Genomic DNA, 68,026 nt, shown 5'->3' with positions numbered 1-68,026 from the left:
GCAGCATTACCAGGGTGGGAGGTGCCACTGTTTTTGGCCTTTCCCCTCCTGATAATACCAGCCTGCGGCCACCCCAGTGGCCGACCATCACTACAGATGGTCAGGTACTGGATCGTACCCGGCTCTTCCCAGCACCCCTGGTGGCGGTGGGTACCGGGGTAATAAAGGGGGTTAGTGTTAGCCTCTGCATCCGCTAACACTAAGCCCCGCCTTAGCAATGGATACTGTCAATCAGCCGGCGGCCATTACTAAGGCGGTAGTAATATAGTTTAAAAAAAAACCACAAAGACATAGAAAAAATATTTTATTGAAATAAAAAAAAAAAAACACACAGCCCTCATTAACCATTTTATTAATAAAAAAAAAAGCTGTCATCGAAGTAGTCCTGGAATCCGCCGTAGTCCAACGACCGAACCTGCAAGAAAACACACAAAAAATGATTAGTAACACATGTGTTAGGGTATGTGCACACACACTAATTACGTCCGTAATTGACGGACGTATTTCGGCCGCAAGTACCAGACCGAACACAGTGCAGGGAGCCGGGCTCCTAGCATCATACTTATGTACGACGCTAGGAGTCCCTGCCTCGCTGAGGGACAACTGTCCCGTAGTGTAATCATGTTTTCAGTCCTGGACAGTAGTTCCACAGCGAGGCAGGGACTCCTAGCATCGTACATATGTATGATGCTAGGAGCCCGGCTCCCTGCACTGTGTTCGGTCCGGGACATGCGGCCGAAATACGTTCCGTCCTTTACAGACCGAGCATGCTCGTGTGAACCCAGCCGTAAGGGTATGTTCACACACACTAATTACAGACGTAATTTGGGCGTTTTTGCCCCGAATTATGTCCGAAAAATGCGCCTCTATAGCGTTGACAAACATCTGCCCATTGAAAGCAATGGGCTGACGTTTGTCTGTTCACACGAGGTGTATATTTACGCGCCGCTGTCAAATGAAAACATGTTTACAGTATGGGACAGTTGTCCTGCAGCGAGCCATGTGTCTGTGCACATACCCTAAGGCTTAGATACAGGGCCCATGTGTGATACTGTCTGTGGGACCCTGTATCTAAGCCTACCACAAGGTAGGCTTAGATACAGGGTCCAGCAGACAGTAATCTTATACAGTATAAGATTACTGTGTGCTGGGGCCCTGTATCTAAACCTACAGTGTGGTAGGCTTAGATACAGGGCCCAGCAGACAGGATCACACATGGGCCATGTATCTAAGCTTACCATGTGATTGGCTTAGATACAGGGCCCAGCAGACAGGATCACGCATGGGCCATGTATCTAAGCCTACCATGTGATTGGCTTAGATACAGGGCCCAGCAGACAGGATCACACAATCTGTGATCCTGTCTCATGGGCCCCCTAAGCCTGATACATCGTAGGCTTAGGGGTTGTGCAGTCCCTAAACATTGATGGCCTATCCACAGGATAGGCCATCAATAGCTGATGTGTCGCCCGGGACCCGCAAATCAGCTGCTTTGAAGGGGCCGCAGCACTCGTACGAGAGCTGCGTCCCCTTCATTTCACTACTCGCTCACACTGTGAATCGCCGACACCGATTCACAGTGTGACCGGAATGAAGTGACAGGAATGAAGGGGAGCAGCTCTCGTACGAGTGCTGCGGCCCCTTCAAAACAGCTGATTGGCGGGTCCCGGGAGTCAGACGCCGCCAGTCAGGGCTAACCTTACCTTCCTCTTCGGCAGCGGCGGGAGTTCTGTAGTCTCGATGCTGTGCGCGGCGGCATAGCGCTGTGACGTCATGCGCTGCGCACAGCGCTTGACGTCAGGACCTCCGCTGCGATCCGGAACCAGGAAGGTAAGTGAAGTATGTTACTATAGTAACAGGGGCCCGCGGCCCGAGTTACTATAGTAACTTTTTATTGATGTGGTGCTGGGGGCCGTGGGCCCCCCTGGCTTCGGGGCCCGGTCGCAATTGCGACCGCTGCGACCCCTATAGCTACGCCAGTGCACTTGACGTGGCATATGGCACTTGACGTGGCAGATGGCACTTGACGTGGCAGATGACACTTGAACATGGGTAGGCACAGGAACAATGCGGAATACAGGAACGGTAACAGGGCACGGGTAACAGCTGGAACGGGAGACACTAAGGGACCATTTGCGAGACAGACAGGGAAAGACTAACAACGCTCAGGCAAGGATCAGAAGGGCTGGGGCATTCTTATAGAGCAGGGAATCATGTGGGTTAATGATCATTGTTTTCATGTGCGCGCGCTGGCCCTTTAAGAGCGGGCGCGAGCGTGCGCGCGCACCCTACGGGACCCGGCCGGACGGAGCGGAAGTGAGCGCTGGCATCTCCTAGGAGGGAGACGGAGGCCAGCGCTCACAGATCCATGGCTGCGGGCGTCGGGAGGTGAGTGAACCCGACGGCCCGCGGCCATGGGCGCTACAGTATCCCCCCTCTTACACCCCGTCTTCTTGGGACCAGAGTGAGAGAGGAACTTTTTTATAAGAGCAGGAGCACTGAGGTTCTCTTCTGGCTCCCAGGACCTCTCCTCAGGACCAAACCCTCTCCAGTCCACCAGATAGAAAGTCCTTCCTCCTACCCTCTTGCGGTCCAGGATCTCCTTTACCTCGAATACATCAGAAGGACCGCTGGAAGCAACTGTGGAACTAGAGGTCTTGCTGTAGAGGTTCAGGACCACTGGTTTCAGGAGAGACACATGGAAGAAGTTAGGGATTCTGAGGGTAGGGGGCAGCCGCAGCTTATAGGAAACAGGGTTAATTTGTTGCAGGATCTCGAAGGGACCAAGGAACCTGGGAGCAAACTTGTATGAAGGCACCCTCAAGCGAATGTTTCGAGAGGACAGCCAGACTTTAGTCCCAGGAAGATACTGAGGCGGCTCTCTTCTTTTGGTATCTGCCTTACGCTTCATGCGATCTACTGCCTGCAAAATAGAGGACCGGGTCTGTTGCCAGATTTGCAGGAAGTCCCCATATGCATAGTCAGCAGCGGGTACCTGAGATGAAGTCGACACTGGAAGAGGAACTCTAGGATGTTGACTGTACACGATGTGAAACGGAGTGGAGGTGGTGGACTCACTTGTGTGGTTATTATATGAAAACTCTGCCCATGGTAGAAGCTGTACCCAGTTATCGTGCTGTGAAGAGATGAAGTGGCGGAGGTAATTTTCCATGATCTGGTTGATCCTCTGAACTTGCCCATTGGACTGGGGGTGATAGGCAGAGGAAAAGTCCAAACTCACATCCAGGAGTTTACAGAGGGCTCTCCAGAACTTGGAGGTAAACTGAACCCCCCGGTCGGACACAATGTGAAGAGGCAAGCCATGCAAGCGGAAGATGTGCTGAATGAAGAAGCTTGCCAGTCGAGGAGCAGAGGGTAGGCCGGTTAGCGGGATAAAATGTGCCATCTTAGAGAACCGGTCCAACACCACCCAGATGGTGTTGCATCCTGCTGAGAGAGGAAGGTCCGTGACGAAGTCCATAGCGATGTGCTGCCAGGGGGCACTGGGTACAGGCAGGGGTTGAAGCAGGCCGGCAGGCTTGCTGTGAGCCACCTTGTTAGAGGCACACACCGTACAAGCAGAGACAAATTCCAGAACATCTTTAGGTAGCGTGGGCCACCAGAAGTGACGAGCGACCAGGTCTTGGGTTTTACGAACACCAGCGTGCCCAGCCAGTTTAGAACTGTGTCCCCAGCGGAGAATTCTTTTTCTGTCAGCCAACCGAACAAAAGTTCTCCCTGGAGGGATATTTCTAAGCTGCAGAGGATTGGCGGTGACAACACAGGATGGGTTCTATGATCGTCTTAAGGGACTCCACCGTGTCTTCCGTTTCGAATGATCTGGACAGGGCATCGGCCCTCACGTTCTTGTCCGTGGGACGGTAGTGGAGCAGAAATTGGAAACGGATGAAGAACAGTGACCACCTGGCTTGACGAGGATTCAGTCTTTGAGCGGACTGAAGGTAAGTGAGATTCTTGTGGTCGGTGAAGATCAGGATGGGGTGAGCAGCGCCCTCCAGAAGATGTCTCCACTCCTCCAGGGACAATTTGATAGCCAGTAGCTCCCGATCTCCAATGGAATAATTGCGCTCAGCAGAGGAAAACAGTCTTGAGTAGTAGCCACACACTACTGCCTTTCCTTTGGAGCTCCTCTGGAACAGAAGTGCGCCTGCACCAACAGAGGAAGCGTCCACTTCCAGTGAGAACTGCCGAGATATGTCAGGGTGATGGAGGATCGAAGCTGAAGTGAAGGCTTTCTTGAGGCTAATGAATGCGGACTCTGCCTCCGGAGTCCACACCTTGGCGTTCACACCCTTCTTGGTAAGGGTAGAGATGGGGGCCGTCAGAGAAGAAAAGTTCGGAATAAACTGCCGGTAGAAATTGGCGAAACCCAGGAACCGCTGTATGGCCCTTAGGCCTTGAGGACGTGGCCATTCCAGGACAGACTTTAAGTTCTCAGGGTCCATCTTAAGGCCTTGATCCGAGATGACATAGCCCAGGAAGGGCAGAGACCTCTTTTCAAATGTGCATTTCTCTAACTTGGCATACAAGCGATTCTCTCTTAGTCGTAGAAGAACTTGACGAACGTGCCTCCGATGGGTCATCAGATCTGGGGAGAAGATTAGAATATCATTGAGATAAACTACAACACACGTATAGAGGAGATCTCGGAAGATGTCATTAACGAACTCCTGAAATACTGCGGGAGCGTTACACAGTCTGAAGGGCATCACTCGGTATTCGTAGTGCCCATCGCGGGTGTTAAATGCCGTCTTCCATTCGTCACCCCGGCGAATCCGGATTCGATTATAGGCCCCCCGCAGATCTAGCTTGGAAATTTTTTTGGCTCCTCGTATGCGATCAAACAGCTCGGAAATGAGTGGCAACGGGTATTTGTTCTTGACCGTGATCTGATTGAGACCACGGTAGTCAATGCAGGGTCGGAGAGATCCATCTTTCTTTTTAACTAAGAAGAATCCTGCCCCGGCTGGGGAGGAAGATTTTCGAATAAAACCCCTCTCCAAGTTCTCCTTGATATAGGCTGACATTGATAACGTCTCTGGCAAGGAGAGAGGATATACTCGTCCACGGGGAAGAGAGGCATTGGGAACCAGTTCAATGGGACAGTCATAACTCCGATGTGGAGGCAACGTCTCAGCCTCTCGTTTGCAGAAGACATCCGCAAAACTGGCATACTGAGAAGGTAGATCAGAGAGTGACTGAGGCAGAGGGGGCACAACAGGACGGACTTGTGACAGGCAATGGCTATGGCATCTGGAACCCCATTGAAGAACTTCTCCAGAACTCCAGTCGAGTGTCGGGGCGTGTAGACGGAGCCATGGCAGACCCAGCAGGATAGGATTGATAGCCTTGGGTAGTACTAGGAAGGAGATCTGTTCTGAGTGAAGAGCTCCGACCCGTAATGTCACCGGCTCAGTGATGAGCATGATTGGATCAGGCAGCGGTAGATCATTCACAGAGGCAACTGCCAGGGGTCTCTCCAGACGGACTGTGGGTAGTTGAAACCGATCCACTAGATCTTGGTGGATAAAATTAGCAGCCGCTCCAGAGTCAAGATAGGCGGAGGAAGGATGTGATGCCTGTCCGGTGACGATGGCCACAGGTATCTATAATTTGGAAGAGGTTTTAAAGTTTGGAGACGTTCCACCTAGAGTTGCCTCTCCAACCAACCCTAGGTACTGGAGTTTCCCGGTTTCTGTGGGCATTGACGCACAAAATGACCCTTGAGGCCGCAATACATGCAAAGTCCAGAGGAGCGTCTGCGCTGCTTCTCCTGTTTGGATAACCGGACTCTGTCTACCTGCATGGGTTCCTCAGGTAACGCACTAGGAGTGGACAATTGTGGTCTCTGGGCAGGGGGTGCTGGTTTGTGGGCCCGGCTCTCCTGACGAACCTCTTGAGAGCGCTCCCGGATTCTCATATCAACCCGGGTGGCTAACAGGATGAGGGCATCCAAGGTAGAAGGAAGGTCTCGGGCTGCCAGTTCGTCCTTGATGTGAGAGGACAGTCCCTGCCAGAAGGTCGCCACCAGTGCCTCATTGTTCCATGCCAGCTCGGCTGTTAGGGTACGGAAGGAGATCGCATACTCCCCTACTGTGGAGCCTTCTTGCTTGAGGGTCAACAGAGTGGCTGCGGCAGAGGATGTTTGACCCGGCTCCTCGAACACGGCACGAAAGGACTGCAGGAACAAGGCTAGGTCCGCGGATACAGGTCCTTGTTGCTCCAAGATTGGGTTTGCCCATGCGAGGGCCTTGCCAGCGAGGAGGGAGATAATGAACGCTACTTTAGCCTCCTCGGAGGGGAAGAGATGAGGCTGTAGCCTAAAATGCACCGTGCATTGATTAAGAAATCCTCTGCATGCTCTGGGATCACCGTCGTAGCGAGGAGGAAGAGGCAGAGGAACTGAGGATCCGGAACAACCAGGGGGAGCAACAGGCAGTGGCACGGCAACAGCTTCTGGAGGAAGAACCGGGGGTGGAACAGCGAGTAGATCCAGGCGGACCAGAATAGAATTCACCACCTCAAGGAGTTGATCCTGACGAGTGCGTAGGTCATGCATCTCTGTCTGAATCTTCTGTACTGGGGTCTTGGGCTGGCCAGCGGGTTCCATGGCCTGAGCGTACTGTCACGGACACTGGGTTTGTGGACCCACTAGGCCGCTCCGCCGTAGCGAGGAGGCAGCTGACCAGGTCACAGTCTATGTGAAAGTAAGATAGCAGACAGTAATGCTTAGGTACCTGAAATAGTCCGGATGGTGACTGTGGCTACAGCACGGATGGAGGCAGGTGCGGAAAGTGGCGCCAGACGTGGCGGGCAGTATCCGATGAGCAGATGGCACTTGACGTGGCAGATGGTACTTGACGTGGCAGATGGCACTTGACGTGGCAGATGGCACTTGACGTGGCAGATGACACTTGAACACGGGTAGGCACAGGAACAATGCGGAATACAGGAACAGTAACAGGGCACGGGTAACAGCTGGAACGGGAGACACTAAGGGACCATTTGCGAGACAGACAGGGAAAAACTAACAACGCTCTGGCAAGGATCAGAAGGGCTGGGGCATTCTTATAGAGCAGGGAATCATGTGGGTTAATGATCATTGTTTTCATGTGCGCGCGCTGGCCCTTTAAGAGCGGGCGCGAGCGTGCGCGCGCACCCTACGGGACCCGGCCGGACGGAGCGGAAGTGAGCGCTGGCATCTCCTAGGAGGGAGACGGAGGCCAGCGCTCACAGATCCATGGCTGCGGGCTTCGGGAGGTGAGCGAACCCGACGGCCCGCGGCCATGGGCGCTACAATTAGCATGGTTTATGAGGGATCTGTCCTGTCAAACTAATCTGATTATCTTCTATTAGGAGGTAAGTTCTAGACTGCATCTGGGTGCGGCTGTGGATGTGGTGTATCTAGACTTTGCAAAAGCGTTTGATACTGTGCCGCAAAAAAGGTTGGTGCATAAAATGAGAATGCTGGGACTGGTGGAAAATATGTGTAATTGGGTTTACAACTGGCTCAGTGATAGAAAACAGAGGGTGGTTATTAATGGTACATCCTCAGATTGGGTCACAGTAACCAGTGGGGTTCTTTTAATTCTATTTATTAATGACCTTGTAGAGGGTTTACAGAGTATAATTTCAGTATTTGCAGATTATGCTAAGCTCTGTAAAGTAATCAACACAGAGGAGGATAATATAATATTACATAGGGATTTGGGTAACATGGGGGCTTGGGCAGAGAAATGTAAGGTTATGCACTTGAGCCCAGGAAATAAATTCTATAATTATGCATTAAACAGTATAACACTGGGTAAAACTGCCACTGAAAAAGACTTGGGGATATTGATGAACAGTAAACTTAAAGCTTACCTAACTTTTCAGGTGACTTTTTAGAATAAACTGTCATATGTGTGTACATGAGGAATAACACTATCTCTGGCCATATGATGTGTATTCAGCATTTTTTTTTAGCATTTATTCACTATGCAGGCTCTCTCTAATTCTCAGTTGTCTCTGAGCTAGTGGGCAGAACCTAACGACTATCATGTCTTCTATACATAGTCCAGTATGAGAGGAGAATCCTGCTCTCCCATCTCTGTAACACATATTATATATATATATATATATATATATATATATATATATATATATATATATATATATATAAATAGATGCATGCAGCATGGGGGAGATTATACGGGCAGTACTGAGTAGTATAGCTGAAAATCCAGCACTACGGTGACATAGAAATCTTACCAGCAACCTGTGTCTTTCTCACACTGCTACTGTTTCCTCCCCCTGCTCACCCCTCCCCTCTACACAGACTTGTATGCAGCTTGTCTGTTGCTGACTCACTCTCCCTCTCTGCTCCCTCCTCCTGCTTCCCCTCTCCTCTCCATAGACTTGCATAGGCAGGCTGTGTAGAGACACCCCCCCCCACCTTCTGCGTCCATGAATTCTGATCTGTAAACAGGGATGGACTTTGCTTGACAACAGGTGGTGGACAGCAGATTACAGGAAGGGAGTCTCCTAGTGGCAGTAACTTTAAACAGAATAAGCATGAACAAAACATCTAGATTTTAAGGCTTCATTCACACGAGCGTATCCGATTTGCGTGTGCAAAAAAAAAACGTATTTCATGTCCGTGTGCTATCAGTGTGCTTTCCGTTCCACATCAGTGTGCTTAGCGTGTGGCATCTGTGATTCTCCTCTGTATGTCTAAATAGCCCTATTGACTTGCATGTGTCTGTGTGCTGTCAGTTATTTCAACAGACCGCTCACGTATGCGGAACACGCTCGTCTGAATGTGCCCTAAAAGTAAGTAAATTACAAAGTTGATTTATATCAGGTATACTAGGAGCTCTCATTGTGCTTGGTGAACTAAGTGGCTTGTGAAATAAGTGGAGTTAATAAACCGGAGTGTGATATTGTGATTGGATTAAGTGCTTGCAAATCGAAGTTAGCAAGGTTTTTATGTTGTGTGCAGCTTGTGCTCTAACTACTGACAAAATGTAAAACCCTGTTTTTTCTTTTCTTCTGTGTACCTAATTAAGGGGAGGAGTTAATTGTTCTCAGGTTATTTAAATGAACCTGCTGATTCTCACTTTTGAGCTTGCTCTCATTGTGCTTGGTGGACTAAGTGACTGTGTTATAAGTGGAGTTAATAAACCGGAGTGGAAAGGAGGAGTTAAAGTCCCTGTAAGTACTCTTCTCTTCTTTTACTTTTTCAATCGTTAACACTTTTTTTGTAACTTGGATAATGGACTGCAATTTGCCATATGTATGCCCGACTGGAGCAGGAGTTCCAGGGTGAATACCTCTGTGGCAGATGTGAGCATGTTGTTCACCTGGAAGCTTGCATTAGACATCTGGAGGAGCAAAATGCAACACTGAGGGCAATAGACAATCTTGAGCGGAGCATGCTGCTCACTGAGCAAGCAGTTAGTGGGGTATACCTGGAGGGTGAAGACATGGGTTAGCAGGACCAGGCAAGTAGCTGGGTTAATGTAGTTAGGGGCAGTAGAAAGGGATCCAAAAATAGGAAGGTCAATCCTGTTTCTGTTATTCCAATCAAAATTGCCAAGTTGGTTGATAATGTGAGGGTGTCAGTCTCAAAAAGGGCAGCCCTAGTGGATACTGATCTCACTAACAGCCGGGAGAACAGCTCAGCTAGTAGTCGGCGAGATGGTAATGCAGGTAAGGCTGGACAATTAGTAGTTGCAGGGGATTCTATAATCGGGAAGACAGAATAATTTGTCGCCAAGACCGTCTCAACCGAATGGTTTGCGGTCTCCCTGGTGCCAGGGTTTGGCGTGTGGTGGAACGGCTGGATAAATTACTGGGAGGGGCTGATGATGATCCAGCTGTCATAGTCCATGTGGGAACCAATGAGAGAATACTGCCTGTGCCATGCGCATCACGGGAAATTCCGCGCGGAGCTCAGGGAGTTAAATATCATGGCTTAAGTCTTGGTGTAGAGGAAAAGGCTCCTAGAGCACTGGGCTAACTTTTCATCTGCAGATGATTTGCACCTAAAATGGAAGGGGGTCCGCTGTGCTGGGGGGAGAGAATTCTAGCAGGGCTGAGGAGGGAGGTCAATGTAGAAAAGAAAGGGCTAGTTAGGTTAGAAAGGGGTCAGACTATATTGGTGGGGGAAGAAATAGACTGTGAGGAGAGGACTAGGCAACAGGATAAGGAGATCCTCTTAATACAAAACAAAATCGAAGATATAAATGCCCAAATAATGTCAAATAATCACATTTATGATACCGAACATGACAAATTGAAATGCAAGTTAAAGTGTATGTTCACAAATGGCAGAAGTCTAGCAAGCAAAATGGGGGAGCTGGAGGCCTTGGTACTAGAGGAACATATAGATATAGTTGGTGTTGCTGAAACATGGCTAGACTCTTCTCATGACTGGGCTGTAAATTTACAGGGTTTTACGCTGTTTCGAAAAGACAGGGCAAATAGGAAAGGTGGGGGTGTATGTCTGTATGTGAGAAGTGATATGAAGGCGTGTGTGAAAGAGGCAATAATGGGTGAAGATTGTGAGGAGATTGAAACCTTGTGGGTAGAATTACAAGGGGAGGTAGAAAATTAAAAATTAATTTTGGTGTAATTTATAGACCCCTCAATATAACTGAGGAGATGGAAGGTCAGCTATATAAACAGATTGAGCTGGCTGCACAGGGGCGTACTGTAGTGATAATGGGAGATTTTAATTACAGGGATATTAATTGGTGTCATGGTTCAGCTACAACTGCGAAGGGGAAAAATGTCCTCAACCTTTTGCAAGACCCGAATAGAGGTGAAGCTCTGTTGGATCTGGTAATTTCTAATAATGCAGAGCTTGTTGGGAATGTCATTGTTCGTGAAAACCTTGCTAACCGTGATCACAATATAGTTACATTTTACCACTTTGTATAATTATAGTGCAAAATGTATTCCTATAGGTAGCAAGTATAAACAACTAAAATTAAACCCCACATGGCTTCAACCTTCTGTAAAAAATGCAATATATGACAAAAAAAAGCATTTGAAAAATACAAATCTGAGGGTACAGCTGTAGCCTTTGTAAATTATAAAGAGCTTAATAAAATCTGTAAAAAAGTAGTAAAATTAGCAAAAATACAAAATGAAAGGCAGGTGGCCAAGGATAGCAAAACAAATCCCCAAAAATTCTTCAAGTATATAAATGCAAAAAAAGCCAATGTCTGAACATGTAGGACTCCTAAATAGTGGTAATGGGGAGTTGGTCACAGGGGGATCAAGAGAAGGCAGAGTTACTGAATGGGTTCTTTATCTCTGTATATACAACAGAGCAGCTGATGTAGCCGGTGCCAGTGCTGTTAATGTATCAGTTGATATACTGAATTGGCTAAATGCAGATATGGTCCAAGCTAAATTAAATTAAATAAATGTACACAAGGCTCCGGAACCAGATGGGACACACCCAAGAGTTCTTAAAGGGAATGTGTTGCCAGAAAAACATGTTTGTTTTTTTTAAAATTAAACATTTAGTGTGTAGGTGATTAAACATTGTTCAAATTTTTTAAATTTTTTTCACGGGTCAGGAAATATTATAAATTAATTCTAATTTATAATATTTCCCATTGCTGGTCACTAGATGGAGCTATTCCCAAAATTGCAGCATTGCAAAATTGGGTAAAAAGCCCTCGCTCTAGTGAGCTCTCAGCATCCCCCCCTCCTTTATCCTGGCTAGTGCCGGGATAAACGAGGGGTTTGAACGGTCTAACCTCCTACACTGTGTGTCGCCATTTTTTGAGCTAACACACAGTGTAGTAGGTTTACATACAGTAGTAAACGTACACAAACACGAACATACATAGAAATCTCTTACCTGCTCCTGCCGCCGCGGCTCCCTCCGGCCCGTCCGCTCCATCTGCTGCCGCTGGTCCAAGTGCACAAGTCCGGAAGCCGCGTCCGGAAGTAGTAATCTTACTGTCCGGCCGCGACTTCCGGTCCACAGGAAAATGGCGCCGGATGGCGCGCATTTCAAATTGGACTGTGTGGGAGCGGCGCATGCGCAGTTCCCACACAGACGGCGTACATGTTAGTGGATGGAACGTGCCCCGTTCGCAGTCCCTATGGGACTGTGGCTGCCGTATTCCATGTCTGTATGTGTCGTTAATCGACACATACAGAAATGGAAAAAAAAATGGCAGCCCCCATAGGGAAGAAAAAGTGTAAAAATAAGAAAAAGTAAAACACAAACACACAAATAAATATAAACGTTTTTAATAAAGCACTAACATCTTTAACATATTAAAAAAAAAATTGTGATGACACTGTTCCTTTAAAGGAATAGTGTCGCCCAAAAATTTTTTTTTATATCAGTTTGATGTTAGTGTTTTATAAAAAACTTTTGTATTTATTTGTGTGTTACTTTTTTTTATTTTTTCACTTTTTCTTCCCTATGGGGGCTGCCATTTTTTATTCCATTTCTGTATGTGTCGATTAACGACACATACAGACATGGATTACGGCAGCCCCAGTCCCATAGTGAATGCGAACGGGGCCCGTTCCATCCACTATGCTGAACGCCGTCTGTGTGGGAACGGCGCATGCGCCGCTCCCACACAGTCCAAGTTGAACTGAGCGCCGTCCGGCGCCATTTTCCTGTAGACCGGAAGTCGCGGCCGGACAGTAAGATTACTACTTCCGGTCGCGGCTTCCGGACTTGTGCACTTGGAGCAGCGGCAGCAGACGGAGCGGACGGGCCGGAGGGAGCGGCAGCGACAGGAGCAGGTAAGTGATTTCTATGTATGTTCGTGTTTCAGTGTGTTTAGTACTGTATGTTAACCTTCTACACTGTGTGTTAGCTCAAAAAATGGTGACACACAGTGTAGGAGGTTAGACCGTTCAATCCCCTCGTTTCTCCCGGCACTAGCCAGGATAAAGGAGGGGGGGATTCTGAGAGCTCACTAGAGCGAGGGATTTTTTCCCAATTTTGCAGCATAAAGCAATGTGGTTGCTTTACCACATGCAATGCTGCAATTTTGGGAATTGCTCCATCTAGTGACCAGTGCTGGGAAATATTATAAATTAGAATCTAATTTATAATATTTCCTGACTCGTGAAAAAAATAAAAAAAATTAGAACAATGTTTAATCACCTACACACTAATTGTTTAACTAAAAAAAAATATATATTTTTTGCTAACAACACATTCCCTTTAAAGCGCTTAGTTCAGTTATTTCAGTCCCCCTCTTGATAATGTTCAGAGATTCTCTAGTGACTGGTATAGTGCCAAGGGACCGGCGCAGGGCAAATGTGGTGCCCCTTTTCAAAAAGGGCTCTAGGTCTTCCTAGGGAAATTATAGACCAGAAAGCTCAACATCCATGGTGGGAAAAAGGTTTGAGGGGCTATTGAGGGACTATATACAGAAGTATGTGACAAAAAATAGTATTACAAGTGACAGCCAGCACGGTTTTACGAAGGACAGAAGTTGTCAAACCAACCAGATTTGTTTTTATGAAGAGGTGAGCAGAAGCCTAGACAGAGGGGCCGCTGTGGATATAGTGTTTTTGGACTTTGCAAAGGCATTTGACACTGTCCCTTAGACATCTAATGGGTAAATGAAAGGGAATGTGTCGCTAGAATTTTTTTTCTATTTTTTTTAGTTAAACAATTATTATGTAAGTGATTAAACATTGTTCTAATTTTTTTTTTTTTTCACAAGTCAGGAAATATTAGAAATTAGATTCTAATTTATAACATTACCATGTGCTGGGCACTAGAGGGAGCAATTCCCAAAAATTGCAGCATTGGCAATGTGGTACAGCAACCTCATTGCTTTATGCTGCAAATTTGGGGTAGACACACTCGCTCTAGTGCCCTCACACAATCCCCCCTCCCTTATTCTGGCTTGTGCCAGGAGAAGGAGGGGGTTGAATCTTCGAACCTCCTACACTGTGTGCCGCCATTTTCTGAGCGAATGCACAGTGTAGCAGGATTAGATACAGTGCTAATCACACAGTATAACACGAACATACACGAACATAACTTACCTGCTCCTGCTGCCTCCGCTCCTCTGCCTTGCGCCTCTGTTGCCTTGAACATATGGCCGGAAGCCGCGACCGAAAGTTGTCATCTTACTGTCCGGCCACGGCTTCCGGTCCACATGAAAATGGCGCCGGATTTCGCTCTGCCAAAGACCTTCCTTTTGGTCTGTGTGGGAGCGGCGCATGCGCCGTTCCCACACAGACGGCGTACGCTGCAGTGAATGGAACGGCTCCCGTTCGCATTCTCTATGGGGATGTATGTGCCGTATTCCATCTGTCGTTAATCGACACATACAGAGATGAAAAAAAAATGCCAGCCCCCATAGAGAAGTAAAAGTAATAAAACAGTAAAAAGTACAACACAAGAACACAAATAAATAAAATTTATTTTAATAACATACTAAAAGCAATATTATATAAAAAAAAATCATTTCATGACACCTTCCCTTTAAGGACTATAGGTTTAGAAAGTATAGTTTGTAATTGGATTAAAAATTGGCTCATGGACTGTATCCAGAGAGTTGTGGTCATGATTCCTACTCTGAATGGTCCCCGGTTATAAGTGGTATACCCCCAGGGTTTAGTGCTGGGACCACTATTATTCAACTTATTTAATAATGATATAGAGGATGGGATTAATAGCACTATTTCTATTTTTGCAGATGACACCAAGCTATGTAGTATTGTTCAGTCTATGGAAGATGTTCATAAATTACAAGCTGATTTAGACACACTGAGTCTTTGGGCATCCACTTGGCAAATTAAGTTTAATGTAGATAAATTTAAAGTTATGCATCTGGGTACTAATAATCTGCATGCATCAGGGGCGTTACTAGCACCGGATCTTTGGCCCGGTGCCCCGGATCACCCGGGCGACTGCCGCTACAGGGGTTGCAGCGGTCGCAATTGCGACCTGGCAGCGGTCGGGTTCACGACCGGGCCGTGGCCCCTGCTCCGCGTCCATAGAAACTTACTATAGTAATTGGGGCCTATGTCATAAAATACACTGGCCCCTGTTACTATAGTAATGACACAAATACCCTCCTTTCCAACCACAGCGGAAGTTCTGACGTCTTCTCGCGCCATGCATGACGTCACGATGCTGGATGGTGTAGGGACATCCGCTGCACCAAAGAGCTGGGTAAGCGTAACATCATTACTGACTGCTGGGGTCCTGTATCTAAGCCTGCCTTGTGGTAAGCTTAGATACATGGTCCAACAGACAGCATCACACACTGGCTTAGATACAGGGCCCATGTGTGATACGGTCTGTTGGACCATGTATCTAAACAAGGCAGGCTTAGATACAGGGCCAAAGCAGACAGTAATCTTATACTGTATAAGATTACTGTCTGCTAGGGCCTTAAGACTAACATGTGGTAGGCATAGATACAGGGTACAACAAACAGTATCACACGTGGGCCCTGTATCTAAGCCCATCTGTGATGCGGTCTGTTGGACCATGAATCTGAGCTTGCCACAAGGTAAGCTTAGATACAGGACCCCAGCAGACCGTAATCTTACATACAGTATAAGATTACTGTCTGCTGGGGTCCTGTATCTAAGCTTGCCTTGTTGTAGGCTTAGATACATGGTCTAACAGACAGCATCACACACGGGTCCTGTATCTAAGCCTACCACATTTGTTTCTAATGGTTTTTTTCGTGTTTGTGTATTTTTACAGGCTTGGTCGTTGGACTGCATCGGATTCGAGGACTACTTCGATGACTGCTTTTTTTATTTTCAATAAAATGGTTAATGAGGGTTGTGAGGGGGTGGTTCATTTGAATTAAATATATTTTTTCTATGTCTTTGTATTTTCTTTTAAACTTTATTACTACTGCCTTAGTAATGGCCGCTGGCTGATTGACAGCGTCCATTACTAAGGCGGGGCTTAGTGTTAACTGGTGCAGAGGCTAACACTAACCCCATTATTACCCCAGTACCCACCGCCACCAGGGGTACCGGGAAGAGCTGGGTACGATCCATCTGTAGTGATGTTCGGTCAATGGGTGGGCACTGGGGCGGTCGCAGGCTGGTATTATTAGCCTGCGAAAGGCCAAAACAGTGGCCCTTCCCCCCCTGGTAATGCATGTCTGCTGCTGTGTTGTATCTGGCTGGTTATCAAAATTGGGGGGAATCCCACAATTATAAAAAAAACATTTCAATGGAATAAACGCTGTAGCATTTTTCATAACTAGCCAGATACAACACAGCAGCAGCAGGCTGGCATTACAAGGGTGGGAACGGCCACTGTGTTTGGCCCTTCCCAGTCTAATAATATCAGCCTGCAGTCGCCCCATTGATCGAACATCATTACATATGCTCGGGTACTGGATCGTACCCAGCTCTTCCCGGTACCCCTGGTGGCGGTGGGTACCGGGGTAATAATGAGGGTTAGTGTTAACCTCTGCACTGGCTAACACTAAGCCCCGCCTTAGTTATGGATGCTGTCAATCAGCCAGCAGACATTACTAAGGCGGTAGTAATAAAGTTTAAAAAAAATACAAGGACATAGAAAAAATATTCGTAATCGAAGTAGTCCTCGAATCCGACGTAGTCCAACAAGTACACCAAAAACACAAATACCCCCAAAAAATTTGTAACACCTAAAAAAGAAAAAACAATTATTATTCTTACCTTTCCTGGGTCCAGCGCTGGAGCCGCAATGTCAGCGAGCTGGGCCCTATATCTAATCCTATTGTGTGATACTGTCTGCTGAGCCACTGTATCTAATCCTATCCATAGCTATAGGGTCGTAGTGCTATAGATATGCTGTGTCGTATATATATATATATATATATATAGATATATATACACACACACACACACACACATATACACATACATACTCGCGAACACATTTTTTTGGGGGGCTGAACAATATGTTAGTACAAGGATACTTACTGCTGGGGCCCTGTGTTTAAGTACCATGTGTGATACTGTCTGCTGGGCCGTGTATCTAAGCCTATCATGTGTGATACTGTCTGCTCGGGCAATGTATTTAAGCCTATCATGTATGATAATGTCTGCTGAGACAAGGTGGGTATGTGGGACTATCTACAGGGGACTGCATGGCACTGTCGACAGGGGGCCTGTATGGTAGGAGGACTTTCTGTGGAGCCATACAGGGGGTTGTGACACTATATACAGGGGGCATTATGTGGAGAATGCTCTACAGGTCTCTTTGATGAGACATAACTTTGATTGGGGCCCCAGAAATTCCAAATTTGCGCCTGATTGTTAGTACGAGGATACTTACTGCTGGGGCCCTGTATCTAAGTCTACATTCACACGAGCGTGACCGATTTACATGCGTAAAAAACGTGCGTAAATCTGGTCGTGTGTGTTGCGTTTTGCATCAGTGTGCTTTGCGTGTGGCATGTGTTTTTCACGCACTTGCAAGCAGTTTGTGTAATTGATGCGTGAATCACGGACAGTACACGGATGTTGTCCGTGTGCAGTCCGTGGTTTTCATGCACCCATTGACTTCAATGGGTGGCTAGGTGCGTGAAATACATCAATATAAGGCATGCAGTGAGTTTCACGCAACGGACTCTCGCTGTGTGAAAACTCACGCATGTGTGAATAGTCCCATTGAAATAAATGGGTCCGTGTGCTGTGTGTTGTTTCAACGCACAGCACACGGACGAGAATCACGCTCGTCTGAATGAGCCCTAAGTCTATCATGTGTGATACTGTCTGCTGGGGCCATGTATCTAAGGGTTTGTTCACACGCACTAATTACGGATGTAATTCGGGCGTTTTTGCTCCGAATTACGTCCGAAAATAGCGCCTCAATAGCGTTGACAAACATCTGCCCATTGAAAGCAATGGGCAGACGTTTGTCTGTTCACACGAGGCGTATATTTACGTGCCGCTGTCAAATGACGGCGCGTAAATAGACGCCCGCGTCAAAGAAGTGACCTGTCACTTCTTTGGCCGTAATTGGAGCCGTTATTCATTGACTCCAATGAATAGCAGCGCCAATTACGTCCGTAACGGACGTGGCGTTCAAGCGCCTGCACATGCCGTTACGGCTGAAATTACGGGGATGTTTTCAGGCGGAAACATCCCCGTAATTTCAGCCGTTACGGACGCTGCCGTGTGAACATACCCTTAGCCTATCATGTGTGAAACTGTCTGCTGGTGCCATGTATCTAAGCCTATCATGTATGATACTGTCTGCTCAGACAATGCATCCAATTCTATCCAGCGGTGTAGCTATAGGAGCCTTAGTCTTATAGATATGCTATGTCCGATATGTATGTAAAAATTTATTATTATTTTTTGGGGGTGTTAAATATATGTCTCTTTTAAGACCCTAGCAATGCCCCTGGCATGAATCATATGTCCTAGGGGCAGCTAAACTGGGAGAGTCACTTGTTGAGAAGTGCGGTACCCCACAAAGTGGAGCCTTCAGAAAGCAGGAATACACTGTATTTTGTGCTTTACTACTACAATCTGTGTAAAGTGATTGCAGACAGTGCTCAAAGGGTTACTTTCTTTACAAGGTTTGTTTATATTCAAACATGCTCAGGGTGGAATTGTCTGAAAGCATGGTAGCCCACAACCCACAAAATAATAAACCAAAATAAAACACACAACACTGAATTTTTGGATAATAATGGCCACAATGTTTATTAAGGGTAACCAAATAAAGAATAATTAAAATATATAAAGAACCATAAATTAAAATCACCAATAAAATTCTAGCTTTTATTTAATAACAGACCAAGTCCGCCCAGCATTAGTTGGGTGACAAAACCCCTCTAATAAACATTGCGACAGGAAGGAAATTCACATAATAGGGAGGGTGGGTGGGCGACGGTCCGTGCTTCCAGACGACTGCTTGACCACGGAGAAACACTGTCCTTTATAGTTTGGATTCCCGCCATTTAGGAATTCCAATGGTCAATCAGCTGTCCTTTAGGAAAATCTGCCTAGAGATAGAAATCTCTGGAACCTGCTCTTGCCAAGGCACAGCTGACCTTCGTCCAATCAGCTGATCTCCAGTAAATATCTGCCTGGAGATAGAGACCTCTGGAACCTGCTCGTACCACCTCTACAGCTTACATAGGGGATGCCAATAAGGTAAGTACCATTATAATACATATGGAAAAAAGAAGGGAAAAGGGGAAAAGAAATACACAACACCATATAAAATGAACACATTTTTGAGGTTCGTGCGACCATGTGTCCCCCAAGCTCATAGCTTGGGGGCCCCTGACATTATAAGCCTTCGGAGAAGCAACCAGCCAATCACAGAGCTCCTTCTAAATGAGCCTATGAGGGAGGAGTTATATAGTGAAAGTGTGCTGAACTAGTCTCTGTAAGGAGAGACATCCAGGGCCGGCCTTAGGATACAGGGTGCCCTGTGCGGAATTGCCCTTTGGTGCCCCCCACTCCATATATCATTGTTATGTATTGTCGGCATTTGGTGCTTTTGTTTGTGCATTTGTCACGCCGAAAAACTTGTAAAAAATGCTTGGTTTAAGCGTCCCATTGACATCAATGGTATAGCGCGCCGTTAATGCATACGACACGTTTTGATTAAAAATGTGACGCGTGAAAAAAGTAGTGTCAGGTCAATTCTTTCAGCCGTTTTTTATTCAAAGTCGCGTTTTTCGCTGCATTTTTAACAGCCATTTTTGGATCTGTTTTTCTATAGAGTCTATGAAAAACGGCTGAAGAAGTGACATGCACTTCTTTTTCGATTTTTCTGCCGTTTTTAGCAAAGTGTGAACAAAGCCTATGTTTTGGTAGGGCTGTTTTCACGTTACGTCCTGCCTGTCAATTTATCATATGCAGCGGAAAAGCTCCTGGCGCATACATTAAATGTACACATCCATGTGCAGTGCGTGGTTTTCACGCACGATAGACTTCAATGGGCATGCAGGTGCGTGAAAACGCACCAATATGGGACATGCAGTGAGTTTCATGCAATAGATGCATGTGTGACGCATGTGTGAACGTCCCCATTGAAATCAATGGGTCCATGTACTGCGTGTGATTTCCACTATTTACGTTCGTGTGAATGGGCCCTTAAGCTGTAGAATTGATAAGTGGGTTCATTTGCTTGAACCCAATATATGATATCCTTTAAAAGATAACAAACTGATAATCTCAGCCAGTGAGTGATGTTTGTTTTAGACTTTAGACAGCGGAAGAAACTTTACTCTATATAGACTTAGATCACTATATCTATTTCATAGCACGCAGGAAAAAAATCACAACCTAACAGGTAAGTAAAATACAGGGCTATATAGTGGTGTTTCTATTGCTGCAGGATTTTAGAGCAATGGGTAGATTGTCAACTTTAGTCAATGAAAATGAATGAATTCTCATGTACACATTGCAGCGCTTTCCTGGATTCAATGGGTATAAGGCCATGTTCAGATGTGGCCGAAATTTTCCACAGATGATTTTGCTGCAAATTTGCAGCAATTACCCAATGAATCTACAGCAAGATGTTGCAGATATCACAGCGGACTTGGCGCAGATTTCCGCCTTTGCATTGCAAAAGCGGAAATCTGCAGTGAAATCCCTCTGCTCCTCCGCTGGCAGCCATGCATGCTGCGCAATAAAAATTATGCACAGCAGCCTATTTTCCACAAAGCCTTTTTCTGCAACGTCTGCACTAAGTTACCGAAAAAGCCATAGAAAGTAATGGAAAAAAGTCTGCAGCGGAATTCCACAGCAATTCTGCCACGTCTGAACGTGCCCTAAGGGTTTACATTCAAAGAGTGGTTTCGTATTTGCAAAATAAAGGTCTATGGCACGAAAACCTAAAGCATGCCGCTGTTTAAAAAATAAAAAAAACACCACCATACTCAAAACCTTATTTTAAAAAAAGGTAAACAAAAGCAAATAAAAATAATTTTCCCATTCACTCATGGCAAACATTTGGCCGCTGTGCTTTTTCACACGGCAGTATTTTGGTTAGTATATTGGACTAGTATTTGGTGGCCAAAACCAGATGTGGAGAAAAAAAACAAAAAAATGTATAATGGAAAGGTTTACACCTCTTCCATGTTTTGACTTACAAATACTGATGCAAACTATTGGGTTAGACCAAACTAGTAATTCACGTGAATTTGCTTGCAAATTTGTACAAAATTATCTGACCTGATCTGTAAACAGTCCTATACAATTTGATTGGATTTTGGCATTCATCTGCCGCAGAAATGTTAGCATAGTGTTAATGCTGCATCAATGGGTCCTGAAATAATAGGATTTTTGTTACATTTAAAATAAAGGGACGATAGATAGGAAAACCGATGCTGGAAAATAAATGCACTTTGTGGATCAGTTGTCTATACGTTGTAACAAAACTATAGACAAATATACAAAGCAACGTGAAGGTGAACCTATGCTTTATTGTACAAAGTGTAAAGAAGCAAACTCTAATATTTACCCTGCAATAAACCCCTCAGGTCCTGTATTTGAGAACAGAAGCGGACACGGCCTGCAGAGGGCCCTCGTGTAAACAGGTTTCATATATGACATGTCCGCTTCTGTGTGAAAGGTTTATTGTTGTATTATTGTTCAGCAATTTCCACAGTAGGGAAAGGAAGGATGTTCTCTCTTCGGAGTGCTTGCTTGTGATTGGCATGGCCAAGGCTACTCACTCCCTTTTAGCTCGTCACTTACTCTTAACTATTTGCTGGAAGCTCAGTACATGCTTTATATGAGAACTGTGTGTGCAGCTCAGAAAATATAGGGTTAAATAAAAAAAAGTGTAAGGGCCTCACTATACAGCTGTACAGAAGCCGGAAAGGATTGTTGGCTGCTGCTAGAGTATTGAAATCAGGCAAGTGTTATGACTAGTTGTGAATTAGCAGTGTCCTTTTCTATAGCAGGGACCATAGGGGACTATAGGCTATGTTTATGTCATATGTGGTACAAAAATGTCCAAGTTGAGCAAAAATATATTTCTATTGTATTCACGTTTATGTGTTGTATGTATCACCGATATAGCCGAGGTGAATTTGACCGAATATGTAACTATTTGGGGCTGCATTATTTGTGTACTGTAAGTAACGTCTTATGTAAAACTACATATAACACATTGGGGTGCATAATTAGGAGGCATGCACTATATTAACTAAAATGTTACTGGCTTATAGTGACAAAGTCACAAAGCAAATGGAAACGTTACACCTGCTGGCCAGGTGGGACAAGCTTTCTTGATACCCAAGACAGGGGTTTCGGAATGCACTCCCCCACCTTGGTTTCTTGGGCATGGAACCGGTGATATGAACAATCCTCAGCCATGATTTACCCAGTAAATCACACATCTGATTCTGCTGAGCATGGTTGTTATATTATTAGGTATGTTCTGCTGTGTAATATAAGCCACATAGACACAGCATCCAATTGGCGGTAAAAAGCGATTTCAAGGCACCTACCCCATATCCTGGCCCTGCTGCTTCCCAGCTAACTGGTCAGGTTTGGCATACATTGCAGATGGTTTACACCAAATAATTATATTACAGGGAACTTTTCTCTTATAGGTAGGTGTGAAGGAAATATTTATGTATATTTACCAGATTTGCTAGAACATTTACATGATTAGTTTAGAATGTTACCTCTAAATTTATTCCAATGCTCATTACTTGATATTAATTATATGCCAGCCTTACATCACCAAGCACAATGCCGAGTGTCGGATGGAGTGGTGTAAAGCACACCGCCACTGGACTCTGGAGAAGTGGAAATGTGTTCTTTGGTGTGACAAATCACGCTTCTCTATCTGTCAGTCTGATGGACAAGTCTAGGTTTGGTGAATGCAAGGAGAACGTTACCTGCCTAACTGCATTGTGCCAACTGTAACGTTTGGTGGAGGAGACATAATGCTATAGGGTTATTTTTTTTCAGGGGTTGGCCTAGGTCCCTTAGTTCTAGTGAAGGGAAATCCTAATGCTTCAGCATACCAAGATGTTTTGGACTATTGTAGTTCCCAACTTTGTGGGAACAGTTCGGGGAAGGCCCTTATCTGCTCCAGCATGACTGTGCCCAGTGTATAAAGCAAGTAGCATAAAGGCATGACTGGGTGAGTTTGGCGTGGAAGAACATGACTGGCCCGCACAAAGTCCTGACCTCAACCCCATCGAACACCTTTGGGATGAACTAGAACAGAGATTGCGAGCCAGGCTCTCTTGTCCAACATCAGTGTCTGACCTCACAAATGCTCTTCTGGATGAATCGGCAAAAATTCTCACAAAATCTCGTAGAAAGCCTTCCCAGAAAAATGGAAGCGGTTTTAGCTGCAAAGGGGTGACCAACTCCATATTAGTGCCTGTGGATATAGAATGGGATGTCATAAAAGCTCTTGTAAGTGTAATGTGTAGGTGTCCCATCAATGTTCCCTCTAAGTCTTGGCAGCTCCTGAGCGGGGCAGTTAGGGATCAGGGCAAGTCGTCATCAATGGTGGGCAATCTGATGACGAAAAGTAACACCCCCAGTAAACGCTAATATAGCGTACTAAATAAGCGAATAAGAAAACTTATTTTAAACTAGTTTTAATTACTTGTTTAAATACTATAATATTAAAAGTACACTAGTAAATTGACAGTTCTAAACACCAATTATAGGCATCAATGAAAGAATCCCTCTCTTACACCACTTTCCCTATAGATAGCGCCACACAGACCCCCTGTAGATTGTGTCACACCCAGCCCCTGTAGATAGCATCACACACACACCCCTAAAGATAGCGCCACAAACATTCCCCTGTAGACAGCATCTCACACAGCCCTACCTATAGATAGCGCCACACAGCCCCCCCGTAGAGAGCATCACCCCCCTTTGGATAGCGCCACATACAGCCCCCTGTAGATAGCACCACACACAGCGCCCCTGTAGATAGCGCCACCACACACAGACCCCCTGCAGATAGCACCACACAGCCCTCCCCCTCTTGTAAATAGTGCCACACAGCCCTCCTTGTATATAGTGCCTCACAGCCCCCCTCTTCTAGAATTCAGATACAAGTGAATGTGGCTGTAGCTAGCACCGGGGCCCCCTCCAGTGCTAGCGACGCCACTGGGCCATCCTTATGATGGGTCACAACTGCATCCGAACGCAGCCCGTGGCAGTGTGCGGGCTTTACAGTTTAGTGAACGGGGGGACTGTGGAAGTTGTGGGGCCGCGCACCTTATAAGTAACACTGGTCCCAATACTTTTGTCCATATAGTGTATATACCCAATGAGCTACTTTCACTAAATGTTGTGGAGACCCCTGAAATATACTGTACCAAATGGTTTCTGTACCCCCTGCAACTTTCTCCCAAACTGGACCTTCAGGACCAGGTTCTGCATGTGCATTTTACTGTTGTGATATCAAATACAGAAAATATTGGCACAATTAGACTTCATCTTTGCTCTCCTCATTTTATTTTGTAGGCCACCACCATGGGAAAAAAGGTTGCTGTGATAGGAGCAGGAACTAGCGGTCTCGTCGCTATTAAAAGTTGCTTGGAGGAAGGTTTGGAACCCACCTGTTTCGAGAGAACTAAAGACATTGGTGGACTATGGAGATTCGATGTTAGTTATTAATGTTATTATAGTTATTTTTGATACAGCCCTTTGACACAAAATATATAATATCTCCTCATTTATTGTTTATTTCAGGAAAACCCTGAAGCGGACAGAGCAAGCATTTATAAATCTGTCATTATTAACACTTCCAAGGAGATGATGAGTTACAGTGATTTCCCGATCCCAGATGATTTCCCAAATTTTATGCACAATTCTAAGATTTTGCAGTATTTCAGACTTTATGCTGAACATTTCCAGCTAACTCAATATATCCAATTTAAGGTAAGATGTGGTGGTGGTTTGAGCTAATAAAACTATAGTTTGGGCACACTATAAAGATTTTTAGTCTAGGTTTTTCTTATGTCACTGCCTAAAGGAACGATTAAAATATGATTTTTATTATAGAAAACCTTACTAAAATAAGGGCTAAATAGGCAATTGTACTAATAGAGGCATAAGCACGGTAGACCAGACAGAGGAGGAACGGTTACAATATTGTTGTTAGCACCATTGCTGCCAACCAACAATTCCCCCAGTCTGAATTATAATATAACACCTGGTCAATCCGTGCCACTAACACGTGTCCCTACGCGTTTCCGCACCGTTATTGTCACAGTGCTTCATCAGGGGTACACTGATGTGATTTCAACACATCGATTTAGATTGGTATGGCCGGGAGACACCTATTGCGTGTCTCGTTTACATTCACCCGGCTCGTATACGACACTGGTCAGCAGGGTTCGACCAGCTGACCAGTGTCGTATACGAGCCGGGTGAATGTAAACGAGACACGCAATAGGTGTCTCCCGGCCATACCAATCTAAATCGATGTGTTGAAATCACATCAGTGTACCCCTGATGAAGCACTGTGACAATAACGGTGCGGAAACGCGTAGGGACACGTGTTAGTGGCACGGATTGACCAGGTGTTATATTATAATTCAGACTGGGGGAATTGTTGGTTGGCAGCAATGGTGCTAACAACAATATTGTAACCGTTCCTCCTCTGTCTGGTCTACCGTGCTTATGCCTCTATTAGTACAATTGGCTATTTAGCCCTTATTTTAGTAAGGTTTTCTATAATAAAAATCATATTTTAATCGTTCCTTTAGGCAGTGATACAATTTAACTTATTAAGTGAACGAATACCTATTGTATATCAATGCAACAATTGTTGCTTAACGTCAATTCCAGGTTTTTCTTATGCTTTTACAAAAAGGGCCCTTCAGGGTGCATTACAGGGTCATTTAGATTTCAGCAAGTAAAGTTTATTCATTGTATAAAGAAAAGTTATAACATTTTCAATATGCTTTGTGCGTTAATTCCTTATGGTTTTCAACATCTCCATTTGCTGTCCTTGAATTGCACCTTCATTGTTTACTTACACAGAATGAAAATCTGTTCTGGTCATGGGATTATCACACAGGCGCTCGGATTTATAGACACATATCTGATACCTGAACTGTAAAGGCCCTATTACACCGGCGGATAATCGTTCACGCAGAGTTATGGATGAGGACGAGCGGTCGTTACTCTGATCGCTCGTCTTCATACTTTATTATCATGTCGGCATGGGAGATGTGCTGTTTTACTTTTTTTTAATTATATGATCAGCAGATGATAACCGCAGGCATAATCATCATGTCATCAGCACAAGGAGATGCGCTGCAGACAACAATAATATTTTCTACTGCATAAACAATACGATCAGCCAATGAACTAGCGTTCGCTCGTTCATCGTCTGACCGTTGCCCTGTTTACACAGGGCAATGACCAAGAGTGAGAATTCATATGAACGCCTGTTTGCCCGATCATTGGCCCATGTAAACGGGCCTTAACTCCAACGACTCAAGCACCTGTGTGTTCATCAAATGACCAGGACATTATCCCCGGGAAGTGAACAATAAAGGTTCCCATTCAAGGATAGTGAGCAGAGATCTTGAAATCCATAAGGAATTGATACAGAAAATATTTTGGAAAAATGTACTACTTTTTATTATACTATGAATAGGCTTTATTAGCTAAAACCGTAATACTTTATTACAATACCATATTGTGAACAGACTTTAAATTTGCGTTAAATCCATCATAGGGGATGTCAGTATGAGTATGTTGTGGTTATATTATATGGGTTCTATAATTTCACATCATGGTGAGGTTGGTGAAGCTGGTTATTTACACCTACATATAGGCCAGTGATGCCCAAGTGTTGGTCCAGGGGATGTATGCCTTCTACCTGTGTATTGTACGGCCTGCAGAAGCTGGATACAAGGCAGTGCTAATAGTCAGGTAGGAACGCTCCTGTGCACAGAGAACTCTGCCTCATCAGAGATAACAGAGGAGACGTTATCTGACAAATATGGTCAAATAAGACCATGCAAACGCCTCGCATGTGTATTTATGCCAACCCCCTGCTCCACTCTTGGCTGGACATAGAGTCAAGGGTCATACCGGAAACCTCCACAATGTAACAAGTTGACCACCACTGATTTAGATGTTTCCGTATGGATGGGATACATCCTAAGATCCCTGCGTAAGTATACCTCTTATCCATAATGCCAATCTCTATTGACCATATATATGGCATATTCTTTGTGTTGTGAAACATAATGACCCCCTAGTTGAAATTTAGTGTTAGTTTTGTGGTCTGCAAGCATACAATATAACTTTGTGCCATTCGACTGCTTTTCCTCCTCTAAATATATGAATAAATTGACAATTGGGTGTTACCGTTTCTCTTGTCGATGAGGCTTGTACCTATAAAGTCTGGCACTGTCCCCCTGTGTAGGGGAACACCTTTTTGACAAAGGGAGTGGTAACACCCAGTTGTCAATTTCTTTATGCATTTTCAGGAGGAATAACAGCAGAATGGCAGAACGTAGAGTTCTAAAGCCGGCCACACACAACCGTGTTCGATCCGTGATATACAGTCCGTATGTTGGCAGTTTTTCCCGGACACAGTGCAGGGAGCCAGGCTCCTAGCATCATAGTTATGTGAGATGCCAGGAGTACCTGCCTCACTGCGGGAAAACTGTCCCGTACTTTAATCATGTTTTCAGCACAGAACAGTAGTTCCGCATGGAGGCAGGGACACCTAGCGTCTAAGGTAACTATGATGCTAGGAGCCTTGCTCCCTGCACTGCGTTCGGTCTGGGAAATGCGGCTGACATGTGGTCCGTATATCATGGACCGAACACGCGCATGTGAATTAGGCATAAGAAATGCTGCTCCAGAATTTTTATTTAATGATAAATACAAGTATTTACTAAAACAGACCTTATCATTAGAGCTGCCAGGTCCTCTTTAAATTTAAATCAATGGCAGGCGACTTCGGGCATTTTTTGTGTGAACTAGGTGTGAACTAAGTGTGAACTAGGCCTTAGGCTGGGTTCACACGAGCACATTAACGTCCGTAATGGACGGACGTATTTCGGCCGGAAGTCCCGGACCGAACTCAGTGCAGGGAGCCGGGCTCCTAGCATCATAGTTATGTACGATGCTAGGAGTCCCTGCCTCTGCGTGGAACTACTGTCCCGTACTGAAAACATGATTACAGTACGGGACAGTTGTCCTGCAGAGAGGCAGGGACTCCTAGCATCGTACATAACTATGATGCTAGGAGCCTGGCTCCCTGCACTGAGTTCGGTCCGGGACTTCCGGCCGAAATACGTCCGTCCATTACGGACGTTAATGTGCTCGTGTGAACCCAGCCTTATAGTGCATGGGGCCCCTGTCACAGTAGAATGGCATAGCCAACAGATTAGTCCTGTGTAATGTATCCACAGGCTAAAGGACTAAACATGGCGTCAGTCATGCGACACACACACATTATATATATATATATATATATATATATATATTATATATATATGTAATGTGACCCCTAGCATTCATTTAGCAACAGGGTTACATGACATACATGTGTTGAGGCAACATAGAGGATGATCACTAGATGATATTTAAAGAAGTATATATTAGGAATCTGTGTGATTTCCTATTCTATAGATAAATTCATCAAATTCAAAGTGGACAACCCCTTTAAGTACATTACTTTAAATAATGCCTTTTGATTTCAGACCACAGTGTGTAGTGTTAAGAAGATGCCAGACTTTTCTACAAGTGGACAATGGGAGGTTACCACTGAAAAGGACGGTAACCAGGAATCAGCCATTTTTGATGCTGTTCTTGTTTGTAGCGGTCATCACACAGATGCACATCTCCCTCTGAATACATTTCCAGGTGACTCCATTGTTTTATGTCATGACTATTCTATATTATATGTCCTATATGTCTCTGTATCAGGGCCGATTCTAGCTTTTCTGCTGCCTCAGGCGAAAATTGAAATGGCGCTTCCCAGATTTTGATTGACATCCCCCTGGCTGTTCTACATCACTACCAGCCTCCTCAAACTCTTGCGGATGGACCGTTGCCTTTTACTCCCCTGGCATGTGGAGTGCAGTGACGAAGCCTGGAAGAGTACACCAAGTAGTACAAGGCAATGGCGCATCTGAGAAAGTTGTATCAGCCGGGGCCATGTCAATCAAACATGGAAAGGTGGGTTTGGAGGCAGGACTATTCGGCATTGCAGCACTGCCCCATGACCCTTTAATGAGTATTTAGCATATAGTGTGCGCCATTTTAAAAGTTGATTTTATAGATTTAGCTTCATCTGAAAAAAACACACGTTTGGAAATATTGTAAGGTCATGTATTACCGCATGGTGGCGGTTCAAGGTTTTAAAACTACCAGACAGGCTCTCATTAAATATACAATGAATTGAAAACAATCCCATCTACCCTGCAATTTTGTTAGTATAAATATATCCTATATAATTACTGCACCAGTTCCAAACTCAGTACATACATACAGCACCAGAACAAAGCTCAGTACATACTAGTCCTTCTCAATGAATTAGATAATCAAAAAGTTAATTTATTTCAGTAATTCAATTCAAAAACTGAAACTCATATATTGTATAGGATTTATTACACAGAGAGTGATCTATTTCCAGAATTTTTTTTAATTTTAATGTTGATGATTATGGCTAACAGTTAATGAAAACCCAAATTTAGTCTCTCAGAAATTTTGAATATTGGGTAGAAGTTGAAGATTGTAGACTCCCGGTGTCACATTCTAATCAGCTAATCAACACAAAACACCTGCAAAGGTTTCCTAAGCCTTTACAAGGACTGGTCTGTTGCTCAGTCCTGTTTTCAGATGAAAGTAAATTTTGCATTTCAATGGGAAATCAAGGTCCCAGAGTCTGGAGGAAGTGTGGAGAGGCATCAATCCAAGTTGCTTGTGGTCCAGTGTGAAGTTTCCACAGTCAGTGATGGTTTTGGGAGCCATGTCATCTGCTGGTGTTGTTCCACTGTCTTATATCAAGTCCAGAGTCAACGCAGCCGTCTACCAGGAAATTTTCGAGCACCTCATGCTTCCCTCTGCTGACAAGCTTTATGGAGATGCTGATTTCATTTTCCAGCAGGAATTGGCACCTGCCCACACTGCCAAAAGTACCAATACCTGGTTTAATAACCACAGTATCAATGTGCTTGATTGGCCAGCAAACTCGCCTGACCTAAACCCTATAGAGAATCTATGGGGTATTGTCAAGTGGAAGATGAGAGACACCAGACCCAACAATGCAGACGAGCTGAAGGCCAATATCAAAGCAACCTGGGCTTCCATAACACATCAGCAGTGCCACAGGCTGATCGCCTCCATGCCACGCCACATTGATGCAGTAATTAATGCAAAAGGAGCTCCGACCAAGTATTGAGCGCATATACTGTACATACTTTTCAGTAAATAAGACGCTAAATTTTGGCTTTTCATTAACTGTTAGCCATAATGATCAACATTAAAAGAAAAAAATGCTGGAAATAGATCACTCTGTGTGTATTGAATCTATATAATATATGAGTTTCACTTTTTGAATAGAATTACTAAAATAAATTAACTTTTTGATGATATTCTAATTCATTGTACAGGACTAGTAGATACAGCACCAGAACAAAGCTCAGTACATATATAGAGCACCAGAGCAAATATAACTGAAATTAGTGCAACTCCTGCCATATAGGTGTGTACGGCATAAAAGTACGGCAGAGGCGTAGCTAGGTTCTCCAGCACCCGGGGCAAAGATTCAGTTTGGCGCCCCCCCCCAACCTCTTTCCCGACATCTCCTTCCCCCTCGCCATGTTTGTTTTCTCTACCAATCGACGTGTCATTTCTTTTTATGTAACGCGAGCATAAAATTATTTGTACATTTCACAAGCAATATGGTTCTATACACAACACCAGAACCAAGCTCGGTACATATATACAGCCCCAGAACAAATACAGATTAATTTAGTGCAACCCCTGCCATATAGGTGTATACGGTGTAAAACTACAGCTCCCAGCATAGCCCGAACAATGGCAAGGATATGCTGGGAGTTGCTGTTTCACAACAAAATAAGTCATATCATAATCATACCACCCATCATCTCGCTGCAGATCATACATTGACTACATAACTGATTAGAGGCAGAATAAACATTTACATTAAGTGACATCTCATATTCTAGTTCTTTTTCTCTTTCCTTCTCCATCAGGTCCAGACCCCTATGATGACTTTTCCCAGCCACAACCCATTTCTGCAATTTTCCGCACAGATGTCTTAAGCTTCTCACTTTTAAAACATTTCTGCACCCACAAACGAAGATAAAATTCTCAATGCCCCTAAATATAATAGTGCCATACACTGTAAACCTGATTATAATAGTACCATACACTGACACACACGCACGCACGCACACACACACACACACACACACACACACACACATTGCCCCCTGTAGATAGTGACCCCCCATAGACCATAGAGCCTCTGTAGATAGTGCCCCACATACAGCCCCCTGTAGATAGTATACACGTATGGACTCCAGAGCAGCAAGGCAATAGTGCTAACCACTAAGCCACCATGCTGCCCTACATATAGCTCCCCCTATAGATAGTGGCCTACATATAGCCCCCTGTGGACAGTGCCCTACATATAACCCCCCTATATATAGTGCCTCACATATAGCTCCCCCTGTATATAGTGTCCCACCGATAGCCCGCCCCTTTAGATAGTGCCCCACATATAGCCCCCCTGTATATAGTGTCTCACATATAGACCCCCCCCTGTAGATAGAGTGCCACCCTGTAAATAATCCCACTCACAATTGTATTAAAAAAAAAAACTAAAAACGCACTCACGTGATACCGTTCCCACGCCGTCCTGTGGCAGTGCAGGCCTGCTCTCTTCAGCAGGGCTGCTGGGGCTGAATGACGCAAGTGGTGCAGAATGACTTGCCCCGTCAATCAGCGCCTTTCCACAACGGAAGCGGCATGATGACGTCATCACACCGCTAGCGTTGTTGAAAGGTCGCTGATTGGCCTTGCCAAACAACGTCATTATAAGGCGTTGAATGGTCGGGCACGGAAGCTAATGCATGTAATTGTATCTCCATGCTATAGACGCAGGTAGATTAGCGCAAGAGGGGGTGGCGGCGGCTGGTTTCAGTGGCACCGCCGCCCCCTCATAGAGGCAGCAGGCCGCCACCTTAGGCGAGAAGCTCATCTCGCCTCATGGACGGTGCGGCCCTGCTCTCTATGGTAGGAAGAACATATGTCGTACAAAACCAAAGGAATTTTATGATAGTTAATAAAATAAAAACCTTGCTTTTGAAGAACAATTTACAATATTCCTAGCAAATATCTAAATAAAAAAATTTAGTAACTTTGCAAATGATTATTTTGTACAGTAGAGTTACCTGATGTTCTCTTCTCCAGTGATATCTAAAGTTAAAGGGGGTTTCCAAACGTAGACACTTATGACAAGTTGTTATACAGTTTGTCAGGATACCAAGTCAATACAATCTTGCACCATTCAATAAAAAGAGGTATATGTTAAACGTATACTTTATTTTATTTTTTTAACGTGGGAGTCCGTGGTATCCATCAGAGGTAAAAGTTTTATTTTTTTACGTCTCGCGCCATACAACTCTGTAATGTCGGGTTAAGAGAGGAGTTAAAAAAAAGGACATATCTAGTTCTCCAGAATGGGAATCACCCAATCCCGATCTGGCCTGGTGAGGCAGCCATCCATATGCCCTACATGCCATATGACCGTATTCTATTAGCCAGAGTGGAGAGCTGCTAACAAAGAGTGGTTCCTCTTTGTTAGCACAACCATGCATTACACGGTTAACCATCCATTTCAATAGGCGCCATATAATACCGCATTTATCCTGTAGTGGCCTCAGCTTCCCTTAGTGTTAACAGCTGATTTTTCGAGATTTCAGCTGCCAACCCTATGGTGATCGGATGATCTGGGTTTGTCCAGATAGATTCTACTAGTTTCTTGTAACCAGAAAGCAGTGTAATGTCTGAGTACAGACAGTTCAGGCAGGGGTACCAGAAAAAAAGTCACATTATAATATGGAATTTTACGAGACCTGAAGCAGAGAGAAGCAAATAAATTTATAGTAGCAGATTGTGTGTTAACGCTGTGAAAAACACTCAGGAACTAGCCCGCAGGTATTTTCTGTCTCCCATTAATTTCAATTAAATGTCAGGCAAAAACCACAGCAAGAAAAAACGTGCCGCATTTGTCTTTTTCCACGAGCGGCCAAAAGCCACCCGGAAAAATAAATGCCTCTGCTTCCCATTGAAATCAATGGGGGGAGATTTTGGTAGTCTTTTGGCACTGATTCTAACGTGGTTTCTGTGTCAAAAACTCAGTGTGAACTGAACCTTAAAATTCTTCTATGTGTCTGATTGGGAGGGATCTAAAATAAGCTTGGGTGTGTCACATAGTACTTCCTGTGACCACTTCTGTACCTTCTATGTACCTAAATGTACTAAAATGGTGGTCACCCATACAATGAAGTACCACAGCCTACAGAATACCTGAAGGTGAGATGCCAGAAGAAAAATAAACAGATTTTGCATTAAAAATATTGATACTAATTATACTATGTGTATGCACTAAAAGTAGACTTTTCGTCGGTGTCACACAGAATATTTTGACGTGTTTTCAGTGGTGTTTTCACTGCTTATTTTTTTATTGGGGGGGGGGGGTGTTTAAAAACGCTGCAATCATATGTTCATTTAAAGTCTATAGTGAAATATAAGTAGGCCTAAATACACAACATTTCAGGTTTTTTTGGCATTTTTATCAAAATGCATCATGTTATAATATCACTTAGGCTCTGTTCACATCTACGTTGGGGTCCCGTTCTGACGTTCCATCGGAGGTTTCCGTCAGAACGGGACCCTGAGCAGACACAAACTGACACAGACACCAGAGGTTTCCATTTCCATCACCATTGATTTCAATGGTGACGGATCTGGTGCCCAAGGTTTCCGTTTGTGCCTGTTGTGCACCGCACCCGTCGTTTTGCCTGAAGCAATAGTGTAGTCGACTACACTATTGCTTCCAGCAAAACGATGGATCCGGTGCACAAAAGAGACAAACGGAAACCACGGGCATCGGCTCCGTCATCATTGAAATCAATGGTGACGGAAACGTTTCCGTCAGTGTCAGTTTGTGTCTGCTCTGGGTCCCGTTCTGACTGACACCTCCAATGGAACGTCAGAACGGGACCCCAACGCACATGTGAACAGAGCTTTAAATAAACGAAAGCCTCCTACTATTATCAATCAGGTAATCATTTACACAATACATGTTTTGGGGCATCACTAGAGTTGTCATCTTCTTCACATTTCACTTGTAAGGCAGGAAATATGACTGAAATGTCTCATCTACAACAGGTATTGAAAAGTTTAAAGGACGTTACCTTCACAGTCGAGATTATAAAAACCCAGAAGAATTTAAGGGGAAAAGAGTGATTGTCATTGGAATCGGAAACTCTGGTGGAGACATTGCTGTGGAAATCAGTAGGACTGCATCACAGGTTTGTCACAAGTAAAGTGCAGAATATGCTACAAGCTCAACAGGGGTTAAAATATATACACTGCTATAGCACATCTGAAAAAAAAAGTGCACGTTTCAAAATTAAATGTAACACTATAAATGTAGCCAGAAATTAAAGTAAAACTTTTTAAAGGCTCTTCAAAAATTATGTGCAAATGATTTACATGCGGTAAGATGTATCACTTATCAATGTCCTGTCTGTAGCTGAAATGTCTCTGTAAGCCAGTTTCACATCCAGTCACATGATCATTTTCATGGTGTTTATCTCCTGCCTATGTGACATAGGTACTCTGAACCCATAGTTATCTTGCCTCTCCCCCTACCCAAAGTATGGGACGTCACATATCACATGTCTCTAATCTCCACTGCTCCCCGCTCGTCCCACACCCTGTCTCTCTCGGGATCGTTTTTCACATGTTGAGCAGCAGATAATACAGTCAGTGACCAACAGAATTGCAGAGCAATTGGGAAGTAATTACAGCACTACCACCTTACACCTTGTAATAGAGGGGCATGTAGGCATCTGTCAGCAAGCCCTGGCAACATCAAAACAAAAGTGCTATGCAGTTCTGTATAAGATAATAAAAAAAACAAAAACCAACTACTTCTGTGCTATAGTGGCATCATCTGGTGAGCATTCAGGCACATATAGGTACTTTTCTGTATTTTTCATAAGATTGGAAAACACCTCTAAATAACGAATATTAACTAATAAAAAAAAAACTTCCTAATAAGGATCTATTCTTTTAATTTCTCCCTTTAAACTCTGACTACTTTGGATAATATAAGACAAACCAAATTATTTGTGGCTGCTTTCCCAGCACCGTAAGCAATACGGGCCAGAAGACAGAGATGTTGTAGTTGCTACCTACACAATTTTACAGCCACTCTGTTCTCCTTATCCACATACTACAGGTGCTATATGTAGCCTATGTATTCTACTGAATATTACATACTTTGAAACTCTGAATTAAACAAGAACACTATTGTTTACTGGCAGCAAGCGGAGATCTTGAAGATTGTAATGAAAGTAAACACAAAGTGACAGATTTATTAATGTAGTTACACCAGTTTGTAGTATAAATTTATTGAAAAATATGGCAAACGGCCAGAACGCTATATTTATAAATTCTCTACCCCAATTTTTCCGCCACGCAGGATGGTGCGCTAAAAAGTGGGACGGTACGTCCGAAATACACTAAGCATGACTTATTTATAAAAGAGTTCAGAAACTTTTCTAACTCGAAAAGAGATAGAAATCAATGGTAGGTGTCCACGACCGGACAACTGATGACCTATCCACCGGATATATGGTGAATAGGAGCAGAACTGCGGTTCGGCAGCACGGCCGCTATACTCTGTACGGAGCCAAATGCTTCCGGCTCTGTACGCTGCATAGTGTGCAATAACATCTAGTGCCCGCAGGAAATTGGAACAGCAGATCGGTGTGGGTTCCTGGTGTCGGACACGCACTGATCATGTACTGATGACCTATCCGGTTGTCTAACCCCTTTAAGACCACCGCAGATGAATTAACAGGGCGATTAATCTATCCCATTCTGCACTGGGGGAGAGACTGGCGCACTGATCAAAATTTTCTTGATTTTTTTGCTTGCAGGTGTTTCTCAGTACCAGGAGAGGATCATGGATTTTAAACCGAGTGTCAGACTATGGTTTTCCTGTAGATATGTTATATCTTACACGCTTTCTTAATACACTGAAACATTTGACACCCAACTTCCTCTTGAATCACATTTTTACGTCCACGTTAAATCGTCGGTTCGACCATGCAAATTATGGCGTAAGACCAAATCACAGGTAAACTCTATTACAGAACTTTTCTCTTTATATGAAAGTAAATGCAGCTTTGGAGGATGTCCTTTAAAAGCATTACAAACGGGTAGTTGAGAAATCTCAGCTGGAGCAGAAGAAAGCTACATCAGCCGCCATGGTCTGTACCAGAACCAAACCACAATATAAAACACAGTACAAATCAAAAATAATCATGCGATACAGAGCAGGAACAGGTCCTCCTCCGGAGCTGCGAGCCTGGGGAGAAAAGCAAATTTAGTAGCAAACTGAATGCAAAAAAGCACAGTAATATTTACATAGGACTTTATTATTATACAGTGAAAAATAAAATACTTATTGATCCCTTAAGAATGGGGGTCACTCCATTCTGGACAGTTGGTGATAGGTGATACAAGATAGGTAATAGATTTATGATCACTTCGGGTTCGACTTCTAGGACCCCCAGCGATCATGAGAACAGGGGTCCCGCGTGCCCCGTTTGAATGAAAATGGCCAAGTGCACCACTCTATTCAAACGGGGGACAGGAGACCTTTGTTCTCGTGATTGCTGGCTGTCCCAGCGGTCGTATCTGCAGTGATCATACATTTATCACCTATCCTTTGGATAGGTTTTAAATGATTTTTGTGGGACAACCTCTTTAAGGTGTAACGGACACTCCGGGCAAAAAAAAATAAGTCAGACTTGAGCAGCAGGTATTCCTGGAAGTCATACCTCTCAATATATTGCCTCTCAGTCCCCATTTAGCACCTTTTCATAGCAACATTCCATTCCAGCTCTGCAAAAACCCAAAATATCATAGCGGAGCTGCTGCCTCTATTACTGAAGGCGGCTCCGCTATGAATCGTCTCTTTGGCCGTTTTGAATTTAGAGTCCCCCTCCACTGTGCCACCAAATGTTTATTATTATATTACTAGTATTATATTATCCCTGCACTGGGACATCACTGTGTCACAGTACATAAATAAATTATAGCAGAGCCGCTGCCGTACCATCATATTCCCCTAGAAGGAAGTACCTGATGCACCTTCTAAAAAAAGCATCAGATACATGCCAGGAGCGCCCATGCTGGAGAGAGGGTGGCCCCCATGGACTCAGTCCTTTTACACCAGCTTCACAGAGTGAATACAGATACTGGCAAAGGTGATTTGATTAGAGGATTAGAGGACGGCAGTTCAGGAGCAGATTAAATGGCAAGGAGTCTAAATAAGGTAATGCAATAAATTACAAAATGGCGTAAAATCAATTGCCCGATCACATTTAAAAGAGAATGTGACGTGTCAGTTACCCATTAAACTGAAGTGCGACAAAGTACATTGTACCACATTTATTAAGAGGCGAGCTCTACTCAATAAATTGGGCGCATCTATAATTTTTTGTGCTTAAGTGATGGTAGATCTGTTGTTCCACAGGAGGCCCCGCTCCTCACCGCCCCCACTTTTTGCACTACATTTGAAAAGTGTTGAAAGGTGTGAAAAGTCGCAAAATATATCGCAAATATGAAATATGCATAATTTCCAACTTTTCGCAGCCTTCCATAAAAGGCGTAAAGCCTTTGATAAATTCCACCATCATTTTCTCAGTCAGCTGCAGGGAGGCAGTAGAAGGGTTAAACCTTCTACCTTGTATACATAGGTTTTTGAAATACAGGACAGTGAGGGAATGTTCACACGTTCAGGATTTTCCATAGGCTGATTCTCTGATTTCTGCCGTGAATGTGCCAATGTGTTGACTTCTAAGCTTAAACAAAACACAGAAAAGTACCTGTATGTGTCTGAATGGTCACCAGAGAATACCACCATATCTTGAAGTAATTATCTTTAATATCTTGCCCAGCCCTGTATAGCACCTTTGTTTTGATGCTGCCAGAGCTTGCTGTGGGTGGGATTAACATTGTGAAGAATTAGGGCTCCCATGATTGCTCTCCCCTCACACAGACATTGGTTCTCCTAGAGGGAATCCCTGACGTCACTGTCTATATATGGACAGTGACGTCAGTGGCTCCTCCTGGAGCGGAATCCACGGCCAGAGCGTGGCCGATTCTCTGGCTGGGGATTCTGCCCCATCTGCAAGGGCAGTGTGGCACTATCCTTAAGGGGGTGTTGCACTATCTACATAGGCACTGTGTGTGGCACTATCTATATTGGCACTGTGGCACTATCTATGTGGGCACTGTGGCACTAGGGTCAGCTAAGGGGGCATTATACTGTATGGGGGCAGCTAAGGTGGCATTACACTGTAGGGGGGCAGCTATGGGGCATTATACTATATGGGACAGCTAAGGGGGCATTATACTGTATGGTGGCAGCTATGGGGAATTATACTGTATTATGGCAGTTAGGCTGGATTCACATGAACGTGGCGTTTTTGCGGACGCAAAAACGCGGCGTTTTGCGCGCGCAAAAAACACTTGACAGCTCAGTGTGTCATCAGTGTATGATGCGCGGCTGCGTGATTTTCACGCAGCCGCCATCATAGAGCTGAGGCTAGTCGACGTCAGGCACTGTCCAGGGTGCTGAAAGAGTTAACTGATCGGCAGTAACTCTTTCAGCACCCTCGACAGTGAATTCCGATCACAATATCGAGCAACCTGTTAAAAAAAAAAAAGAGACATTCGTACTTACCGAGAACTTCCCTCCTGGCCGTTGCCTTGGTGACGCGTCCTTGGTGACGTGCCTCTCTTGACATCTGGCCGCACCTCCCTGGATGACGCGGCAGTCCATGTGACCGCTGCAGCCTGTGCTTTGCCTGTGATTGGCTGCAGCATGTGCTTGGCCTGTGATTGGCTGCAGCTGTCACTTGGACTGAATTGTCATCCCGGGAGGTCAGACTGGAGGAAGAAGCCGGGAGTTATAGGTAAGTCAGAACTTCTTTTTTTTTTTACACGTTCATGTATATTGGGATCGGAAGTCACTGTCCAGGGTGCTGAAACAGTTTAACTCTTTCAGCACCCTGGACAGTGACTATCTCCTGACGTCACGTACCGGAAATTTTTTTGCCGGGTTCGGTCAAAACGAGTTCGGCCGAACCCGGTGAAGTTCGGTTCGGTTGTCCGGGTTCGCTCATCTCAAAGACACTCCGTTTGGATGTTTGTAAACAGAAAAGCACGTGGTGCTTTTCTGTTTCATTCATCCTTTTGACAGCTCTTGCACGAATCACGCAGTTCGCACGGAAGTGCTTCCGTGCGGCATGCGTGGTTTTCACGCACCCATTGACTTCAATGGGTGCGTGATGCGTGAAAAACGCCGAAAGAATGGACAAGATCGGCGCTATAATGTAGGTGACAGTAATGCTTTTTATTTAGAAAAACTATCTATTTTAAACCACTTTATGAGCGATTTTTAGCTTTATGCTAATGAGTTTCTTAATGCCCAAGTGGGCGTGTTTTTCTTTAGACCAAGTGGACGTTGTACAGAGGAGTGTATGACACTGACCAATCAGCGTCATACACTTCTCTCCATTCATTTACACTGCACTAGCGATATAGTTATATCGTTATGTGCAGCCACATACACAAACACTAACATTACTGCAGTGTCCTGATAATGAATATACATCACTACCAGCCTGGACGTGATGTGTATTCAGAATCCTGACACTTCTGAATCTTTTCTGGAAGATTCCAGCAAGGCATGCGTAATCTCGTTTAAAATTACAGGTTATATCGTAATCTCGCGAGATTACGCTTGCCTTGCTGGCATCTCACAGAAAAGATTCAGAAGTGTCAAAGTTTTGCAATTGCCAGCTAAATAAAACATAAACTGAATAATAAAAGTGGAGCAACGTTTTTTTTTTTCATTTATTGCATGTTTTAGATTAATGATTTTGTTCTTTTAATTACATGATTACATTATTTTCCATATTATTATTTTTTTTTAACAGTGTTTTAAGCCAACATCCTATGGTGAATGATGACCTTCCAAACCGCATTATGGCCGGCGCTGTACTCATGAAGTCCAACGTGGCAAAGTTTACTGAGACGGATGCCATTTTTGATGATGAGACAGTGGAAAATAATATTGATGCAGTCATATTCGCTACAGGTTATACCTTCAGCTTTCCTTTTTGTGAAGAGCTTAAAGTCCAAAACAACAAAATCTCTTTATATAAATACACCTTCCTACCAGAGCTCGAGAAGCAAACCTTAGCCGTCATTGGCTTGATACAACCAATTGGGGCCATTTTGCCGATTTCAGAATTACAATGCCGACTTGCCACAAGAATATTCACTGGTAAGGAATCTATACGTTAAATTACAAAAATCACTTTGATTCTGCCCATTTAACCACCTAGATTCCGCGGTCAATAGTCACTGCAGCATCTAAGCCATTCAGGGTGCCGATGGTTGTCATGGCAGCCTGGGGGCATAATGAAGGCCCCCAATATTATGTTTGTACTCTTATTAAGCCATATTAGTATTGCATTATATAGTGCAAGAAATCCAAAGATTTCTGGTTCAAGTCCCCTAGGGGGAATTAAATATAACTAACTAAGTTAAATAAAGTTTTCTTTAACCCCTTAGTGTCTAAGCCTGTTTTGGCCTTCAGGACCAGCCCCATTTTTGCAAATCTGACATGTGTCAATTTAAGTGGTAATAACTCCAGAATGCTTTTGCCTATCCAAGCGATTCTGAGATTGTTTTCTCGTGACATGTTGTACTTTATGATGCTGGAAAAATTTCGTCATTAAATTCAATATTTATTTGTAAGAAACGCCAAGATTTAGAGAAAATTAGCAAAAATTTGCATTTTTCTAAATTTAAATGTATTTACTTGTAAAACAGATAGTAATACCACACAAAATACTTACTAGTTTATATTTCCCATATGTCTACTTTATGTTTGCGTCGTTTTTTGAACATTCTTTTATTTTTCTAGGACGTTACAAGGCTTAGAACTTTAGCAACAATTTCTCACATTTTCAAGAAAATTTCAAAAGGCTATTTTTTCAGGGACCAGTTCAGTTCTGAAGTGGCTTTGAGGGCTTTATATATTAGAAAGTCCCCAGAAGTCACCCCATTTTCAAAACTGCACCCATCAAAGTATTCAAAACAGCATTCAGAAAGTGTTTTAACCCTTTAGGCTTTTCACAGGAATTAAAGCAAAGTAGAGGTGAAATTTACAAATTTCATTTTTTTTCTTTGAAAATTCATTTGTAATACATTTTTTCTGTACCACAGAAGGTTTTACCCAAGAAATGCAACTCAATATTTATTGCCAAGATTCTGCAGTTTTTAGAAATATCCCACATGTGGCTCTAGTGCGGTAATGGACTGAAACACAGGCCTCAGAAGCAAAGGAGCATCTAGTGGATTTTGGGGCCTCCTTTTTTTAGAATATATTTTAGGCACCATATCAGGTTTGAAAAGGTCTTGTGGGGCCAAAAAGTGACCCCATTTTGGAAACTATACCCCTCAAGGAATTTATCTATGGGTATAATTAGCATTTTGAACCCACAGTTTTTTTGCTAAATTTATTTGAATTAGTATGTGAAGATGAAAATCTACTTTTTTTGTGAAAAAACGTAGACATTTTAAATTTTTACAAGGAATAAAGTAGAAAAAACACCCCAACATATGTAAAGCAATGTCTTCCGATTATAGCAATACCCCATATGTGGTAATAAACTGCTGTTTGGACCCACAGCAGGACTCCGAAGGGAAGGAGCACCATTTGGATTTTGGATCTCTGATTTTGCTGGAATAGTTTTCAGTGCCGTGTCGCGTTTGCAATGCACTGGAGGGATGAAAACCACGGAAACCCCCCAAAAGTGACTCCATTTTGGAAGCTACACCCCTCAAGGAATTTTTCTAGGGGTAAAGTTAGCATTTTGACCCCACGGTTGTTTTGCTGAATTCATCGGAATTAGTCTGCAAAGGTAAAAATCTACTTTTTTTCTGAAAAAAGGTAGCCATTTTTAATTTTTACAAGGAATAAAGGAGAAAAAGCACCCCAACGTTTGTAAAACAATTTCTCCTGATTACGTAAATACCCCATATGTGGTAATAAACTGCTGTTTGGACCCACACCGGGGCTTAGAAGGGAAGGAGCGCTATTTGGCTTTTGGAGCTCAAATTTAGCTGGAATAGTTTTTGGGTGACATGTCGAATTTTCAAAGCCCCTGAGAGACCAAAACAGTGGAAGCCCCTCAAAAGTAACCCCATTTGGGAAACTACACCACTTAAGGAATCTATCTATGGTTATAGTGAGCATTTAGTCCCCACACATCTTTTGCAGAATTTATTAGAATTAGGCCGTGAAATTAATATCAACATTATGTCCACTAAAATGTTGAATTTTTTCAATTTCACAAAGGATAAAGGAGAAAATGCACCCCAACATTTGTAAAGCAATTTCTCCCGACTACGGCAATACCCCACATGTGGTCATAAATGTTTTTTCATTAGAAAGTAATTAACCCTTTACGAACTGATTCATGTTTTGCTTTTTCGTTTTTCCTCCCCGCTTTCCGAGAGCCACAACTTTTTTATTTTTCCATCAATAGAGTGGTGTGAGGGCATATTTTTTGCGGGACGAGCTGTAGTTTTTATTGGTACCATTTTTTGGTACATAAGACTTTTTGAGCACTTTTTATTACATTTTTTGGTAGAGCCAGGGTGACCAAAAAACTGCGATTTTGCAGTTTAAAATGCTTTATTTTTCACGGCGTTCACCGTGTGAGTTAAATAATGGTATATTGTAATAGCTTGGACTTTTACGGACGCAGCGATACCAATTTTGTGTATTTTTTTTTATTTTTTTACATTACTTTAGAGAAAAAATGTGAAAAGGGTTTCTTTTTGGACTTTAAATATTTATTTAATTTTTTCCACTAATAATAACTATTTACTTTTGTTTTTACATATTTTATTAGTCCCCCTTGGAGACTTGAACCAGCGATCGTTAGATCACTGGTAGAATACACTGCAATACTAATGTATTGCAGTATATTGTCAATTTTACAGGCTCCTGTAACAGCTTGATCGCTGTTTCTGTCCGTTAGTCCCGGGTATCAGCTGTAATATACAGCTGACACCCGCAGCGTATGGCGCGGGCTCAGCGAGTGAGATGCTCCATATATCACCCCCCACACCACGACATGCTATTAAGTCATGGTGCGCGAAGGATTTAATGCGCAGCGGAAGGTGCAGAGTGAAAATTTAAATTTTCCACTGATGTGTCATTTTAGTGCACTATATCTTGTGCCCAGTTTGTGCCACAAATACCACATAAAATATTAACAGGGTTCTCCCGGGTATGGCGATGCCATATCGGTGGACGTAAACTGCTGTTTGGGCACGCTGTAGGGCTCAGAAGGGAGGGACGCCATTTGGCTTTTGGAGCGCAGATTTTGCTTGGTAGTAGCTCTGGCGTTTTGCTGGTATTTCAGTTTATAATGTGGGGGCAAATGTAGGCTGGGCAGAGTACATCAGGGGCATAATAAGAGGGTATAATAATGCGGTAAATAAATAATCCGCAGATATGTGGCCAGTGTCGCACTTATAAATGGCACCCGATCCTATCCGCTTTTGGAACGCTCTGCACATTTTGCATCGCCATAATCTGGGAGCCGGAACTTTTTTTATTTTTTCACCACTGGAGCCGTGTGAGGGCTTATTTGTTGTGGGACAATCTGTAATTTTCATTGGTACCATTTTGGGGTACATGCGATTTTGTTGATCACTTTTTATTAAATTTTTCGGCAAGCCAGGTGACCAAAAACCATCAATTCTGACAATTATTTTTATTTATTTTTGACGCCGTTTACTCTGGGCTATAAATGACCATTATACTTTATTCTGCGGGTCGGTACGATTATGGCGATACTATATGTATATACTTTTTTTATGTTTTGCAGCGTTTGCGCAATAAAATAACTTATTTAGAAAATAAATTCTTTTTTGTCACCATATTCTGAGAGCCGTAACTTTTTTATTTTTCAGTCAAAAAAGCTGTGTAAGGGCTTGTTTTTTGCGGGACGGGTTGTAGTTTGTATCGGTACAATTTTGGCGTACATGCGACTTTTTGATCACTTTTTATTACATATTTTTGGAGGGGTGGTGACCAAAAAATAGTGATTCTGGAATTGTTTTTTGTTTAGTTTTTTTGCGGTGTTCACCGTGCGGGAAAAATAATATTATAGTTTTATAGTTGGGGTCGTTACGAACGCGGTGATACGAAATGTGTGTAATTTTTTTTTACGTATTCATTTTTTTTCCTATAATAAAAGACTTATAATAGGAAAAAAAAGCAGTTCTTGTTTATATCACTTATAACTTCTATTTTTACACTTTTTTTAAAACATTTTTATTCTTTTTTTTACTTTTTTCACTTGTCCCACTAGGGGACACTTAGACTTGCAGCTCTGATCGCTGCTGGAATACATTACACTACACACGTAGTGTAATGCATTCCAACTGTCAGTGTGACGTCACAGTCACACTGACAGGAAGCCTACGACGACCACCCTCGGGGTGGTCCTCATAGGCTTCTGTACATGGCAACCCGGAAGCCATTGTCTGGCGTCCGGTTGCCATGGGTACGATCGCCAGCCCCCGTGATTTCACATGGGGGCTGCCGATCGGCGCTAAACACCTTAATTGTGGCGTTCAAAATCGAGCGCCGCAATTAAGGGGTTAACTGCCGATATCAGCCGCGATGGGCCGCTGATCGGCAACGGGGAATGCAGGGCTGACACCCTGCACAGTTAACCGCCGCTGCGGTGTAGCGCCGCGCGGCGGTTAACTGTCAAAGCACTGACGTAACTGTATGTCAAGGTGCGCGAACTTACTGCTCACCTTGACGTACAGTTACGTCATGGTGCGTTAAGGGGTTAATGTACAAAAAAAAAAGTAAAAATAAATAAATTTCACATTACTGGTACCTCCACATCCATAAAAGTGTGAACTATTCTAATATATTGTTGTTTAACCCGCACTGTGAACGCCGCAAAAAAAACAACTAAAAAAAAAACAAAAGGCAGAATTTCTGTTTTTGCTCACTATAGCTTCCCAAGAAATGGATTAAAAAGGGATCAAAAAGTCGCATTTACCCTAAAATGGCACCAATAAAAACTACAGCCCTCACACTGCTCAATCAACAAAACTATAAAAAAAAATTCTGACTCTCATAATATGGTGAAACAACACAATTTTTTTTAAACAAATTGTTGCTTTTTTTGATAAAAGGGGTAAAACATAAAAAAGCGATATAAATTTTGTTTCTTATCTTCGTAATCATATCAACCTGAGAGATTTAGTTCACAAGTCGTTTTTACCGCAAGATGAATAGTTGACCATAGAGTATAAGGGTATGTTCACACGGCTCCATTACGCCGACAAACATCTGCCCATTACTTTCAATGGGTTTTACGATGTACTGTGCAGACGACCTGTCATTTTACGCGTCGCTGTCAAAAGACGACTCGTCAAAAGAATTGCAGGACACTTCTTGGGACGTAATTGGAGCCGTTTTTCATTGACGCCATTGAAAAACAGCTCCAATTACGTCCGTAATGGACGCCGAGAAAAACGCGAGTACGAGCAATTACGTCTGAAATTCAGGAGCTGTTTTCGCCTGAAAACCGCTCCGTAATTTCAGACGTATTTTGCACTGTCGTCTGAACATACCCTTATAGATACATTTTCGTATCTTTTGGATAACAAAAGTTCTGTGTGATGCTGTATGGGTGGTCAGGAGGTTTTTTTTCCTACGTTAAGCGTATACACGGTAAAGTCTCCTGACGTTAATGTTAACCCCTTCCCGCTCCTGAACGTACTATTAGGTCATAATGAGCGCATCGTTCACGCTCCATGACCTAATAGTACGTCTTGCAGTACACACAGCGCCATTCTCGCCGGGCGTGTTCATGAGCTGTGACAACTGCTGTCTCGCAGTTGTCACAGCTTCTTCAGCAGGACCGATCGCAGTGGTCCCCACCGATTAACCCCTTAGAAGCCGGCTTCAATAGCGATCGCGGCTTCTTAGGGGTTAAAACACCATTGACGTCCCGCGACATGATCGCGGGCGCTGATGGTTGCTATTGCAACCGGAGGCCTAATAATGGCCTCCGGCTATGCCATCTACAGAAGCCTAGTAGGTCCTGACAAAGTCAGGACCCACTATGCTTGCTGTCAGTGAGTAGCTGACAGCTCTAATACACCTCAAAAAATAGAATAAAAACTGATCAAAAAGTCGCATGCACCCCATGAAAACTACAATGAATTTCTCAAGGGGTCTGGTTTCCAAAATGGGGTCACTTTTAAAGGGTTTCCCCTGTACTCGTACCTCAGAAGCTCTGCAAATGCGACATGGCGGCAAGAAGCCAATCCAGCAAGTTGTACATGTCAAATATCGCTCCTGCCTTTCTGAGCACTGCCGTTTGTCCAACCAGCAGTTTATGACCACATATGGGGTATTTGGAGAAATTGATTTTCAAATGTTGGGGTGCTTTTTCTCCTTCATTCCTTGTAAAAATTAAAAATTTTCACGTTTTATCAGAAAAATATGTGATTTTCAATTTCACAGCCTAATTCCACAAAATGCAGCAAAAAAACTGCAGGGTCCAAATGCTCACTATACCCCTCGATAAATTCCTTGAGGGGTGTAGTTTGCCAAATGGTGTCTCTTTGGGCGTGTTTCCACTGTTTTGGCACCACAAGACCTCTTCAAACCTAACATGGTGGCTAAAATATAATCTAATAAAAAGAAGGCCCCAAAATCCTCTAGATGCTCCTTTGCTTTGGAAGCTGGTTCTTCAGTCCATTAACACACTAGGGCCACATGTGGGATATTTCTAAAAACTGCAGAATCTGGACAAAAAAAATTTAGCATTGCGTTATTCTGGTAAAAGCTTCTGTTTTACAGAAAAAAAAAAAAAAAAAAAGGATTTTCTGCATTAAAAAAAATGACATTTGTAAATTTCACCTACTTTGCGTTAAATTCCTGTGAAACGCCTAAAGGGTTAAGAAACTTTCTAAATGCTATTTTGAATACTTTGAAAGGTCCAGTTTTTAAAAAGGGGTGTTTGTATGGGGGTTTTTAATATATAGACCCCTCAAAGCCACTTCAGAATTGAACTGGTACCTAAAAAAAAGGCTTTTGAAATTTTCTTCAAAATATGAGAAATTATTTCTTATGTTCTAAGCCTTGTAACGTCCTAGAGAAATAAAAGAATCTTCAAAAAATGATGCCAACATAAAGTAGACATATGGGAAATGTGAACTACTAACTATTTTGTGTGATATTACTATCTGTCTTACAAGCAGATACATTCAAATTCCAGATTTTCTCAAAATTTTGCTATTTTTCACAAATAAACACTGAATATATCGACCAAATTTTACCACTAACATAAAGTCCAATGTATCATGAGAAAACAGTATCAGAATCACTTGGATAGGTATAAGCATTCCAGAGTTATTACCAAATAAAGTGACACATGTCAGATTTGAAAAATGGGCTCGGAGCCTCAGCGCCCAAACTAGCCCGTGTCATTAAGGGGTTAAGCATAGGCTGTCACGGATGCCTAACAGGGGCATCTATCACCCATAGACTATAATGGCCTCCATTTAACGTATACATCATGAGCTTTTATAAGGGTGCCATAATAGTTTATGGATGAGGGATGTCACTGTTAGGCGTTCATCACAGACATCCCTCACCTATACGCTATAATGGCATCCATTTAACGGATACGTCCTGAAAAGCTCATGACGTATACATCATGATGTACTGTAGCATTCGTCACCCATATGCACCCATGTATACTGTGGAGGATACTTTCTTTATGGGATCCTGCTGTATGGATAGCATTATCTACTAGGCTATTTTATACCTAAAAAAGTTATACCGACGTATACCAGCCTTACACTAAACGTAGGGTGAAAACATAATGTGAACAGGGCCTAATCTGTATGCATTGCATGGAATATTTGTTATCCCAACAATAAAATAAAAATTACTAATTTTTCACAATTTTGTCTGCCCTACACCAGCCCTATAAATAAAAATTTCTGTGAGTTCTATGCATCCATGTGAAGATTCTGATATGGAATGGAGAGAAATGTAGCTAATACTAAAATAGGGAGCTCTAGTTTTATGAACAGGACAGACATGTGCTGGCATTCATCTATGGGGAGAATGCATCCATATGAATTCAATAGAAAAAAAATCTCTGTATGCCTTTGTATGAAATTGATGTAGTATGGCTCCATAGACTGCTATGGGTGCAATATTATGGATCTGTGCGACTCAGGGCTGTAATACAGCTGTGCACATGAGCCCTTAGTATGTGGCATTTCAAAAGGTGACAATTCACTCTAAGGGCCCATTCACACGAACGAGAATAACGTCCGTGTGCTGTGCATGAAAATCAAGCACAGCACACTGACCCATTGATCTCAATGGGACCGTTCACACATGCGTGAGTTTTCAGGCAGCGGGAGTGAGTTGCGTGAAACTCACTGCATGTCCTATATTGGTGCGTTTTCACGCACCTACGCGCCCATTGAAGTCAATGGGTGCGTGAAAACCACGATTTGCCCATCAATTCGATTGAAAATTCTAATAATAAAAAAAAAAGATGTGCTTTGCAAGTGCGTGAATAATGCATGTCACTCACAAAGCACACTGATGCATAACGCAAAGGACACGGACCAGATTCACGCGAGTGAATCTTATACGCTCGTGTGAATGTAGCCCAAGACTATGTTCACATGGCATCAGGCTGAAAAGTACGAGGTGGATTTTAAGAGAAAACAGCCTCGCAATCCAGGCATTTTTGTAGCAAATTTTCAAAACATTTTTCATTTTTGCAATAGTTTTTGAAGCGTATTTTAAAGGCGTTTTTTTTTTATCTCAATGGGAAATGGGAAAAATCCGCTTGTAAAACGTTTCAAGAAGTGACATGTCACCTCTTTATTACGGGGAGTTCTTTAATTTAGCAAGGTAAAAATATACCTAATATGAACTACACCATGGGTCTCAAACTCGGCCGGGTAAGTGGGCCACATATAGAAAACATGAAGTTGACGGGCCGCATTACTTTCAAATTTGATACATTACAAAATTATTGTTAATTAATTATTTGAATTACTATAGCACTATGTTACTATAATACTACATTACTATAACAATACTACGTTACTATAATACTACATTACTATAATAATATCGCTAGGTTTAAATTTACCGGAAATTTGCGAGATTTCTCCACGTGCTTATTTCAACAATCCACTTTTACAGTTTAAGTGTCGCTAAATGCAGTCCGGCAGCTCAATTGGCAGCGTTTGACAGACACACAAATGTCAAAATTAGGCAGCCGCTTTTTAGATCGTGCCACAGAGCCGTTTATAGATACTGCCATAGTGCCCTCTGTAGATACTGCCACAGTGCCCTCTGTAGATGCTGTCACAGTGCCCTCTGTAGATAAAGCCACCGTGCCCTCTGTAGATAATGCCACAGTGCCCTGTGTAGATGCTGCCACAGTGCCCTCTGTAGATGCTGCCACAGTGCCCTCTGTAGATGCTGCCACAGTGCCCTCTGTAGATAAAGCCACCGTGCCCTCTGTAGATAATGCCACAGTGCCCTCTGTAGATGCTGCCACAGTGCCCTCTGTAGATGCTGCCACAGTGCCCTCTGTAGATAAAGCCACCGTGCCCTCTGTAGATGCTGCCACAGTGCCCTCTGTAGATGCTGCCACAGTGCCCTCTGTAGATGCTGCCACAGTGCCCTCTGTAGATGCTGCCACAGTGCCCTCTGTAGATGCTGCCACAGTGCCCTCTAGATAATGCCACACACACCCCTTGTAGATAGTGCCACAGACACCCCCAGTTGATAGCTCCATTGGGGCTCCCTCTAGGAGTGGAATCCCCAGCCAGAGCATTGCCGACACTTTGGCCAAGGATTCCTCTGCTGGAGGAGCCCCTGATGTCACTGTTCATACACAGTGACGTGAAGGGATCCTCCTGGACCGGAATGTGATGTCAGGAGCAACCCCAGAGCCGGTGTCCCAGAGCGGAACACTAGTATAGGCTCTACTCCGGAACTCTGGGGAAGCAACTGACATCAGTGTCCATATATGGAGAGTGATGTCAGGGGCTTGCCCAAAGCTGGAGTCCCAGAGCAGAGCCGCTTCTAGCACCCTGCCTGGGATTCCAGCTCTGCTCCTAACATCACTATTCATATATGGACAGAGATGTCAGGGACAACCCCAGAGCTGGAGTCCCGACCAAAGCGTTACTATCGCTACTACTGGGACTCCAGCTGTTCTCCTTACATCACTGTCCCGTTCTGAGGAATCCCTGGACATCGCTGTCCATATGTGGACAGCGATGTCAGGGGATTCCAGAGTCCCGGAGCAGAGTCTATGCTAGTGCTCTGCCCAAGACTCCGCTCTGGGATAGACCCTGACAAAACTGTCCATATATGGACAGCGATGTCAGGGAATTCCACAGAGTCCCGGAGCAGAACCTATACTAAAGTTCTGCCCGGGACACATGCTCTGGGGAAGCGCCAGACATTGCGTGTCCATTCATGGACAGCGATGTCAAGGAATTCCACAGAGTCCCGGAGCAGAGCATATGCTAGCTCTCTGCTTGGGACTCCGCTCTGGGGAAGACCCTGACATTGCATGTCCATTCATGGACAGCGATGTCAGGGATTTAACAGAGTACCGGAGCAGAGCCCATACTAGCTGCTCTGTGTCCTGCGGGCTGCAGATGACAGCCTCAGGGGCCGCATGCGGCCCGCGGGCCGCGTGTTTGAGACCCCTGAACTACATAGTGCATTTTCAATTGAAATCAATGGGACACTGTTTGCAGGTGTATTTCGCCAGTTTACCCTCCGAAATATGCCTGAAAATATACCAGGTGTACATGTCCTAAGACACCAAGGCTTCTGATGATGACAGGGTTAAAGAGGCTCTGTCACCAGATTTTGCAGCCCCTATCTGCTATTGCAGCAGATAGGCGCTGCAATGTAGATTACAGTAACGTTTTTATTTTTAAAAAACGAGCATTTTTGGCCAAGTTATGACCATTTTTGTAGTTATGCAAATGAGGCTTGCAAAAGTCCAAGTGGGTGTGTTTAAAAGTAAAAGTCCAAGTGGGCGTGTATTATGTGCGTACATCGGGGCGTGTTTACTACTTTTACTAGCTGGGCGCTCTGACGAGAAGTATCATCCACTTCTCTTCAGAACGCCCAGCTTCTGGCAGTGCAGATCTGTGACGTCACTAACAGGTCCTGCATCGTGACGGCCACATCGGCACCAGAGGCTACAGTTGATTCTGCAGCAGCATCGGCGTTAGCAGGTAAGTCGATGTAGCTACTTACCTGCAAACGCCGATGCTGCTGCAGAATCATCTGTAGCCTCTGGTGCCGATGTGTCCCCGCTCATCTGACACGATGCAGGACCTGTGAGTGACGACACAGCGTGATCTCTCGAGAACACGCTGTGTCTGCACTGCCAGAAGCTGGGCGTTCTGAAGAGAAGTGGATGATACTTCTCATCAGAACGGCCAGCTAGTAAAAGTATTAAAAACGCCCCGATGTACGCACATAATACACGCCCACTTGGACTTTTACTTTTAAACACACCCACTTGGACTTTTGCAAGCCTTATTTGCATAACTACAAAAATGGTCATAAATTGGCCAAAAATGCTCGTTTTTTAAAAAAAAAAAACGTTACTGTAATCTACATTGCAGCGCCTATCTGCTGCAATAGCAGAAAGGGGTTGCAAAATCTGGTGACAGAGCCTCTTTAAACTAAAATAAGCATCACTGCAAATGCCAAACTTTTTATTTGCAGCCACCCAGCAAACCCTTAATGAAATTTTTTGTTACTAAAAAGGAGTAAAAACATCTATAATCAGGAAATATAAATATTTGATCTACATCTTAACAACACACGTCATGTTACTGTATGGAAGTTTGATTCTGTATATTGTTATTACCTTGTGCTTTAGGAGAAAAATTACTGCCCAATGCTAGTGACATGAAAGAAGATATCCGAAAAAAGAAAGAAGAGATGGATAAACGGTAATTTAAATTTTTCTTTGAACAGCTGCTTAGAAATGCAATGCGCTTACATACTGTTAGGGCCTGAATTATTTTGACAGTGATAAAAGTTTTGGCATTTTAGCTGTTTAAGCACATATTGATTATATAACTGTATATTCAATATGTTTTGGTAAAGAGTAGTCTCTCAGCTTTAATTTGAGGCTATTCACATCCTAATTTGAGGAAGGGTTTAGGAATTACAGCTCTTTAACCCGTTCGCGCTCAGTGACGTACTATTCCGTCATGGTAACCATAGTGTTTGCGCTCCATTTCAGCCCTCCACCCGACACATACAGGAGCTGACAGCTGCTGTCTTGTACAGCAGTTGCCGCAGATCCTACAGCGGGGACCGATCGCCGTGTCCCCGCTGATTAACCCTTTAGAAGCCGCGTTCAATAGCGATAGTGGCTTCTTAGGGGTTAAACCACCATCGACGGCCCGCTACATGATAGCGGCCGGCGATGGTGGCTATGGCAACCAAACACCCAATAATGGCACCTTGCTATGCCATCTACGGAAGCCTAGTGGGTCCTGACAACGTCAGGACCCACTATGCTTGCTGTTAGCGAGTAGCTGACAGCTCTAATACGCTGCACAACGCATGTAGTGCAGTGTATTAGAATAGCGATCAGGGCCTCCTGCCCTCAAGTACACTAGTGGGATAAAGTAAAAAAGTAAAAAAAAAGTTGTGTGAAAATAAAACTTATAAAAGTAAAAATCACCCTTTTTCCCTTATCAGTCCTTTTATTATTAATAAAAAATAGATAAACAACTATACATAATTGGTATCGCCGTAACAACCTGAACTACAAAAGTATTTTGTTATCTATCCCGCACGGTGAACAACATAAAAGCAAATAATAATAAACCATACCAGAATCACAATTTTTTGGTCACTTCATCTTCCAAAAAAATGGAATAAAAAGAGATCAAAAACTCGCATGTACCTAAAAATGGTCCTGATCGGCTTTCTTCATGGAAAAATAAAAAAGTTGTGGCTCTTAGAATAAGGCAACTCCAAAAGTAAATGATTTTTTATAAAAAGTATTTTATTGTGCAAATCCCATAAGACATAAAAAAAACTATAAACATATGGTATCGCCGTATTCGTATTGCCCCGCAGAATAAAGTGAATATGTCATTTATAGCGCACGGTGAACACTGTAAAAAAAAGGGATAAAAAAACAATAGTAGAATTGCTGTTTTTTAGTCACTATGCCACTTAAAAATAGAATAAAAACTGATCAAAAAGTCACATGCACCCCATGAAAACAACAATAAATTCCTCAAGGGATCTAGTTTCCAAAATGGGGTCACTTTTAAGGGGTTTGCCCTGTTCTGGTACCTCAGAAGCACTGAAAATGCGACATAGCGGCCAGAAACCAATCCAGCAAAATCTACATGGAGCCCTGGTGTTTGTCCAACCTGCAGTGTATGACCACATGTGGGGTATCCCCATAATCGGGAGAAATTGCTTTACAAATGTTGGGGTGCTTTTTCTCCTTTATTCCTTGTCAATAATGATTAGGGTTAATAAACTTTCTAAATGCGGTTTTGAATACTTTGAGGGGTCTAGTTTCTAATATGGGGTGTTTTATAGGGGTTTCTAATATATAAGCCCCTCAAAGCCACTTTAGAACTGAACTGGTACCTAAAAAAAAAGGCTTTTGAAATTTTATTCAAAATATGAGAAATTGCTGCTTATGTTCTAAGGCCCCATGCACACGACCGTGTTCGGTCCGTGATATACGGTCCGCATGTCGGCCGCATGTCCCGGACTGAACACAGTGCGGGGAGACTGTCTCCTAGCATAATAGTTATCTATGACGCGAGGTGTCACTGCCGCGCTATGGGACAACTGTCTCGTGCTGTAATCATGTTTTCAGTACGGGACAGCAGTTCCGTGGACAGGCAGTGACACCTAGCATCATAGATAAGTATGATGCTGGGAGCCCGGCTCCCTGCACTGTGCTCGGTCCGGGACATGTGGCCGACATGCGGACCATATATCACGGACCGAACACGGTCGTGTGCATGGGGCCTAAGCTGTGTAACGTCCTTGGAAAAAAAAAGAATGTTCAAAAAATTATGCCAACAAATAGTAGACATATGGGAAATGTGAACTAGTCACTATTTTGTGTAGTATTACGATCTGTCTTACAAGCAGATGCATTTAAATTCAGAAAAATTCTATTTTTTTCAAATTTTCTCTATATTTTGCTATTTTTCAAAAATTTATATTGAAAATATTGACCAAATTTTACCACTATCATAAAGCCCAATGTGTCACGAGAAACAGTCTCAGAATCGTTTGGTTAGGTTTAAGCATTCCGAAGTTAATACCGCATAAAGTGAAATATGTCAGATTTGAAAAATAGCCTTTGAGCCTTAAGGCCCAAACTAAGCTGCATCCTTAAGGGGTTAATATGTAGCTGCCTCTTTTTCAAGGGACATTTTCAAGGGTAATTGGACAATTATCTAAAAAACGAATGGGCTGCATGGGCTATTCCCTCATTAATCCATCATCAATTAAGCAGGTAAAAGGTCTGGAGTTGATTCCAGATCTGGCATTTGAATTTGGAAGCTGTTGCTGTGAACCCACAACATAAGGTCAAAGGAGCTCTCAATGCAAGTGAAACAGACCATCGTTAGGCTGAAAAAAATGAAGAAATCCATCAGAGAAATAGCACAAATGTTGGGAGTGGCCAAATCAACAGTTTGGTACATTCTTGAAAAAAAGAGCGCACTGGTGATCTCATGAGCTCCAAAAGGCCTGGACGTCCACGGAAGTCAACAGTGGTGGATGATCGCAGAATTCTTTCCATGGTGAAGAAAAACCCCTTTACAACATCTACCCAAGTGAAGAACACTCTCCTGGAAGTAGGTGTATCAGTATCGAAGTCCACCATAAAGAGAAGACTTCTTGAGAGAAAATACAGAGGGTTCACCACAAGGTGCAAACCATTAATCAACCTCAAAGGCCAGGTTAGACTTTGCCAAACAACATGTAAAGAACCCATCCCAGTTCTGGAACAGCATTCTTTGAATAGATGAAAGATCAACCTGTACCAGAATAATGGGAGGAAGAAAGTATGGAGAAGGCTTGGAATGGCTCATGATCCAAAGCACACCACATCCTTTGTAAAACATACAGTGTGATGGCATGGGCATGCATGGCTGCCAAAGGCACTGGGTCACTAGTGTTTATTGATGATGTGACTGAAGACAGAAGCAGCCGGATGAATTCTGAAGTGTTCAGGAATCTAATTTCTGCTCCGATTCAACCAAATGCATCGAGGTTCACAGTACAGATGGGAACAGAACATTGGGCCAAATTTACCACAACGTACATTGCACTTACTGTATCCCGCATGATCAGAGAAAGAGAAATCATTAAAGGGTTATTTCCATAGACAGTTATGGCACATCCACAAGATATGCCATAAATATATGATAGGCGCGGTTCCCACTTCTAGAAGCCACTCCTATCCCTAGAATGGGTCTCCCCGATTCCTGTCCCACCTCACCGCCGCATCCAAGCAGAGAATGAATGGAGAGATGGCCGCGCATGCAAGCAACATCGGCTGTTTCTGTAACTTGTATAGAAAGGGTGAGGTCTGGCACATGTGTGGACTTCTTCATTCATTATCCACCTGGAAGCAGTGGCTGGGGCCACCTCATTAGGACAACCCAGAGGTGGGACCCACACCTATCAGACATTTATGGCATATCCAGTGGATATGCCATAAATGTCTATGATGGGAAATTCCAATGTTTTGTCCACCCCATTCCAAGTTTTTTTTTAATAAGCTTAAGATGAACACACAAAAGTGAAGCTTTCTGCAGGTAATCCTGGAACCCTGGTTGGAATAAACTGCTTTAGAAGACTGGTCTATCTAACATGCTTCCTTTCTCTGTAACAATAAAGGGGGGATGAACTACTATTGGGCAGCATTGTGGTGTGAACCAATGCCAGGAAGGGTGCCTCGTTTTAATATTTTTCATGGGCCCCCAATTCTTGTATTTACACCTGATATAGAACTCCTTTTTTTTTTCTTTTGCTAGTAAAAGATTGTTTAAATCATAAAATAAATATATCTAACATATATAAGATCTTCATAAACTATAGAAAAAATGATTTAACAAGTTTTGGCACTGGGTGCCAAAGGCACTGGGTCACTAGTGTTTATTGATGATGTGACTGAAGACAGAAGCAGCCGGATGAATTCTGAAGTGTTCAGGAATCTACTTTCTGCTCAGATTCAACCAAATGCATCGAGGTTGATTGTCATCGCTTCACAGTACAGATGGACTATACCCAAAACATACTGCGATAGCAACCCAGGAGTTTTTTAAGGCAAAGAAGTGGAAATGGCCGCGCATGTTGGTGTGAACCAATGCCAGGAAGGGTGCCTCGTTTTAATATTTTTCATGGGCCCCCAATTCTTGTATTTACACCTGATATAGAACTTTTTTTTTTTTTTTATAGTAAAAGATCCTAAAATAAATATATCTAACATATATCAGATCTTCATAAACTATAGCAAAAATTATTTAACAAGTAAAGAGACAGTTCATATAAAAATACTATTATAAGTACTGAAAGTAATTTGTAGGGATCTGAGTGAACTTAAAGAGGACCTGTCACTAGGTCGTATAAGTTGAACTAGTTAATGGACTTGAATACCGCTGTCTGGCTGATTTCAGCATTGTTTTTTGTTTTTTTCCAACACTACTGTTGTGTTGGCTCCCTATATACAAATTTCCTGTAGTAATCCGACGGGTTGGAGCTGGCTTACCTGCCTCCGATGCTGACCAATCAGCAAGAGACAGCTTGAGGGTAGTTCACGCCCTGTTGGCTAACTACAGCAAATTAGCATATAGGGAGCCAACACACCATTCCATATTTCTAAAATCGTGATGAAGGAAGAAAAAAAAACCAGAGCTGGAATCAGGGAGACTGTGCTATTCGGGTAAGATAACCAGTTAAACTTATATTATCTAGTCACAAGTCCTCTTTAAAATGATGAGGGGGATGTATCAATACTGAGGTAGTATGCATCAATTTAGTAAAAGATGTAAAAATAGTGCAAATTTAGCCAAATTTACCGAAATGGTGGATGTGGCATGATAAATTTGCCACAACTTTAGACATTTTTTTTTACCTCTATTGTTTTTACTTCTAGATTAAACTGCCCGGTCCACTCTTGTACTGTATGTTATAACATGAATAATCTTATTATATAATTGATACCTCTGTTCTCTCATCCTCAGCTATGTTTGCAGCCAGCGACACACCATACAAGCGGACCACATAGAATTTATGGATGAACTGGCAGTATTGCTCGGTGTGAAACCAAACTTGTGGAGTCTCTTTCTAACCGATCCCAAGCTTGCCTGGAATGTCTATTTTGGGCCTTGTACTCCATATCAGTATCGGATTTCTGGACGTGGAAAGTGGGTTAAAGCTAGGTCAACCATCTTATCTCAATGGCACAGAGCTCTGAAACCAATGAAAACGCGATACGTAGAAGAAAGCTCAGGTTCTTCTCTTCTATATGTGATCTTAGGGATAGTGGTACTTTTAGCCGCAGTATGCTTTTATTAATGACTGGTAATGAAGAAGATAGTTCTGTATGGACCCTCAGATACTTCAATATTTAAGAGAAATTAAGTAATTGTCTTTCGAAAAGGTAATACGGTTGCGATTGGAGCATTGTGTGTGATATATAATTATGTATTACAATGAGAAGTATTATCAGAGTCCCTTGTAATTCTACGTATAGGCAAGTAATGCATCCTTGGTTCCTCTGGCTACAATGAAAGTTTTTGATGAACTAGTATTAATATTAATGTTGTCTACAACTCAAAACTGTGTATCTTTGCGCACATGGAAAATAACAAATATTGTTCACTAGATTGTATATAAGGTACTTGACCTACAATTACTGGTGGACTAAGATTATCTCGTGAAATTGGCACACCAGTAAGGGAGAGCATTGGCAGAGAGGTCCGCATACTGGTCTTTTAGAGAAATTCTGCTGACCATCTACTCCCCTTGACATTGTGTTTTATTCCTGCAACAGTATAAGCATTGCTACAGTAAAATGCTGATTTGTAGTTGTAAATGTGAATTAAAAATATTTTTATAATTGTATAAAAAATATATATTTCAATAGACTGGGTAATAAACTGACTTTGTCATCTAATAAAGTTTCTATAATTTCCAGAAAATGTGTGGGTTTTTGTCTAAACTTATTTGTATATACAAAGCCCAGTCTCTGTGGTGTCTATATAGTACATTTTCCCTAGTCATAGTGGTACGTACACAGTGCCGAATCCCTGGTTATAGTGGTGTGTATATACAGTACCTTTGCCTTAGTCCTAACGTTGAATATATAGTCCCGAATTACTGTTCATAGTAGAATATATACAGTATGTTTTCCCCAGTCATAGCGGTGCATATACAAGTCCTAATCAGTGGCCGTAAAGATGAATATATAGTACCTTTTCCCCAGTCATAACGGTGCATATACAGTGCTGAATCCCTGGTAATAGTGCTTTATATAAAGTGCTCAATCTCACGTCATAGTGATGTGTAAGGATGTAAAACCTTCCATGGCTTTTTTTTTTTTTTAGCAATTTGATAGATTAGGGTCTCAACCTTCCTGTCATAGAATGGTTGCAAGAGTTTTTGACATGTTTGATATGTTGGGAGAAATGTATAAAATGTTTTTATCTACAGTAGTAGCTAATCCTACACTCATACAGTGGTCTACTTATTTGTAAAATTACATAACATGCTTTTGTGATGTTTTGTAATGGCGGGGTAGGGAGACAGACAGGTGAGCCCTAATCTACCCGCCACTCAGTCCCTGCCTACTTGCAACGGCCCGTTCTAAGCGACGGCGTACAACTGGGCGACGGTCCCTACGCTCACTAAATGCACGACAGACAAACAGACAAGGGTACACAGAAGCTAAGGGAAATGGGGCTGTTGCTCACGGCAACCCCGTGAGCAACAAGAATAGTGAACGAACCGAGTCAAACCAGGAGTGGACGAGGTACAAAACGCAGAGCAGGAGAATAGTCAGTCAAGCCAGGATCAATATGAAGCAGAAGACAAGTAGTAAGCAGCAACAGCAGAGCCAGCAAACAGACTGAAAGAATCACAGGCAAAGAAGGAGCAGGAAGTGAAGGTATAAATAGACAGAGGGCGGGAGCTAGCTCCGTCTGGCCAGGCTGTGATAGGCTCTCCCACTCCTCGGCCTCCCAGGCTGATTGGTGGAAGAAGGGGTCACTCGACCAGACTTAGGAGCAGGTGAAGAGTGAGTAACCACGGGCGTCGACACAGAAGCTGTGTCAGGCAGATCCTTTACATGTTTAAAACCTTTTAATGTTAATCTACAGGTCAATTTAAAAGCATTAAAGGGGTTTTCCAGCCACTAAAAATTGATGGCCTATCTTCAGTTTAGGCCATCAATAGCTGATGGGTCGGGGTCCGGCTCCCGGGACCCCTGCCAATTAGCTGTTTTGAAGCGGCCGCAGCGCTCAAGCGCTGCCTCCCCTTTATTTTTTTCTTGCTCACTTCGAATCAACGACACGCATTTAGCGGCTATTCACAGGTATTGCAGTCTTTTCTCACTTTCACTTCGATGGGAGAAAAGGCTGTGAATCGCTGCTTAATTTCTCCATATTCACTTAAAGGGGTTTTCTCATAATGATCATTTAGCCCTATAGAAATTGAATGGAGAGATGGCCATGGCTGGGACATCTGGAGACCCCTGTTCTCGGGATCGGTGGATTTTCCAGCAGTCGGACTCCCACTGATCAGACATTTATCACCTATCCTGATAGATGATTTAAGATATTATGAGAAAATAACCCTTCAAGGCTTCGTTCAAATTTGCGTTGAGGTTCTGTTCGTGAATTCCGTCTGACCTTTCCGTCAGGGGAACCCATGAACAGAAACCAAACTGAATCAAAAAGAAACCATAGCTTGCCGTTTGCATTACCATTGATTTCAATGGTAACGCATGCGTTGCAAATGGTTTCCGTTTGTCACCGTTCTGTAAGGTCCGACGGAACCCTGATGCAGATGTGAATGAAGCCTAACTGCCAATAGTTTGGTATGGACTCTATTAGGTAAACAGGATAGGTATCTGCTCCATCTTCATGTGTGCACTGAAACAATTAGGTCATTGTTTGGATGTCTTCTCACATGACCCTTTTGTTTCATCTTGTACCAAGTATCTAAGAATATTCTCTAAAGAAAACATCTGGCTCTGGATATGGAGATATTTGCCAAAACACAGAGGGAATTGTTGGGAAATACATGTGCTGTGTAAAATTAGAAGTAAGGGGACTGGAATATTTGTTTAACTGTCTGCTACTGGACATAGTCCTCTGTCTAAATCAGATAAGATGGTTCATTTGAAATAAACATAAGGCATATGGTTTATATATTATGGATATCACCTTCTTGTTCATGTCCCTAACACTAACTAATTATATTATTAAGCTAAATAAAAAAAAAAAAACAAGATTGTGCCCTAAAGATAAATTAAACCTATTTTTATATTAAAAATACAGATATAGAGGAGCAGATGTTGAGAAAACAGGGGTTTTCAAAAACTTATCAAAAGATTGATAAAATATGGGACTCTAAGCAGTTGTGCAACACCTGGTAGACCACCAAATTGTCACAATCGGGTAAAGAGTTCTTAAATGGGTTGTCTCATTATGACAACCCTTTTTTAACTGACACCATATTTGCAATCAGCTAATCGCTGAAGGTCCAGCTTCAGAAACCCGCTGCCAATCAGCTGTTATTTGTATGGCAGTAGAATGCCCAGCACCATTACACAGGCCCCTTTAGCCACTGGCGATTCTCTTCCTCTCCTCCACAAAAGTCAGAGCATCGGCAGCAGCATTGGGGGCTCCCTTTGCCACCTCTGAATCCCACAACTGCTATGACAGAGGTGCAGGCCTCCATCGAGTAAAGTTGCCAGGCCGACTCTCCAACTCCGCTGGCCTCCAGAGGCCAAGCAATCCTAGTTCCTTTGGGTCCACAGGTCAAGGTGATTTCAATTGCTTCATCAACCTGCAAGTTCTTCAGGGATGCTGGGCCAGATAAGGGACCACCTGTGGATGAACACCTTTTCATCCGTCGCATCCACAGGGACAAAACCATAGCCCATACGCTTGTTAAACTAGATGACCATTCCAATTCGATCTCTACAGTACTCTTCATGTAGAGGTCATTCTGTCTTTCACTTCTCCTCAGGCTGCGTAGGCCTGGTTAATCCCACCGTTCCTGCCAACGGAAATGGCAGCTGCACATTCACGTTCAGGAACGCCAACCTGGCCTCACTCCCAGTCAGTCAGACTGTCTCACTCAGTGCTTTGAGTGAAGTCTGAGTTCTTCGAGTGAAGTCTCTTCTGGCTGCTACCATCTCTCACTCTCTGGAGCTCCGGGATCCCATCTTGGTGGCCAGGCCACCTTTAGGGCACAAAGTAGAACCTGTCTTCTAACTTTTTCTGGGGCGCTGCTAATCTAGCCTCAACTGTATCTGATGTAACTCCTCCAGAACCTCCTGATCATCTCCCCAGTACCAGCGGGACTGGTGAAACTTCAGCCCGCTGTCAGTCGCTCTTCTCCTGGACTGCGATATCTTTCCGACTTTACCAAGTTGTAAAAAACCTGACGAAGACAGGGCCAAGGCCGCTCCTCCCTGATGCAGAGATTTGGTCTGCCAATTCATGTCTAATTGATTGATAAAGAATAAAAAACGGGATACTGAGGCGCTGCTTGATAAAGAGTTAATACATTTAATTGAGGTAGTATAAATAGACAATTGCTACGCGTTTCAACGCCGGACTGGCGTCTTCCTCAGGCAAGTTAAGATGACAGCAAGGAGGCACATATTTATACACATACGGAATGCAGGGCTAATTAAGCCTAATTCAGACCAGAGTCCTGAAAAAACCGCCAAAACCAGCGGGTCAGAGTTCAATCCAAACGTAAAGTGTTAAAACAATTCATTGTTGTCATATGTTAACAACATTAATGGAATTAAAATGATCAGACAGTACATAACCGCATAATTGCATAATTATATAGTAATTAAATCATTTAAACGACTCTGGTCTGAATTAGGCTTAATTAGCCCTGCATTCCGTATGTGTATAAATATGTGCCTCCTTGCTGTCATCTTAACTTGCCTGAGGAAGACGCCAGTCCGGCGTTGAAACGCGTAGCAATTGTCTATTTATACTACCTCAATTAAATGTATTAACTCTTTATCAAGCAGCGCCTCAGTATCCCGTTTTTTATTCTTTATCAATCAATTTTGGCATCTCTTTGGAGTTTTGCGTTGGGATCGGCAGCAGCTTTGAACTCGCGGATTACTTTTAACTTTACAGGTGAGCAGTTACGATCTTTTGCCCATCAAATTCATAATTGATACACACATGTGGCGCCGTGTTTTTTCACTCTACTTTTAGTAAATTCATGTCTAAGGCATCAATATGGCTGACAGCTTGCTGTTTGTGGGAAGGCTCCTGTCTGTACAGAGCACTGCTCACATGATTGGACACACACACACACACACAGTGGGAGACTCCTGCATATCAAAGGCAACTGGCTCCAGGAACTCTGCCACAGGACCATGATGCCTTCTCACAGCTCTACATGTCTACATGTATCAACTCTTCTCTTTCACCCGACACTGTACACTACTTGGTGGGAACACCGCCGTTTTAAGTAGCAAATGCAGTCAAAATGGCATCTGAGCCATAAATGCCACACCTGCAAATAAAAAAATCAAATATTACAGTACAACTTAAGCACAGGCCAGATGGCCTTACTAACATAACCAAATATACATCACAGTGCCTGGTCTGACCACTACTCTTCTGCAACGCCACCTAGAGGGAAGCACAGCAGATAACAGTGACAACATCACAGGGTTAAAGGCATAGTGCATAAATTATCAAATCAGCAGGGGTACAATGCCACTAAGGGACAAAAATAAAATAAAAGAAGTCCCTTTTCAAGACTTGGGAATACTAACCCCACACTTTATAGTCCGAAATCACAAACTTCAAAAATGTGATCTTTTCAAATGTATAGCAAGGGTCTGGACTGAGGTGCAGTTTAGGGTTAGGCCCCATGACATTGGAGGCATGCTCCAGTCCTGGAGGGAAGATTTATTCAAGTGTGTAGGGGTTAATAACTTAAAGTAAATAGCGGGCTAGTTGATAGGGGTGAGAAGTTCAAGTGGGTGAATGTAATAGGGGGAAAAGGAAGGGGTATTGATAAGAGCTTACCTAATTGGAGGTCAAGTAGGGTCCAAGGGGAAAGCTACACAGAGGCAGCAGGAAGGTTCCATCACTCAGTTTCCCAGAAGTGGAGCAGCGTAGTTAGGGATGGGGGCTCTCCTCTGGGATGTGAGGGCTTTGGCTGCACAGCGGGGTCCACAATGTCTCCAGACCCAGTTGGAGCAGGTCGAGACGAGGAGTGGAGGAGGTGGCTGTGGCAGCAATGTCTTCTCAGCGCCCTAGGAGGTCTCGGCCTCCTGAGCGGCTCTGTCTGGAAACACTTCAAGGGCCGCGTGCAGGATACGTAGCCCGTCACGGATCCTCTGAGGCCGGCGGGGGGCCAAGTCTGGTTTCTGCCTCCCGGCGCTCCGGCTGCCCCTACCATAGCCTCACGCGTAGCCGTGTCGGGCAAGTGGTATTCGAGTGGGGCATGTCGCGGAGAGGGCCTGTTTGTCGGTGGGCCCGGAGGATCAGCTTGCCATGACCAACAGGAGGGAGCCTGGAATTGCACTAGTCGGTCGCTGGCGGGTGGCTGATGGAGGAAACTTCATCTTCAAGGACCAGCATGGAGGGTTCTGTTAGCAGGGATCTGCTGCCCTCTGGATCCAGAGAGGGACTGTTTGATCCAGAAGATCCTGCCGAGGAACTGTCAGGTGGCGAGGATCCTGGCAACGACTGTATGCTATAGTTATTTCGGGGCTAGCTCGTACAAGGGTATTGGTAAGGGCTTACCTGACTGGAGGTAAAGCAGGATTCAAGGTGAGGGGTACACAGAGACAGCAGGAAGGTTCCATCCCTCAGTATCCCAGCATTTTCCAAAAATCGCTAGCTACGAAAACAGCGTACATGGTCGAGTTACGGAAACAGTGTTACTCGCTGAGCTACGCTGTTTCCGTAACTCCCATAGAACTGATTAGTAGTTACGGAAGCAGCGTAGCTCAGTGAGTTATTCTGTTTTCGTAACTCATCCATGTATTGTAGTGTATTGTACCAGCGATCTAATGATCACTGGTTCAAGTCACCTAGAGGAACTAATAAAATGTGTAAAAAAAAAAAAAGTTAGATACATTTTCAGGAGTGTAAAAAAATATTAAAAGTTAAAAAAAACAACCATTTCCCATTTCTCCCCGATCACAATGTAAAAAAATAAATAAATTGGTAACGCTGTGTCCGTTAAAGTCTGAACTATTGCAATATAGCATTATTTGACTCGCACGGGGAACGGCGTAAAGACAAGAAATGTAAAACCCCAGAATCGTTGTTTTTTAGTCACCATAGTGCTAAAAAGAAGAAATAAAAAGTGATAAAAAAATCGTATGTACCACAAAATGGTGCTAATAAAAACTACAGCTCGTCCCTCCCACCGCTCAAACGATGAAAATAAATAAAAGTTATGGCTCTCAGAATGTGGTGAAACAGAACAATTATTTTTTTTAACTGCAGCAACCACGAGGAAGAGCTTCCCAGGAGGATGGGAGCAGTAGTGAAGTGCACGGTGTATGGCCTGAGGTATCTGTAGGAATCTCTACCTCTCCTCCCTCGCTCCTTCTCGGGCTGGCACAGTGACAGGGGGGCTGCACTATGGATGATGGTGGTGATAGTCTTTTCCCCCGTAGCAACTCCCGTGATGGTGGTAGTAGTATGTGTGCGCCTGGCAAGGTGGTATGTGGGGTGCCCTTGATGTTATGCAGTTCAGGGACCAGACGACACAGGGGATTTGAATAACTCACGTTTACTGAAGAACTTTATACAGTCTTCCAAAATGGAGGCACGTTATCTTCTGTCCACTTCAACAGTTGAGGGGAAGAAGGGACCAGTGGGTGACCAATGAGGGTTTCAATTGTCCAGCTATATCTAGAAATCATTCACTTTTCCAGCAGCGTGTGTAATAAATGAACTCACTTTTCTCAGTGATGAGGGTTGTAGTTGAGTGACTTGATAGACACTTCTTATATTAATTGTGGCGTGCGGCAGAACCGGTAACAGCGCCAGCAGGAGTTCTGAGGCCCAATATTATATAGACTTCTCCTCAGAAACAGACAGACAGCTTTTCAGCTAAATAATACTTGCTGTGGTGATGATAGAGATGATATGCTGGTTACAATCTCCTTACTGTTCCTCCTCTTGCATTGGGCTGCAGGTGCTGAGACCTGGTGCCAGTTGAAAGGATTGTATTAATCTGCTGTGTCAGAGCAGCTAGCAGACATGTCTGTCTCCTCACAGACACGACCCGACTCCCCTGTGTAGACTGTGAGACAGAGTCAGGGTATGTGCACACACACCAATTACGTCCGTAATTGACGGACGTATTTCGGCCGCAAGTCCCGGACCGAACACAGTGCAGGGAGCCGGGCTCCTAGCATCATACTTATGTACGATGCTAGGAGTCCCTGCCTCGCTGCAGGACCACTGTCACGTACTGAAAACATGATTACAGTACGGGACAGTTGTCCTGCAGCGAGGCAGGGACTCCTAGCATCGTACATAACTATGATGCTAGGAGCCCGGCTCCCTGCACTGTGTTCGGTCCGGGACTTGCGGCCGAAATACGTCCGTCAATTACGGACGTAATTAGTGTGTGTGCACATACCCTCAGAGTGAGGCTCTAGGGCTGTAGCCAGGCTCCACCCCCTTTTCAAACAATGCTAGATGTACAATGCACCCTCTAGTGGCTCCCCACTGATACCTTCATCCTTCTCTTCAGCTGGTGAACAGCACACTGTGTGAAAAATAATAAAGACATGTAAAACACATACAATGCATGACATACAAATAACAGGGAACCAGAAGGGTATCTTCTGGGATGCTGCATACTCCCGGACTTAAGACAAGACGTCCTCGTCGTTTTCTTGGATATGAACAGCCTAAAAGATGTAAAAAGGGTTAACATGAAATGCAAACATCTTAATAACATTGTATTCCTGTATTCTTGACTCTCGAAGGGGGAATAGGGGCGAAGATTTCTTCTGTAACAGTTGGAAGATGAGGGGCAGAAGTCTCAAGTCAAGATGAGCGGCAGTGTCCAACAGTTTATGGCACTTAGGATATGAGGGGCTCTGGTACGTCAGAGTCTATGGGGATATTCCCTCTTGAACGTAACAAGGGTTGGTAGGCTTCGGCCTAACTTGGATAGGAATAAATGAAGAAATGAAGAAGGGGCTCTAGAACATAAGAGTCTTTCTTGTTCCCTACTTGCAATTATATTCAATCCCTATAGCGAACTGGTTTCACTCCTTTAGTGGTTCTCTCTGATCTCCTGACAGGTTCAGGTACAACAACAGCAGGTACATGATGTGATCTGTCCTCTGTGTGAGTTGTAGACACTGTAGGTGTAGGATCAGGTGCAAGGAATGACAAAATTGGGGTAAACCACCAACTCAGTGGGTTCTTTATGTCCAAGTGTTGCTCTTGAGTTGAGGACTCAGTAGTTGTTGCTTCAATAGCTTCAGTTACTTCTGGTAGATCAATTGCAACTGGTTCTTCAATTGATATTTCCTGTTCAATGGTAGGCAACTGTTGATCTTGTAGGCACAGTTTAAGCCTGTTACGGTGGACAATTTGCGGTTGTTTACCATCTCTTTGGATCTCATAGATATCTGTTCCTTGGTATGGGACAGCCTTGATGGTATAAGGGATTCTTTCCCACTTAGTGTCCAATTTGCTGGTTCTTTGAAAGTTTTTCAACCAGACAAGGTCTCCAACTTGAAAGGGTTTAGCATTAGCATGTTGGTCATAATCATGTTGTTGCTTCTTTCTCGCTTCTTCCATCCTAGCTTCAACAATTTCATTTGCATCAGCCATGCGTCTTTGGTGTTCACTCACCCACTCTGTGGTTGGTAGAGGGTTCAAGTCATCTGGAACGGACACATTCAATGAAATGTCTGAAGGCAGCTTTCCTTGTCTTCCGAACAATAGGAAGTATGGGGTGTAACCTGTGGAGGCTTGCATAGTGTTGTTGTAGATGTACACCAACTCAGGCAAATGATTTGGCCAGACAGCTCTCTGATGAGGCGGTAAAGTTCTGAGCATCTCAATCAGAATCTGGTTCATCTTCTCACACAACCCATTTCCTTGGGGATGGTAAGCGGTTGTTCTTAGTTTCTTACAGTTGTACAGCTGACAAAGTTCCTGAAATAGTTGGGATTCAAATGCAGAACCTCTATCTGTCAAGATCTTCTCAGGACAGCCATAGGGTAGAAGGAAAGTTTTTAGGAAGACTGCAGCGGTGGTCTTTGCTGTCAAGTCCTTTACTGGTACTGCGACTGTGAATTTGGTGTAATGGTCG

The 68,026-nt window shown here is 43.6% G+C and overlaps 1 protein-coding gene across 2 annotated transcripts; it reads left to right on the top strand.

The window, feature by feature from the left end:
• Positions 1–19,071: 19,071 nt before the first annotated feature.
• LOC142657161 (flavin-containing monooxygenase 5-like) lies at positions 19,072–58,653 on the top strand. Of its 2 annotated transcripts, none has more exons than XM_075832213.1 (9): positions 19,072–19,137; positions 24,451–24,591; positions 24,679–24,867; positions 28,662–28,824; positions 34,387–34,529; positions 36,168–36,367; positions 40,242–40,591; positions 52,326–52,398; positions 57,694–58,653. In XM_075832213.1, exons 2-9 carry the CDS (start codon positions 24,460–24,462, stop codon positions 58,025–58,027), a joined length of 1,584 nt encoding a protein of 527 aa, XP_075688328.1. In that variant the 5' UTR covers positions 19,072–19,137; positions 24,451–24,459; the 3' UTR covers positions 58,028–58,653. The 2 variants fall into 2 exon arrangements, with proteins under 2 accessions (XP_075688328.1, XP_075688327.1); XM_075832212.1 differs by lacking the exon at positions 19,072–19,137 and adding an exon at positions 21,756–21,856.
• The last annotated feature ends 9,373 nt before the right edge of the window (positions 58,654–68,026 follow it).

Source organism: Rhinoderma darwinii, chromosome 7, assembly GCF_050947455.1.
Source record: "Rhinoderma darwinii isolate aRhiDar2 chromosome 7, aRhiDar2.hap1, whole genome shotgun sequence".
NCBI classification, from domain to species: domain Eukaryota; kingdom Metazoa; phylum Chordata; class Amphibia; order Anura; family Rhinodermatidae; genus Rhinoderma; species Rhinoderma darwinii.
This window is presented reverse-complemented; position numbering and strand designations above follow the sequence as displayed.

Coding starts and splice junctions, on each gene's coding strand:
- LOC142657161 (XM_075832213.1), top strand. CDS start 24,460: ATGGGAAAAAAGGTTGCTGTGATAGGAGCAGGAACTAGCGGTCTCGTC. Junction 24,868..28,661: donor CTCAATATATCCAATTTAAG/GTAAGATGTGGT, acceptor TTTTGATTTCAG/ACCACAGTGTGTAGTGTTAA. Junction 28,825..34,386: donor CCCTCTGAATACATTTCCAG/GTGACTCCATTG, acceptor CATCTACAACAG/GTATTGAAAAGTTTAAAGGA.